The sequence below is a fragment of the Elaeis guineensis genome, chromosome 14 (assembly GCF_000442705.2).
Source record: "Elaeis guineensis isolate ETL-2024a chromosome 14, EG11, whole genome shotgun sequence".
NCBI classification, from domain to species: domain Eukaryota; kingdom Viridiplantae; phylum Streptophyta; class Magnoliopsida; order Arecales; family Arecaceae; genus Elaeis; species Elaeis guineensis.
The window spans coordinates 49,553,775-49,625,863 of NC_026006.2; the positions used below are offsets into that span (position 1 = coordinate 49,553,775).

Consider the following 72,089-nt stretch of genomic DNA (forward strand, 5'->3'; position numbering starts at 1 on the left):
CTTAATACTTTTTCTAGTTTGTTTCTCTACTTCAGTACAGAATCATTTGAACTTTTCAAATGATTCTGACTTATGCTTCATAAGATAGACATACTCATATCTTGATAGATCATCTGTAAACGTAATGAAATAGAAGCATCCTCTTCTGGCATTTATGTTCGTAGGTCTGTATATATCAGTATGTATTAGACCTAGGACATCGCTGGCTCTTTCACCTCTTCTTTTAAAAGGTGACTTAGTCATCTTACTAAGTAGACAGGACTCACAAGTAGATAATAATTCACAATCATCTATCTCAAGGACATATTCCTTGATCAACCTGTCAATTCTATTCTTGTTCACATAACCAAGTTTACAATACCAAAGGTAGGATTCACTGATATTATCTAACTTAGGATGTTTACTGGGTGTGTACATTACACTAATAGACCGTGATATTATGTATATGCCATATTTTAATTATCCATGCATAATTATAGTATCATCATAATGATATCACAAAAATCATCTTTTATTATAAACTTTTAACCAAGTTTGACTAAAAAATCTATAGAGATAACATTCATCAAAAAAGAGAGACAATAATGACAATTATTTAACATGACACTACTAGACTCGAAGACAAGCTATAAAGTTTCTAAGATCAGAACTGGAACAAGACTTTCATCTTCAACATTAAGGAACCGCTTGTCCTCTCGAAACTTCCTACTTACCTGTAGTCCCTGCAATGAATTACATATATTAATAGGACTTTCAGTATTCAATACCCAGGTAGTAGTATCACAAACAGAAAAATTATAAGGTGTTATCATATAAGTACTTTGTAAAGCAACCGCTTGCTTCTTTCTCTTACTTTTAAGCCTATTTGGGTCAAGGGTAGCTATATAAGCAAGATAATTTTTTTCAATGATCCAGCTTCTTGCAGAAGAAGCACTTTGTGTGACTCTTATCAATTTTTGATGATTTGCTCTACTTAAGATCGATGGCACGGGATTTCTGTATCTTTTTCTTCTTTTCTCTCCTAGAGGATCGACGTCCTGCAGATGAACCTCCCACTAAATTTATTGGCTCCGTCTAGAGCTGGTGATCCTTCTCAAAAGTCTGCAGTAATCCTAGCAAACCATGATAGTTCACCGTAGGCTTTGTCATTCTATAATGACTGAAAAAAGATAGGTAAGATTTCGGTAGTGAATTGAGGATAGTATCCTTGCCTTACAACAGAAAGCCAAGTTTGCCAAGATGTTCAATCTGCTCAATCATGTATAATACATGATCAGTAACTGAAACCCCCTCTCGCATATGGATATTGAACACTGTGTAGTAGATTTTGTGTCTCTCTACATCCTCAGGGATTTCAAAGGACTTATTCAATATTTGAATGATCTCCTCTAACTGCACATCTTCGAACTTACGACTAAGTTCATCGTTCATAGCTACCCTCATCACACAACGCACACAACGCACAGTCGTGCGGTCATTAAGCCACTTCATATAAGTGTCTCTCACGGTACGAGGAGCATTGACTTAGGTTCTTCAGGTGCCTCATCCGTAAGGATATATAAAATTTTCTTGTGCTCCAAGATGATCTTCAACTTTCGATACCAACTATTGAAATTGGGTCTGATGAGCTTGTCGCTATCTAACAGCATACAAAGGGATATTGTGTTGGCTGTATTTGAAAGAAAAAATATGAGCCTATTAGTATATGAATTATTTTTAATCCTGAAGTCATGGACTTTAGTCTAAAGGTCCTCCCATAATTTTTATGAATTGATAGCCTCTACCTCCAACTCGAGAAATTACACTAATTCCTTAATGGGTACTAGAATCTATACGGACTGCATTCAGGTCAGAGTATATGGCTCGACCAACTCTAGTGCATCCATGGGTAGGTTCATAACTAATTATTTCTCCAAACAACTTCTAGCAATTAGGTTTTGCCTCAAGTATCCCTTCAACAGGTGTGTGGTGCCTCCACTGAAAATTTTGGTTAGGTCCAACCATTAATATGACACACCAAGTGTATCCAACAAATGGATGTCTAGGCCCAAGTGTAGCTCGATCAACCTGAGCATTGATCTAAAGGTACATCATGATGGTCATATGATGAATGACAATTTCAATACGTAATAGACACCAGACGTGTGGTGCCTCTAATACCTATTTAAAATATTGGACTCATTATCATGCACCTTAATGAGAGGCTATGATCAAGTTATCTCATAATTTTATCACTTTATGGACCTAATAATTTAGAAAATTTGATTTTATTGATCTGAGAATAAGAGAAGAAGTCAATCTGCAAACTGCAAATCCTCTCACTGACTTCACTAAGTCATGTAAAGGATTAGACACAAGTTGGTCTAAAGACATCTAAATCAGTCACACTACTTCACCTTAATGGCATGGGTCTGCACGAATCAACTAGTAACCTAATCAAAACACAATCTATCATGTTGGTCAGGTAAGTGAGATCAGTGGGAGGAATGTGCCTTTAACTCACCGTAGACGCATCTAGGTGAATAGCTTCCAATTAAAATTATTTAATCGAATCTATCAAACTTATCTTAGATACTAACTAGTTAATTAGTTTCGATTTGATCCATCAGAAGATTCGGGCTCAACCACGGAGCCATGATCATGGTCCATTTATTAGGGTCAAACATATAGACTTGATCAAACTTTAACTATTGAGATTGATTTAGAGAAATACTGACCAAATCTAATTCAACATTTGATTAGATTTAATCAATTTTTTTATTTGATCCATATGTATTTCTAACTCTAGGTCTAACCCAGTAGAAGGACCTGATTTAAGCTAACCCTTTGTCCATCGATTTATATGGTATCTTAATAATCTTCAATTCTCAAATCTAGATCATTCAAACTTAATTTATAATTAAGTATATGAAATATGAATTTCAGTCTGTAAAACTATTCTACAAGAGTTTCAGGTGAAGCATACCATATATTTTGATACATGAGAATAAATTTTTATAATATATTTAATAATTAAATTTTTATATCAATACCAATTACATCTTATGTAACATGCAATTCAGATCTAAAATAATAATATATATGAATTTTATTTTATTGTAATAAATCATAAATTACTTTAGATATAATCTAAATATATTTATGATCAAAATAATACATAAAAATCTATTCACTTTTCTTCTTCATGAAATCGGATTACAATGACACCCCTATACATCATAAGAGAATCCATCAAATAGACAAAAGAGAGATTAATCTCTTTAATCTCCTATGATCAGACAGTCTAGTGATCTCATCAATCTGAGTACTAGGCTACTAAGATCTGAAATCTAATTTTATATATAATTATATCAACATACAATTATTGATAAAACTATTTTATATCATGAATATATCCTTGATCTTATCAATTATGTTCTTTATCTAATCCAATTAGATTTGATGCATCATATATATTATATCAGATCTGAAATATATCTTATACTGATTATAAAATATCAATTTTAGATTTGATATCATATAGAAAATTAATTAGATGCAAACATGAATGCATAAGGAATAAATTTGTGATAAAATCTATTTTCGCATGGTGCTGAATTTCGATAGGATTCAGATTTAAATATCTATCGAAATGGATCCAAATTAGATCTAAAATAAATTTTACTTTATAAGAGAAATAACAGTATTAAAGTTTTATTAAAATAAATTTAAAATAAATTTTAATTTATATTATTATTTCATCAAAAATTCAGCAACAGCAAAATTCTGTTATAACAAACTTATAACAACCTCAATAATCATTGATTAGGCACCTCTAATTCAATCAAAATTAGATAAAAAATTTTATATAAATAGATCTAAATTAGATTTAATATCTTATAAAAAATTTTAATTATATTTTATATAATTAATCTCAAAAAATTTAGTTATGTATGCATATATTTCAGACCTGCTCTAATACCAATTGAAGGGAAGAGAAACTGTTTCTCTTTGAAAGGCCCAAATTGTATCTAAAAATTTTTTTATTCATCTACATGATTAAGGATCAAATTTTTATCTAAATAGTAGTAGAACTAGAGATCAAATCTCAAATAATCTGATATAAACCTTCGCGGAGGTCTGATGGTATAGACCCTCTACTTCGCATGCATGTCAGATGCCGCAGGAAAGCAGGATGAACTCCAATCCAATCATCTTCGCAATCCAATCAGATGAGGGAGGAGATGTGCAGGTATGACACCTTATACAAGTAGGTGGGATGCCCAAAGAGAGCCCACACCCAAGGGAGAAGGGGCGGCAACAAGGGGAGAGGCCAAGGAGAACAAGGGACCTCTCTTTCTTCTCATGCCTCTCTCTCTCTTTCTCTCTTTTTTCAATCTTATTTGTTTGCTATTTGCTATGCATCCATAGGTAGAGATCCTCTCTATTTATAGATAATTCTCATGATCTAATAAGTATAGGAGTCCTAAATCAAATCTGATTTGAATTAGTCCAATACTTGTGAAAGAAGGATTCCTATATGAGATAGAATTGCCATCACATATGACAATCGATTTGCACCCACTCTCTCACCCATATGGGACACCCCAAACTAACACTATTCCAAGTGTTGGTTGGCTCACATGAGAAAAAAATTTTAGTGCAAGTGAAAATTCTCATATCTCATCAAAACGGATCCAATTCGAATCTAATTCGAAGCTGGTTCGAAATAATTTCGAAAGGCTGTCAATCCCAAACTCTTTAAGACTTTTATACCAAATCTTACTTGAATTTTTAAACTCAATTAAATCTAATTAATTCAGATCTAATCTAAAATTAATCAGCATTTAAATTTAATCTTTCATATACTCCATGGATTATAGATCAGAAACTGTTCATCCTCGGGATCGAACCTGAACTTTATGTGTAGTGTTAGCTAGACATAGTCAACTCTTCAATCTTATTTGACCCATAACTTAATTCTTAATCAAGTTAGCTTATATGTTCAATCAAGTTAAGTATTTTCAAATTGGACATATAAACATAGGTCAATTTTTTCCTACTTTGTCTGACTTGTGTGCGTGATTCCATAGATTCAAACACTAAGTTGGTAGCACAGAAATTAATTTCTATACTAATCGAGATACCATCTAGCAATGATTTTCGATGTTTAAATAGGTCGAATTATCGTAAAGAAATATTTCAGAATTCATACACATGGTTACTGCATAATTCATCTTTTTGACCCTGGATGCTCTAGGATGGTCTCAGATTAACTATCAACTGAGATTGCTTCATCCATATTGTATTTTAACCTTTCAAATCTATCTCATGGATTATCCTGATCAAGGCTTTATTAAATTAAAATATAGCGATACATCAACTCCAATAATTCGGAGGGGTCAATCCCATCTTGATCCACCATAGACTTCACAAGTACTTGACTGTACCCAGTAGCCTTCCGTCACTGTATTAAAAATTCAGATAGTCTAGCACCAAAGCACAGTGAGTTACTTGCAAGTCACTATAGTGATCCCAGGTCTGAAAGATACTTATACCCATATACTTCGCGAGCAGCTCTTGACAGCAGAATGCTCAGTAGGTGAGTCACTTATTCAGTGATAATGTATCCCTACATCTCATCTGTATGCCATACTAGTGTCACCATACTCTTTGGTTAAGAGGATAACCAACCCATAAGGTACACAATGACCTCCACTCGATAAATATCATCGTCCTGTAATGACGTATCATTTGATCGCAAGTATGTTTAAGAACTATACGATAAATTCTCTCTTTATCGTACACTAGCATAGTTTTAAAGACTTTATCACAGTACAAGAGTTCAAGAAAGATGATACTTTGTGATGAAGAATATCAGAATAACTATTATTCATTAATCAATAATTCATATACAAAGAGAAACTCAATCGTCACATGATTAATTTTAGGACATAATTTCCAACACCTTGCAGGGTAAAAGTATGGTCCAGCCGCTCCCACACCCTGGCTAAACCAAGTCTACTATTACACCAAGTGTATTTGGGCCCATGAAATCCAAGGTCCATCAATCCAATATGTTGGATGAAGGATCTAAACTCCCGAATGTCTTGATTGACCTTAAATTTCTTCCCTCCCTTCTTATCTTCCATCGAGAGAACAACATTGAAATCTCCAACCAACAATAAAGGCAATTTGGCATGAGACACATTAATAATTTGATCCCAAAGCTTGTGCCTTTGTATACCACTAATGTTGGCATAGGCAATAGCAAGGATCCATAAAGGGCCTTGATCAGAAGTGATTAGACCAAAACAAACTTGACGATCAACACGAAGAAAGGTGACTTGACCAACATTTTTGTGCCAAAAGATAATAATACCTTTTGAAAGCCTGATGGAAGGAACCATATAATAATTCTATTGGGGTCCCATAATTCTCTTAATATGAAGAAAGGAATGAGCTGAGATTCTGGTCTCAACAAAAGCACACAAAGTAGGGTCATGATTTAGTAACATAGACCTAACATATTTAGCAAATGGAGGCTTAACCACACCCCTACAATTCCAAAAGAGAATCTTTATGAGAAGGATTTAGAAGGAAGCAAAAGGCCAACATCCTTCAACTTCACTGAGGGCTCAGCCTCATTCATAGGAGCTTTAGATTTGGAAGGCTATTGACTCTCATGAGTAGTTGCATCCATAGGCTATGTCTCATTCATCTAGACATTTAAATGAAGACAAAGATTCTAAAAGTGAGATTGATGGGTCAAAGACGTATTACCTTGCGGGGTGGAGGCTGTTGAAGAGTGCAAGGAGCTCGTTGTAGAAGATGAATTAGATGCCAAGCCTTCTGAAGCAGAGGATGAGCTAGCAGGATTTGTAGGTACCACCCTCCAGACCTCTTTTTTTGAATTAACACTATGAGGCTTTGATATCAGTGGAGAGGACACAATCTATTGTTCTAGAGGATTAGGTTTTGATTCTTCAATCACAAGCACCTTATGCTACGGTGATTCAGACCCTAACAAATTAGATTTGCTTCTGCCTATTGGTGGTGATCTCTTCCTCTTTTCTTTTTAAGGATTTTTTAATGCCTCTGTTGATGTATCCATAAGTTAAGTATTCTGATTCTTAGCTGCCACCAAGGGTCTTTTTTACCCACACTAGATGTCTATAAAAATGCCGTGCTATCAATAGTATATCTTACGTTCCAATTTATTTTTTGTGAACAAATACCAACTCTAAGAAAAAGTGAAGCATTGTAGAGAAGTCACTTCATTTGATGTCAAATCCAATGTTTGCCCACCTGCACCAAACTTGAACCCTCATCAAACCTAATGATCATAGACTATTTCTTCACATGTTAATCTTTCACAATAGTCGATAACCTTAAAATAATTTCAATTTTAGTTTTATGCTAATATAGTACTTAGGCTAACCGCTAAATACCAAAAACAAAAGACATGTATTTTGCACAATTACTTTCAAAACATATTAATGGATCCAAAAATTTACTCTTTTGACAAAGGAAACCAAATCAACCTAATAGAAAGTGTCATACATGAGTAATCATTGATTTCTTGTTGATTTTTCAACTTATTTTGCAAAGATAACTTTATGATGAGTAAAGATATATTTTTCAGATATCTAATTAATTTTTTTGGGCATCATAGGCATGTGATCTAAAAGAATTAAACATATCCTTTTGTAATTTTACCACAATATATATATAAGTTATAATAGTCAAAATATATAATTCTTAGAATTAGAAGTAACTTAATTTTTTTTATTATCTTAGTAATCATGGTATCTAATATATATATATATATTAAAACAGAGCTTTCACATTGGAGTGTCTCTGTTTGACACGTGGATAAGAGGTTTTGTGCCATGTGAAGTTTTCAGAAGAGAGGGAGCCGTGCGGAACAACACTACTTTTTTTTTCTTTCCCTCCCATAAATTCCAAAACCAGCATTTCAAAGCCGGAGAGGGAAAGGAGGAAATGAAAGATGTTGGGATGGCTGTCTGATGCTCGGCTGATGGATACGGGGCCTTGAGACAAGAAATCTAACTTTCATCATGGAATCTGATGTGGGATGGCCTCTCGTTTCGAAGAAAAAGAGATCAAGAAGGACTCTTAAAAAAAAAAATCGATGATAGAAGCCGGTGCCTCACCTCGCGAGGCTACCTATGGCGGAGGAGAACAGCAGGAGTTGGTTCGTTCTTCGAATTAGGCTAGTAGAGACAAATTCCTTCCGGCTAATGAAGATACTACTCCAGTCTTCCCATTCATTCCCAGTGGATCCTTAAGTACGCCTGAGTTGGTCATACACATACTGGAGCTTTGTCTCCCTCCCTCAGCATCCGGCTCAATTCTCTCGACCACCACGATCTCCCAATGCCTTTGTGGCCTCCACTCCCTCTCTTCCCCGCGTCTCCAGCCCCATAGCCATGATGGAGTACGGCCATCCCTTTCCCAGTCTATGGTCACCGGTATTGTCCATAGGCCTAACCTCGACGAAGCCATCTCCGCACTACACAGAGTTCCATTGATAAAATATTTGCTTCTCCAATAATCATTATTCTTCACGTTCGACGCACTACAAGTTATCTAACATACCTTTGAAGATCTGCCAGAATCCATATCACTAGCACGCATGAAGCCCATTTGATATTGGTGAGAGGTAGCTAAGACTAGGAGAGGTGACCATATATCCACGTCAAAGAGAGAAAAGGGGTGAAGTTCTCGGGAATTGGCATGCCTCTTCAATGGAGGTTGGATTAAGACAAGGGAGGGGGGTATGACCATCTATGTCGAAGAAAGAAAGAGGGTGAAGATCTCGAGAATTTGCATAGAATAATTATTTTGGAGAAAAAATAAAAGCACACGGGCTCCTAACCAAGGAACTTGGTGAGGCATACGATAATGATGGTCTTAGCGGGGCCGAACTGGCTTAAAGTCCAGATCATGAATGCGTGAGTGGACGCCAATATGTTTGATCCGGATGAGATCTCGATTCTTCAAGAGCCTCTTAAGTTCATCGTGACAGTAAAAAAGGAGAAAAAAAATGAGCTTTGGAGAAGAAGAGCAAATTAGAGAAGAATGAATGTTTATATTGGAAGAAGATGAGGATTTTAGGAGGAGTTAGACGGCAAGAGATCCACGAAGAATCCTAAATTTAGAAAAAAAATAAAATAGTTTATAATCTATATTATACATAAAATATATTTTTTATTATTTTAATTATTTTTGAAATATATATAGACTAGATATTAATAAATTAATAAAATAATTTTTTTTTGAAAAAATTATATTCCATGCACGGAGTTATAAGCTAGTAAATTAAATATTTTGGTACAAAATTATTTTTTTTTGCATCATCATATGTGATAACGGCGTTATCTTGATGAAACGATATACACGATGTGTTGGACGAGATCCAACTTGTGCATTGCATTTTTTCACTTTTCAGAAACTGTAACATGAAAGGGACATGGATCTCATCCACTACATTGCGGATGATACAAATTAAATAAATATTAATATAAATATAGTATAATTTTTTTTTGCCAGCAAAATTTTGTACCAAAGTCTAAACCAAAACCCACATCAAAATCTCATCTCCATTGGCTTTTAGCTAAGAATTTCCCATGGATGGATCCTTCGAACCAAACTCCCACCATTGTACAGCATCCATCCCTCCCATCCATCTCCTATACGTGCGTTTCGGAACTGCTCCGTCGGCAAAAAAGCATAAAAAAAGTACCAAGAGCTTCCAATTAAAATTCCCGTCTCCGCCTCCGGTTTCTCAAAGAACCAAAGGGCCCCCCTCGCTTTTTCCCCCGAAAGCAAGAGTCGCCCTCGGCCGCGAGGGATTCTGAGCTCCGCCCTTTGGATTCCCCACCTCTCTTCTCCATCTTGCCCTTCTAATCCCCTGTCAAAACCCTCTCCTTCGCCGTCTTCGCGCTGCTCTCGGTCGCTCTTATGGCTTCGGGGTCGCAGTTGGAGGCGATTAAGGTATCATTCTTTTTTCTCCGGCGTTGTTTTGTTTTTGGAGTCGTTTTAAGCTGAGGTAGAAGGGATGGTTCGAACTGAGTGGTTGCAGAGGGCGAAGGTGCTGATGGTGGGGGCCGGTGGAATCGGCTGCGAGCTCCTCAAAACCCTTGCTCTCTCTGGTTTTCGGGATATTTACATTGTAAGGAGTTATTACTTGCTTCTGGTGCTCTTTTATTTATTTATTTATTTTTGGGATGGGTTTTGGGTGTTCTTCAAGGACAAGAAAAAGCATCTCTTTATACCCCTAACCTTACTTTTATTGTTTGCTGGAGTTGTGATTCTATGATTATTGTCTTGCTTTTACTGCTGTTGATTAATTTTTTGTGGGTGAAGTTTCAACGACAGTCCAGCTCCTTAGAAGGCCATAGTAGTGGAAATTTGATGTTGGAAACCATAATAGTGACAGGGTAGTGTTTTTTGTGAGGATAATTGCTGGTCGTCGAGAAGTTAGGATTGCTGGGATGGTGAGTGAGATGTGCTACAAAAACAATTTATAAGCAGAATTTGATTTTTTGTTTTAAAATTGGAAACTTGAGAAAGAAAACATCTTGTAGAAATGTAATCACTACTCCTGTTCCAGGTTGTTTCCACTTGTTTCCTTGGCAGGATGCGGCTGTTATGCTTATGTTGTGAGACCCCAGTCGGGCCCACGAAATCCCAATGATTCTAGGACCATTTCATCAAGCACGAGTATTGTACACTTCTTTCCAAAGGAAAAAAAAGTGTGCTTCCATAGATAAGTCCTGAATAAAAGATCTAGAGGCATTTTGTCATGAAATGACGTTAATGCAAAATATTGCAAAATCGGAAGGAATGTGATGGGATATTAGTGCAAAAGATAGCACTAAAAAAGAATAATATATGCATGTTAATTCTGTATAGTGGTGGATAGTACATGAAGTTAAGATTTTAGGGCACATGACTTAGTTGTACACAACAATGAAATGCAGTTCTTAGAAATAGAGTTTAACATTCCATCATTTGTAGTACTAGTTTATTGCAAATAGATTGTGCTTAACAGGGGACAGTGAGATACACATGTAGATTTTCAATAGTGGCTGATTGGGAGGTGATGGAGATTTATATGGCATGAAGGAGCTATATGTTTTTGGCACCTAGTAGATAAAAGATGCATCTTTCACACAAGGAGTGAGGGTAACAGGGAAGTGCTAATTCAGTAGGAGCATAAGGAATTGAAGGATAAGTGGAATGGAAAGACACATGAAAATATTTTGTGGACCAAAGATGGGCTTTGAAAGTATGGCAATCCTTAATGAAGATGACATGCTAGAAGAGATATAGGTACTAGATAGAGGGAAGAGATTCTTTATACTTATAGTTTTAGTTATGAATACACTTATGTGCCTATGTGTTTAGCATGTTCATGGTGAAGTATGTTAAAATATTTGTGAAAGAAGAGCAAAAAAAAAAAACAAGAGAGAAAGATAGAGAAAAAAGGCTTCATTATCTCTGTTTCAGTTTCATTCAATACATCTCAGGGGTTATTTATACTAATGTATAGACTCCATACAAGAAAAATAATATAGATTGATACAGGATCATGCTAACAAAGGAAATAATTATAGGCTGATTGGTGATCCCTAAAATCATATGATCACACTAATTAAAAAAAAATATTATGGGCTGATATGTGATCCTTAAACTCAAGGTGGTAATGTAAGTGCCAACTTGAGTTTGAAAATTAATATTTTTCTTATAGAGAAAAATGCCATAAAAGAGAAGGTCGGTACTTAAAGAGAAGGCAGTCAAAGGCTAATGATCTTCGCAGACAAAAATGCCATAGAAGAGAAGGCTGGCGCTCAAAGAAAAGACAATCGAAGGCTGATGATCCTCGCAAACAAAAAAAGCCAGAGAAGAAAAGAAAAAGGTCTCAAACTGGACAACGAAGGAGGTAGAAAAACATCCAAAGAAAAGAAAAAGACCTCAAACTAGGTGGTGAAGGAGTTAGAGATAGAAAAATGCCTAAAAAAAAGAAAAATGCCTTAAACTGGGCGGCAAAGGAGCCAAAAATAGAAAAATGCCCAAAGAAAAGGAAAATGCCTCAAATTGTATGGCGAAAGAGCCAGAAACAGAAAAATGCCCAAAAAAAGGAAAAGGCCTCAAATTACGTGATGTAGGAGACAGAGGCTGCCAGTGAAATTGATGCTGGAGAGATTTGTCGAGCAATGATAAGGAGAGACGATTGAAGATCTAAAGTTAAGGAGAAAAGTGGTGGAGAGAAGCTGCGGATTCATTAGAAAACAACATATCTTCGATATTAATCTACCGAAAAATAGAGAATCTAAAGATTTATTGAAAAAGAGAGGATCTATAAGGAAACAGAGATCGATGGATTGATAATGGAGATTTTCAAGGCTTGTAGATATGGCAACAATGGCCACAGCAAAGATGGAAGAGATGATGGCTTCATAGTGGGTAATCTGTGGCTTTGGTACAATGTTAAAATATTTACGGAAGAAGAGAAAAAACAAGAGAGAAAGGTTAAGAGAAAAAAGGCCTTTGTTATCTATGTTTCAATTTTATTCGATACATCTCAGGGGTTATTTATACTAGTGTATAGACCCCATACAAAGAAAATAATATAGGCTAATATAGGATCATGCTAACAAAATAAATTATTATGAGCTAATATGTGATCCCTAAAATCATACGATCATGCTAAGAAAAAAAATTATTATGGGCTGATACGTGATCCTGAAATCATGCCAACACGGTATGCACAGTTGAAGGTTTGAAGATGCTTCTTGTTGGAACAAGAATGAATAAATTTGTTCATTAGGTGAGCACCTAGATCAAATGGTATTGTAGTTTATGAGATAAACCATGGTAATGATGGCTTATTTTTAAATTGAAATAGCGATGTTTGTAGGAGAAGTTTAATAAGGATTTTACCAATGTTACCACTGTTTCATCTAGAACAATTTATTATCTTATATTTGTCATGAATTCTGAATTCTTTGTAAGGTTGTAGCAACAGATAGTGGCTGGAGGTCTGACTAATGCCTAGATTTTGGAGCCTAGTCGTCATTGCAACCTAGAGGTCAACATTGGTAACCTTTGTTCCTCTATGCAGTGCCAAGCAAAATAGTGACAAGAGTTGCTAATGACAATAATCATAATAGTAGCCTCTAAATGCAACATCAGCTGCTATGGTACCAGCCAGTGCCCCTACCGTGGCAAATACATTGAAAAGTACAAAAAAGAGAGGAGGGACGGGAAAAGAAAAAACAAAAACTTGAGTTTTGTTGCCTTCGACCAGAGTCGTCGTTGGTCCTAGGTCTAACCATTTTGCTTCTTCCTTCTCCTCTTGGTGTTTCTTACCACTCTTCTTTCACCTCTAGGGCATGCATGAGGATGGAGTAATTGTTATAAGAGGTGCAGTTGAATGATTTTTCATATGGTATCTGACCTACCTTTTCAGCTACCTAAGCTGCTTCTGTCAAACACCGACACAAGCACTATTATAGGAAAATGGAGTCTCTTTTCTTGGGTTTCAGATGAAGGGTTAAGGCCTCAGTACTCGTACCCTTCTCAGTTTGGTCTGGGGTCGGTGTGGTATAAGGATAAGTTGGGATGGCCTAGAATGACCATTAACAAGAGAAGATGAAAAAATTATGTCATGGGATGGATCAATATTCCAAGTGTCAGTATGCAACTGTCCCATTCTATCCCTATCAATTGTCTTGGGGGCATCATTGGTATCATTTTCTTGTTGGAGTGGTACAGTACTAGCAAGGCACACCAGGACTCGTTGGTGTGTGAATCCTTGCTCTAAATTGCCCAGATTGGTCTTGCTAGCTTAACGTGCAGATTGCTTGCAGAAGTTGCCAAGGCCTTATTTGATATAGCTACAGATGCCTTGCCTAAATTTGCACCTAGAAGGAAAGCTAACATTTTCTAAAATATTCTGTCATTTTTTTAATAATCAAGATGCTAGTAATGTTATTGAACTCTTATTAAGTGCAGTAATCATCATATTAATGATAGATATGATAAACCTAGGTGAAATAGGAAAAGTCATAGCTAAGTAGGCATAAAGAGAGGTGGCACTTAAGAACTAGCTGAGGTAGGATCCTAAGGAGCTAGGTTCAACAAGAGTGATGGTAGGCCGAAAGGTAAAGGGTATCACAAGGATCTATGACAGAATTGCTATATAGAACCTTGGGACAGGACATATTATAGTTTAGGAACCAAAAAGAGATTGGTGGGGATTTTTTAAGGACTGATGTTCTTAAGAGTGTAGTTCAGTATTTTACTAATTCGCTTTTATGCAATTGTTCTGCATTTTAGGTTGAAAGAAAGGAAGGGAAATACGTCCATGGGGGCTTTAACAAATTAAGAATTGGCAAAAGAAATGGGGTCCTAAATCACTTTGGATTTGATTTTTTTTTCTTTGCTTATTTTGATCAATTTTGCAAAAAAAAAAGCATAAAAGAAAGTTGCAGCAGCTGTTGAAAGATAAATATTATACTAATTACATGCAATGATCAAATCATACTCACTTTGATATATTCTAAATCACATTAAGTACAACAGTAGAGAGGGTAATAGCAATCAATTATTTTATACAAATAAAGCTTTGTACTCACAAGGTTTTACGTCTCAGCGGGACGGGAGGTATCCCGGCCGTCCCGTCCTGTTCCTATGAGAAAATGAGATCAGTATGAGGTCGGGACTCCAAAATTCATCCATATAGAGAAAGAAGAAAGAGTAAAGAAAAAAAGGAAGATGAAAAAAGAAAAAAGTGAAAGGAAAGAAGAAGAAGAAAAATGAAAGAAAGAAGGGAAGGGAGAAAAAAAAGAAAGGAAGGAAAGAAGGAAGAAGGAAAGAGAAAGAAGAAAAAAAGAAAGGAAGGGATGCAAAAAGAAAAAAAAAATGAAAGAAAGGAAGGTAGAAGAAAAAGAAAGAAAAGAAGGAAAAAAAATAAAGAAATGAAAAAAGAAGGAAGAGAGAGGGAGGATATCTGTCGGGATGCATGACTGGAATGGCTATCGGGATGGGACGAGACAGCGGGGTGTTTTGTTTCATAGGGATACCGGGACATCTCTATCCCACGGCATTTAAAATCTTGCTCACTTATGACAATATAAACTATAAAGAAGGAGAGAATGAAGAAGCGGAGAAAAATAGAAAAATAGAAAAAGAGAAAAAAGTAAGCTAAATCCTGGCTCTTAAATTTTTTTCTCTAATTTGGATGCCCACACTTTGAGGTGGTAGTAAAATGGGTTTGGTCTGGTTTGGATTAGGTTACTCTCCATTATTAATACCAGTGCAGAGTAACTTCACTTGCTAGCAAGTTGGTCCTTGATGATCTGAACCAAAGAAGAGGGTAATACAAAGGCGAAAGTGTGAGAGAGAGTCATGAATGAAGGAGGAGAAGGTGAACGGGGACTCCATAACTCTGACAATAGCGTAGGCTGGTTGTTGAAAGCTTTGGCAATGACTAATCTTGTTGAGAGGTGATGATGGGAAGCTTTTTTAGTAAGTGGGATTGTGATGAGGTTTGGGTGGGGGTGGGTCTGAATAAAAAGGGCAGCCACAATGGGGAGCAAAGAAACAATATGGTTAGAACAATGGATGTAGCCATTGAGCTGGGTGACATCTCGGTGGTTAGACCTTCATGGGGTGAGGAGGTAGGTGATGGACTGGTGACATATGGCTTGGATGAGTTTATTATGTGGTGGGTAGCAGGTGTAGCTAAGGAGGACAGGTGGCAGGAGAAGAATGATAGAAGAGCTGGAGAATAAAGAAGGAAAGGAGAAAGAGATGCAGGAGGAAAGAAGATGAGAGAAGAAAGGGAGGAGAGAAGGAAGAACAAGGAAGAGGAGAACCATACCATGTCCCAACTATTTGAGGTTACTTATATGAATCCTTGTACACCAAGCATTCTTATTTAATGCTATGTTTGATGTTATTTTGATCTTTTCTATATATTCTTTTTATACCTCTCATCCATGATATCTTGATCTTACCCTTCATGTCTTGAATCCTCTTTCGATAATTAAGTACACCTTTCTATTGGAGCCATGGAATTCCATACTTGGCTGAACCGCCTAGTACACTCCATACCGGATGCATACTGATACGCCGAACCACCACGTACCGATACAGACGTATCGTACCGTACCACATACCGATACTACAGTGAATTTTACTGATATGGGGTCTGGTATCAAGACGGCGAACTTTGATTGGAGCCCTTCTAGATTTACACCATAAATGCCCAAGTAACCACAATCGGCTTCTATCACACCGAACTTATTTGGTGCTATTCCTTGTTCTATCCGTTCTATTCTAATTCTTTAAATAATATAATATCACAAATATTCTATGCTGAAGATATATAAAGTTTTGGCCTGATGGTTCCGAACTCTATGACTTGAACCTGATCGATTCACCAATCAGACAAGTTTGCTGATCCCATACACAACCTGATTGATTAGGTTGCTCGGATGTCTTGGGTTGGACCAGCTAAACAAGCTAAGGTCTGAATCTACTGGTGTCCAAAACTTTCTATAGAATGACCAAGAAAAAGAAGAAGGATGAAAGACTATAAGTGGGCATCAAATATCTCCGGAATTCTCTTCCAAAAGTTCTCCTCAAAGTATCAAAACTGAAATAAATTGAAGATACATATGGTTCTGGCAAAGGCTGGGCCTTTAACACATTTCCTAAAAAAATTGGGTACTGGAATTTCTGAAATCAATAAGAAATATGGCTATGGGGTTGAAGATTGAAGTCAATGCCAGTCTTTTGCCCAAGGCTCAGATATGGATTCATTAACCCCTTTTAGATCATAGATTTTCCTTTTTTTTGTTTCCCCAAATGGGTTTATCCATGTTCCAAAATAGTGAACTGCTGCCTTTTTCTGAAGTCTCTCCTGCACATGAAAGTGAGTACCATCATCTTTTAGGCGCTTCACTCTCCTTGCATCCATTACACCCGCCTTCAAGCTTTAGAAGCCTTTTCTCATTTGAATTTTATCACCAGCTCAATGTAGTATATGAGTGGGATGTACCGAACTAAAGTTGAATTGTCTACTTGTAGGCATTTGCAAAAGCGAGGAGTTGAATTAACCAAATTATGTCATAGAAAAACTCTCAAAGTTTTTGGTGCTGCGTTGGGATTGTAACTTCTATAATAGCCACCACTATCCAAAAATTTTAAAATTATTTCCTATGTAGGCTGGAGTCCCCTCACTTTGTTGGATTCATAAGCAACAACTATCCAACATATCGGAGAGTTAAACAAGACTTTACAAAGTTGTAAACCTCAATGCATAGAGATGCATACCATTGTCTTCAGGGCATTAATCCAACCCCATGGTTTACAGTTTTTGGCTAAATTACTTGGTTGATTCACCAAGTTTAACACCCCCTTCCATCTTTTCCTTCCCTTCTCACCCTATGCCTAATTTTCACATTCCTCTGAATTCACCAAGTCGTACTTTTTTTTTAAAAAAAATTCAAACCAGCCCAACTGAGTTCATTTTTCATTAATGCTTTGACAAATCAATCAACTTTAGATTATGTTCATCATGTGTCACCGTGAAGATCTAATGTGCAAGAATCAAGAGTGCAATCATCTAATTCTCACAATTGACTACACTAGTCGAAAGAGCTAAGGGATAGGACTACATAAGTCCAAAAAGATTAAGCAGGCAATGTATAATTTTCGCATTCCTCTAGATTTGTATTAGAAGTCATAATTTTTCATCAAACTGGCCCAACTGGGTTCATTTTTCATAAATGATTTCTCAAATCAAGCAAACTTAGATTATGCTTATATCATGTCAATTGTGAAGGTCTAGTGTGTAAGAGAACAAGAGAACAATCATCTAATTCTCAGAATTGACTACACTGGTCGAAGGGGCCAATGGGCTAAGAGATAGGACTACATTAGTCCAACGAGATTAAGCAGGCAATATATTTTGGTTGGTTACTAATGCATGTTATGAAATATGGACTACATGATGATAATTGGCCATTGATTTGAATCATTCTGTTGGGTCTATCATGATGCATCTAGTTATTATCAAGTTCAATAACTTTGTTGGAAAATGAAGGAGCAATTTCAGTCTTATAGGAAATTTCATGAATATGCATATTGTGACATAAGCCAACCCCAGAGTTTAGATGCACCATTCATTTATTCTATCATCAGCCTACCTTGATCTGGATATGACAAGTGCAGCAATATCAGTAGCATATTAAAATAATTTTTATATATTCTTTCTTTCTTTAAAGTAAAGCTGAGGATATGGTCCTATTCAAAACATCAATCTAATTGTATTTATAAGTTCTTTTTCAGAGCTTAATAAAAGAGCTAGGTTGCACCTTATAATGTACATTTTAGAAATTCATAATTAAAACTTAGCTGGAATTCACATGATTATTCTCTTTCTTTACTTGGTTCCACCTCTATGTTTCTCCATTTATTTCTGTTTCTGTTGCTTATCTTTCTTGATCATTATGCTGACCATGGATAGGCTGTTTTGAGTATATACTGGCCAGTAGCTTAACTTATGCTTTTGTAAAGTCCAGACTGCAGAATGGAGCATCAGATCATTCTTTTCTTCACTTCAGTGAATTTCTGATAATAGAATTTTAGTAACATACACCTTCAACCGAATGAAATCCGTAATTTTTTAATCTAATAGTCTAAAATAAATCTAGCAGAAAAGTGATCTTTATTTGTGTTTGTGATGATGTGTTAATGACAACCACAGCAAGTCTATCTTTTACTTTAGTTATAGAATGCTTGGATATATTTTTCATTTTAAATTTCACATAAAATTCATAATGTTTGTTCATGCAGTATTACTGTCTATACTCTGTTTGTTATTTGCAGATTGATATGGACACAATTGAAGTCAGCAACCTAAATAGACAATTTTTATTTCGACAGAGTCATGTGGGGCAATCTAAGGCTAAAGTAAGAAATTGAAGTTTGATATGTTTTCTTATGTTAAATCATACTTGATGCTTCTCATGTGCCTTGTGTTGAGGTTGCTCTGACTGCTTCCAAATATTGTTCTTTATTTCAGGTTGCTCGAGATGCTGTCCTAAAATTTAGGCCTCACATCAATATAACACCATGCCATGCAAATATCAAGGATCCTGAATTCGATGTGGAATTTTTTAAGAAATTTAATGTGGTTTTGAATGGTCTTGATAACTTAGATGCTAGACGACATGTTAACCGCCTTTGCTTGGCTGCTGAAGTTCCTTTGGTTGAAAGTGGAACCACAGGTTTTCTGGGGCAGGTTAAGTGATGTTTCCTTTTTCTTTTTAATTTGTTTTTTTTTAATTGTGTTAATACACCTTATGTGTGCATTATATTATCAGATTGAACTTTGTAGACTAGCTTTGTGTGTCACATATTACTAAAGGTTTGCTTCTGTTTTGAAACTTGATTATTCTTTTTGGTGAGTCTAAGGCTTTGATTATTGCTGCCTCGTGGTCACAGTGGGTACAATCATGTTGTTTAATGTTTATAGAAAACAAATATCAGAAAAAGAAAACTACGATATTGGAGTAGGAAAAAGTTAAATTCTATTTTCTGTGTGAAGCCGAGGAAGATCCCTACTATAACAATTAAACTTTGTCCCAGCTAATTGCGATCAGCTTAAGTTCAGGATGGTCATTCTTTATAATGATCCGGTATTGGTACAGCTATATTGTCCAGGTCCCAGGACATGTGCAAGAAAGGTACACTGAGCTGGTTTGATATATTTAACATAACTTAGTTACACACAATGAACTGATGATTGTCAAACTTAATGGATCCTTTTCTGGCCAACTTTTCCTCTATAACTTGTTTCAGGCAATCCTTTCTATATAACTTTCTTGTGAAAATATGCTTCTTGTTCTATCTGTATAGGCTTCTAAACAGTAATGGAAGATACTCTTTCATCTTTGAATGGTCTTAGTTGGGGGTTTGTATATAGTGTCAACATTGTAATAGTAGAAAATCATTTGTCATCCGCGACATGGCCAAGAGTGGAACAGAATTTGCAAAAGCTTGACACTTGCAAACATTGTATGTTGATAATATTTTGTGGCAATGCAATCAGGGTTTTTACTAATTTATAGTACAAATGGTGTTTAATTATTGCTAAATAGATGAAATGAAGATTGTTCAAAGATTAAGAAACAAACTTAATTTGCCAAGTTAAGCTGACAATGGTTTGTCAAGCACATTATTGTAAAGGCCCAGACATGAAATTTAGACAATCTTGTTAACTAACCAATTGAACCAAAAGCCTATGTTGATAAGGAAAAATTCAACAATGTATGACAGGCTTAACAAATTTGATAATTACTTTGTCAAATATGAAGCACTGTTAGCTTTGCACTTGGCCAAAAAGTATTAGAGCTGGCCAGCTGTGCAATTATTATATTTATCCCCCTAAAAGTGCAACAAAGTAATATTGTAAAAAAGCATATAAATCAACTTCCTATGTGGCAAGCCTTTAAAATATTGATAGCAAGTTGCTTCCCTTCAAATATTCTGATGATTATCCATCTTGATTGTCAAGTTCCATGCAAGAAAATAAGTCTAGGAGCCTGGAGCCTTATAACTTTTTTTTAAGTATATCCCTTCCATACATTTTGCAATGTTGTTGACTTTTTTATATTATTTACTTTGAACCCAGCTATCTTTTGTTAATTGTCAGTCTAGTCATAATAATTGTAGTTATTCACTTGTTGATAAATGGTTAATAGTGTGCAAATTCTTGTGCAACCAAAAGAGGCTAAAATTTATATCAGCCATGCATAGATCTGTTCCCCCTCCTCCCCCCTCTCTTTTTTTTTTTAGGGGCTGAGATTTGGAGGGATTAGTGCCCACCTTCTCCCTATACCTCTCCACCCCTTCAGGGCTGACTCAGACTGGAATTGAATCTGTCTCCTTGCCCAAGTGACAAGAGGTGACACCACCCGAGCAAGCCCTCGGTGTTCAGCCTTGCATAGATTTCATATTCATGACAAACACAATGCACAAAACAAATCTAAGCACCATCTTTCATTGTTCTCAATCAGCACCCAAATTCTTTTATTAATTGAGTAATTATGACCACACTATATAGATCAATTCATGATTGTTATACTCTCCACCATTTTATGTGCTGAGATATTTTATTGTTATGTAGGATGTTGTCATTATTTGATATTTATAATAGAATTTTGTTACAATTTTACATACACCATTATTGAAGCATGCTGAAAATAATATCTCACTGGTAACACTTACATGACTTTCAGGGGAAAGTAATTTTGTCAAGAAATTCTATAAAGCTGCATATAATCAATGACAGCAATTTATTTGAACTCCTTTCTTTGTCGATCTTAGTCTATAAAGATGATGACAAGTTAACTTGATAAGGTTAAATTAATGGTGGCCTGACATGAAACTATATAATTAATCATTATTTCACCAACAAAAAATGAACAATATCTTCTTTGATCAAATAATTCAACTTTTGAATATTCATAGTATGAAAAAAATAGCTATTTGCCTTGTGCTTAATATCTTCAAGTGTAGTCCCTAACACATTTCATATATTTTAAATTATACTTCTTTGTTCTCCGTTCATATCATACTTTTAGTTTGTTGTTCATGTCTTCTTCCATTGGTTCAAAGTTTTTTATTTCTAAATTTGTTGATTTTTTCGTTGATCTAATATATATGTCTTATGTTAGAAGTAAAAGGCAAATATACAAGACTTCAGAATGTCCGTACTACATCTTTTAGTCCAAGACTCAAGCAACATTACAATCTGCTTTGATGTTTGCAACAATTATGCTTTTGGTATGAGCCTAATTTACTCAATCAAAATCATATTAGATAAGTTGTTTAATGGAATAAAATTTGATAGAGATTGGAGTGTCTTTAGTTCATAGTACACTTATGTTGAGGACTTTCGTCTTTGAAAAAAATTTAAAAAAAAATGGATGTCTCTAAGTGCAATTCCTATTAAAACTGTTTGTTTCCTTAGAAATAATACCTATAGTAATCCTGCTTTTGTTCTATCATTTTGCAACTTATATCGCACAAAATCTTCTTCCTGATTATGGGACTTAGAGACTTGAGGCCTTAAAAAGATATCTCATCCTTTGATCTTAGCCAAGGTTTGCCATACCGATCGGTAACATACTATATCGGTACCGAACCGTACGTAGTCTCGCGCCATACCGGACATACCGTGTCGGCACTGAATTGATATGTAGTCTCGTATCATACTGATATTTAGTATGTCTTGTTGTTTCATACCGTACCATATACCGACACTATGATAGGATGGTACTAGTATAGGGTCCGGTTCGGAGATGGCGAATCTTGATTTTAACAATTGAGAATCTTGATTTTATAATGCACAATGCAGTAGGATCCATGTTTCAAGTTATACCAATGAACTTTGTCGGTGTGATGATGATTGTTTATCTTACTATGTGAACTTCTCTTTATTAAAAACTATATTGCTACACTTTTGCTTTAATGATGTAAGGCCTTAGACAAATTGTTATTGTTCTCAAGAATCTACTGTGCCAATCAAACATGAAGTCTGCCACTCACCATTGCTAGGAAATCCAATTTCTCACAACGTTCTAAAGATGCAATAAGGTCTCTACATACTGTTGAACATAATGCAGTAAAATCCTAAATGCTGGTGGTAAAGTCCAATAATATAGCTATAAGTCAATTTCTGATCGAACATTTGCACTACATGATCAAAATGACTGATCCAGTTCAGTTAAGGAACAAAGAAATCAATATGAGGTTTGGACTAGAAAATCAATGAAGATCATGTCTCTTATCAGAATCTGGTCAGGCTTTCCTTCTTATTTTGTTTTATCTAAAGAACATGCAACCATATTGAAATTGTCTTCCGGACAGTATTGATGGCTGCAAACATCCCATCCCAAGTTTGTTCTGAATCAAGAGTTGTTGGGAAGCTGGGCACGTCAGATCCATTAAACAGTAAAGAATTGATGGCCAACTGTCCTGCACATTCTCATAATTTGCTGATGCGCTGAATATTCCGGCATTACATTACTCATGGCTGAAGGGCCTTTCCTTCCTAATTGAGCATGTTCTACATTCCTTACAAATCTGTAGATGGCAGTATGTGCAATGGGAATTGCCCTATCAGATTTTTTTTTTATGAGTTGAACACATACTCTAGCAGACTTCTTTACCTCCACTGCTAATTTAATGTGACATTTCACCAATATTTTTCTTATTAATTTGATAATGATTAATGCATGCTTCTCTTTTTCCAGTCCCTACTTTTTTCAAGTTCAAATTGCTTGGTAATATATGCTCCTTTTTTCTTCCACCAAAAAAATCATTCTTTCTGCCCAAAGGCTGACAGCATGACATTCCCTCAAACCTCCCCAAGTATTATATTATTTATCCTGTGAACAAATATGTTCTCACTGTCTTTTCCTGGCATCTTATTAAAAATATAGCATGGTTCTACTCTAGTCTGTTGTTGAACTGCTTGTTGTCAGTCTGTTGGAAATGTATGCTATATCAACGGTTGTTCTTCAGAACTATGCTGCTTGGTAACTTTTGAAATTTGTGAAATTTGTAAGTTCATGATTGCTGATATGGAATTATGAGCTGGTTTAATGTTCTTGGCTTAGGCCCCTGATTCTGTATATACTGATTAATTTTGTGTGAACTAATTTAATATTTTTCTTTGGCAGTCTGATACAGTGATTCTGATTGTGTATCATTTTGTTTTAGTGAATCTAACTATTTATTTATGTATACTAAAATATGATTGGAGCAGGTCACCGTCCATGTCAAGGGAAAAACAGAGTGCTATGAATGCCAACCAAAGCCAACCCCGAAGACCTATCCTGTTTGCACTATTACCAGCACTCCTTCGAAGGTTTGATCTCCATCAGCAACTATGGTTGGATGCCTAATATTATTCTTGTGTGCTTTTTTAGTGGAACTGTTTTTTAATGTATGTTTTGCTTACACATTCTGCTAACAAAATGCTGTTTTAAAAGAATGATTGTTCCAAAATTTTGTATTGCAAAACATATTTGAAAATTCTTATAATGAATGGTGGGGTCTTATATTTTAAAAGGTGGTGTTATTCAAGCTTGGATAGTACATCATTCTCAGTAATTCACATTTTTGTTTATTTCATTTGCATAATATTTGATTTGTGTAGATTAATTAACCTAAATTGACCTTCAACTATTTACATGCAACTTATGTTAGAAGTTGAGTGATATATTGATATTGTGTTGATATACAACTAATTTTTTCTGGAGCAATGCATTAACATGGTTTCTGCTTTAGTCTTTGTATTTCTGTTGAATATGGAAAAATGTGTTTATTTAGGGTATTGTATCTGCCAGTTTCGCGGTTTCGAATAGTGTGACTGTATCATATGGCTTCTGTTTCATTTGATGCAAGTTTGAGGAACCATAAGATGACATTTTCTTTCAAATTTAGATGAAATTGACATGCTAAGTACATTCATGATAGACAACTAACTAAAGAATTTATGCTGCTCTCTTTATGCTCATGATTACCAATCAGCAGCAGTAACAATGAAGGGATCAATTGAAACCACCTAATTGTTTCTGCAAAATCAACATATTTCTCTTGCTACATTCTCTCATCGACTTTTCGGACTCAACATTTTCTCCTCTTGTGGATGGAGTTTTTGCTGAGCAGTTTTATTTGCAGTACCGACCTGTACCAGCTGGTACAGGGGAATACTGTATCAATCCGGTACAGTTCCATTACCGTATGAGGGCTTGTTATGCTCTGTACGACACATGGTTCAATTGCTGTCTTGACTCCAACAGTGTATCATGTGTCGACATGGGGTGATACCATACTGGTATGGGTTTTGAATAACAAGACTGAAAACATAGGTAGCAATAGCAACAAACTTTTTTTTCTTTTGTCATCCTTTTTGAACCATACTGTTATTTCTATCAACCATACATCCCTTTAAAAAAGAAGAGAAACTGCTGGTTAATGAGGAAAGTGGAACGTATGTCAATATGGGGTGATACCTTTAATAGCGAAAAGAAACTGCTGCTCAATGAAGAAAGTAGAGGAAAAAAGGGGATTACGAAACTTGGCTCTTTTGAACCTCTACTTAAGCTGTTCTAGATCATTACAGGAATTTACTTTGGGAAGCACATGTTCTTCTTGTTGCATGAAGTCAATGCATTTCTAGATCACTCAACAATTTGGGAAGGGAGCATTGTAGTTTATTATATTATATAATACTTGGAAAAATCATGGGAAACAACGTCGAGTTTAATCCTAGTATGTGAAGGAATTATAGGTTTTTTCTCTAACTATTGTTATCTCTTACCTCAGATTGCTTCATCAGTTTTAATCACATTGGCAGACCTGAATATCGGTTCTCACAGAAAACATCTGCAATTTATTTGCTTTGGTATAAGTAGGTCACCCATGTGAAGGCAAATCACTATCTGCATAAATTAAATCATGTCCATGCAGTCTGCTTTTGATCAGTTTGATGTAGCGCTGAAGTGCATCTAAAGCTTAGTCATATATGAGTTGTCATCTTCAAGCCCTCGAATATGTAGTTCCTGATTACAAATATCACTTCACCTCCTTTACCTTTGGAGTTGACTTTTGGCTGCTAAATTCTACAAAATGATGCCATATCTGTCACATCTCTGGAGAGTGGAAACAATCTTAGGATCATCCACTAAGCCCTTTTTTTTGCCTGTTAGAACCTGCCTCGCATGCTGTTCTTGCCGGTTACAGTGGAAAAATGGAGGTTATGTTTGAATTATAGCACTTAGTGCACTTATCGTACTCCTGATCGATGTCAGCAATCAAGTCCTAGGAGATAGATTTCATAGTTATTTCATGATATTATCTGTATGGTTGAAGTCATTTTTTCCATTCTAGCATTGGTGCACCAAAATGATCTGTATGCTTGTGCCATAAATTGTGTGACTATCAACTTGTATAAGTTTTCAAAATTATTTCCAGATAATGGTTTGCCGATCAGTGTTTTAGTAAAAGCACTTCCTTACCTATGTATCCTTTAGAGTACTCTCTGGTTGTAGTGTAACTCCAATAAGGATTGTTTCCATCTGGTAATTTTTAGATCAATATCAAATCATGACTGCTTTCTTTCTGTTTGTGGAGAATGTTTAGTTTACTAGCTGAAAGCTTTTGTTGAAACTTGAAATAATTTCCATTATGGTTTTGGCATTGTTGCTTTATTTCTTAGCTTTGGTCTTTCAGATAGCTCATCTGTTTCTCAGCTTGCAGGTTGTGCTAAATTCAATAGATTTGTCTTGTGCATGTTGTTAGTAATTTCTAACAGAGTCTAGCCTAGCAACGTTTATTGTGATTATGAATTGGGATTTTGAGTCTATACAAGTGGATATTATGTCCACCCTCACTCCGTTTTTTTCATTATTGTTCTTGATAATTGATCCATCTTGTTCGATATATGTGTCCACCAGTCTGAGGCCTTGTATTTATCATAATGTTTGAAACACCGAAGTATGAGAGCATAATAGCCATCTACTGGTATGATACTTACCATGGCATGCCCCTATATCAACTCATTGTTTGTCGGTATGGGATAGTGTGGCTCAATATGTATCGCAGGCTTGGTTCAGGGTGGTACAAACTGCATTATGGTTGGTTTCTCCAATTTTGATTTATTGTGGAAAAATGTTCCTCTGAAATGAATCATCATGGGACCAAAACTTCACTTTGTTACTGGTGAGGCAATGGAGAATTAGCAGCATGATCTGACAAAACAATGCACATGATGCATTTAAGTATATCATCTAGAAGTTTTAGGTATGTTACAACAAAATAGTTTGAGGGTATGTGCGAAGACAGCTAATTGTGTGGTCACAATCAAGACAAAGTGAACCCATGAAGCAACACCAATGATTAAGACAGAAGCGACAAAAGAGGATTACAAGCAGGAGATGCTGGTTGAATCAAGGTGAGAGAAGAGCTTGAACAAATTCTAACGCTTAACAAGTACAGTAATGATCTTAAGATACATGAAAGCAGATCAAAATGAAAAATGGAAAGCTTAAAATGTCAGTGATGTCAAATATTAAGAGTTGCATGACTCAATAGTGGGCTATTGTCAGAATGCTGTGCACAATGGATGTAAGTGGAATGATGGCTATAAAGCCTTTTTAGAAGGTGGCTATATCGGTTAGAGGCACTGCAGCATGTGCAACAATTTGTTTAAGCAAGGCTTTAAATACTTGGGACAAGGCTGTCCTGCTTTTTGCATAGAATGGTGCCCCGCATCCTGACACCTGGGAATGGTGGATGTTCCATCTGTCCTAGTCAATTTTCCACCTCATGCCGTATTGACCCTCGGGGTGGTGCTATGTATCAACACACAGGACTGCGGGATGCCCTTTCCTGTCCCACCGATATTTAAAACCTTTGGATGGATAATAGGAAAAAATTGCTTCATTTAGCCTTGCTTGGACCTGGAGAAGTGGAATGACAGAGCGAGAAAAACTCTAATGAAAAAGAAAAAGGTCCAGTACAAGTAATTTATGTTGGTCTGCCAAATAGTCGCGAAGGATAGTGTCATTACTTTGAATGGCAAGAAGATATGTTTCTAGATGTTGGGAACTGGAAGAGTAGGTTTTGTCAATGTAACTCATAAAAAAAAACAGTTAATTCCATGAAAGCAAATGTGTGCCCAGGAAACTATGGAATTATTCAACAAAGGAAAATCATTGAGAATGAAGTCATGTCAATCATGTGAGAGATCACTAGGGGCCACCATATGTTGATGTTGGCACATGAATCCACTTAGAATGAGGTAGACCCCAAATTCAGGTACCAAATATCGAAAACAAGGAATGAAATATAAAAATATTGACGAGTGGGCCTGAAAAGGACGTATGATTCCAATGATTGGGATTGGTGAATAAAATTAGGATTATAAGGCTAGAAGTGACTAATATTTAGAGGGGATTTATGATCCATGACAAGTGATTTATATTTATAGACAATAACAGGATAAATGGCTAAAGCAAGAACTAGAAATTCTACAAAAACATTACATCAGGTTGAAAGGAGGTAACAAGTTTGGTAGACAAGCGGGTTAAGCTTGAAAGAATCTGTTCCAAATCTAAAATGGCTCAAATTCGTTCTAGAGGAAATGCATATGTCTACAAAATAAATGCAACTCCTAGATAAGGATGTAATGGCTTCATTAATCACCATAGGAGGGTGGAGAAGATCTAAAAGGCCTTCCATTTGTTTCTAAGGTGATATTAGATGGCTAGAGATGAGAGTGTGACCAGGTTCTTGATTCAAAGCCTTAGTATCTTCTGCCTAGGGTAATGCACACACTTTGGATTCTTCCTAGAATCTCGACTTTGCACCTGCTTCCTAAGCGCTTCCTTAATAAAAGTGTTTCTAAAATATCTGCTTCCTTGCGACCCACACCATGGACTTGCTTTCACACCTGGTCCCGATTCTGGCAACTAAATTCAGGAACTATAGTTTAGTCTGAATTTTTTTCCCCCGCTTAAAAGGTCGATGTTGGTGATGAAGCAGATATTTGTCTATGATATTGATTTCCCACTAAGGGCATGTTTGGTTTAAGACCGGCATCGGAATGGTTTGGAAGGGGAATTAGAATGGTCATATCCCCTAACATGTTCATTTCGTGATCAGAATTGGAATAAAACTTGAATACTGGGGGAGAGTAGGGATTGGAGTTTAGGGGATTGGGCTTTTCCATTTTCCCTGGAATTGCAATGGGAATAGGTATGGCCCCAACCAAATGGCTGGAATGGGATTCACTTATTCCCATTCCCATTCCGAAATTCAACTCCCCCCAACCAAACATGCCTTAAGTATCCAGCACAAGGTGCTATGTGCACTAGAGTTGGATGTGATTTTGTGTTGGTTAATGTTTGGGTCTTGTAGATGTTAGATGGATCCTTTCATAACTGGTTGGAGTGTTGTTGTAACACTATCTAATGCCAGAACCATATATTGATGGATGAGTAGGTACTTGAAATTTTTGTGACAGGTCATGCAATGTGGTGTGCAGGCTTGATAACATGAAATTGGAGGGGTAATTTTGAAGTGAATGTGCCAAGCTCCAAAATATCATAAATTTTTATTAAATTCACAACCTACAAGCAAGACACCTTACTGGGGCCACGCATGCTGACTCTTTACAACATTGTGCAGTCTTTTCACAGGATAAAATAGTACTTTGATTGTACTGCACACTAAACATGTGTGCAGGCGTTACTTGTATGCAAAAGAATTGGTTACTTCTGAATTTTTCTCCTTTGTTCTTGTATCAAGATCCCCATGTTGATTCGGACCAATTCTGTTTGCTGATATGCAGTGTTGGACTTGCATTAATGATGTATGATTTCTTTATTTGAAATAAGCAATATTGTTTTTTTATTGAGAGATATTGTTCACCACTAGACGATAAATGGGTTATTTACATTTTTAATGATTAAACTTTAACATTTATACCTTGTGTTTACAAATATCATGGATCAAAGAATGCAGCATCTGAATTTTAATAGTTAATAAACCAAGGTAACAAGCTCATGAGTTATGTGCATGCAACATTTTTCCCTTGCTAAGTCTTTAAAAATGTGCTTAATTCAAAATTGTATAATCCCAAGTCATGAAGTAATGGATCATGAAGATCTTGCTTTCTATATTCACTCTAGTTGCTAGATTCTTGAAGATTCATACTGTATGCTTGACTAGTTCTTGATACTTTCTGTGTTCTTCTGGTGTGATATTGAAATTTGTATCTTCCATTGACAGTTTGTTCACTGCATCGTTTGGGCAAAGGACCTGCTTTTTGCAAAGTTGTTTGGCGATAAAAATCAGGAGAATGATCTTAATGTGCGTTCCAGTGATGGCACCAATTCAACAAATCATACAGAAGATGTGTTTGAGCGAAGGACTGATGAGGATCCTGAACAGTATGCTTGTAAAATTTATGATCATGTTTTCGGCTATAACATTGAAGTTGCATTAACTAATGAAGAAACATGGAAGAGTAGAAACAAGCCTAGGCCTCTTTATGTTAGAGATGTATTGCCAGACAATCTTATCCAGCAAAATGGAAGTTTGGAGAACAGTGTGACTGAGGAATCAGTCGTGTCATCTATGTCATCTCTTGGTCTAAAGAATCCTCAGGATATTTGGAGTCTTTCTGAGAATTCAAAGATCTTTTTGGAGGCCTTGAGATTATTTATTGAAAGACGACAAAAGGTCTGTCTTCATTCTCTCAGGAAGTTCTTTTTAGTTCTTATGTCATAGTTTTACCTTGGATTCTCTTTGGTTTTGGTTTTCAGGATATTGGGAATCTGACATTTGACAAAGATGATCAATTGGCTGTAGAATTTGTGACTGCTGCAGCAAATATTAGGGCATCTTCTTTTGGAATTCCTTTGCATAGTCTTTTTGAAGCTAAAGGTATTGCTGGCAATATTGTTCATGCTGTTGCAACAACAAATGCTATTATTGCTGGTTTGATAGTAATCGAAGCAATCAAGATTCTCCAGGGTGATTTTGAGAACCTCAGGTGTGTCCTAATATACCTAAACCTATTTTGTGCTACCTTACTCTGCCCATTCTACATTCGGTAATAATTCTTCTTCTCACATGAGATGTGTTGTTTGACAATAACCATGATTAGTCTAATGAGTTTGTATTATTCGATTTTTCCTTTTTTTTTTTTTTATTTATGTCACCTTTCCTCAGTCCCAGATCTGCTCCTTCACCTGGTTGGACTTGAGGAATTTGGGTCTATCTTTTATTTGTTCTGATTGCTTGCATATGATAACAGTCTATCACTGAATAGATATATGCTTATCTATTATGCTTGTTATATTTTTCAGGATGACATATTGTCTCGAACACCCATCAAGAAAGATGCTTTTAATGCCAGTACAGCCATTTGAGGCTAATAAATCATGTTATGTCTGTTCTGAGGTATTCTTATATCTTATGATATATTTGTCGGTGCATATGTTTATCTTGATGTGTTTATATGTTTGAATGTATTTGCACACATATCTTTTTGTATGCTGTACTAGAGTTACATATAACATGATATGAAACAGACCCCCCTACTTCTGGAGATAAACACTCGAACCTCAAAGTTACGGGACTTTGTTGAGAAGATAGTGAAAAACAAACTGGGCATGCATTCACCTTTGATAATGCATGGCTCAACCCTCATCTTTGAGGCTGGTGATGGTTTAGAAGAAGATGTTGTTGCCAATTATGCTTTGATCCTTGACAAGGTTATGATATCTTACCTTCTTTTTTTTTTTTAAATATTTCTATAGTCGGTTCTATTTCTATCATGGTCCTTAAAATATTCTTTCATGTTTATTTTGTGCAGGCCTTAGCAGAACTTCCTGCTCCAGTTACCAGTGGCACTGTGCTCACAGTTGAGGATCTTCATCAGGAATTTTCATGCAATATAAACATCAAGCACAGGTCTTTCTTCGATGCTTGTATCTGTTCTTTAAGCATAACCTTGTTTTAATATGCCTTTTCCTTCTTTCGTTATGATAATCTTTATGCCATCACGAGATTTGGATCTTGTCTTATTTGCCAGTTTTGTTTGGTCTCTGCCATGGTACCCGATATTTATATGCTTAATGGCAATAGACACAAGCTATCGTCGAACTTGGATAAATAGATATATGGTTAGATTTAGGTACGTAAGGGACTTTGAGGACATGTTACTTCGAAGGTATGTATGAATTATATGGGAAGAAGGAAGAAAGCAACAAAACAACAAGGCAATATTTTGGAGGGTTTTATTTGGATAAAGTTTCTTCCTCCCCCCCCCCCCAAAAAAAAGGGCACAATAAAGTCTTTTTTTTTTTTGTAAGTTGCTTAACTAGATGGTAAGGGTCTAACTCATGGTTCTTAGAATCGGGCGGTTCGGGACGTGCCGAACCGGACCGGTGAGGAATCGAAACGATTCCGATGGAGAAAACGGCACACACCGATACTGGGAAGAAAGAGAGGGAAACAGAGGCAGAGAGAGAGGAGAAGAGGGAGAGGCCGTCGGAAGCCGATGGTGGCCCTTTGCGGCCGTCGGAGGGTGGCGGAAGCCGCCGTGGCTTGGTTCACCCGATGGGGCTGCCACAACGAGTGAGAAAAAGAGAGAGAGGGGGGGGAGACCATTGGAGATAGGAAGATGGGACGGCAGAGAGGCTGCCGGAGGTTTTTGGGTTGCCGCGTGGCCACTGGGCGGCGGAAGCGGCACGGGTGGAGTCACGGAAGCTGCGGTGTCGGCCTTTTTTAAAGGAAAAGAAAAACAATGAAGCCGGCATTTCGTTTGCCGACTTCATTTTTTTTAGGATTTTTTTTTTAAATTAAAAATAGTGAAGTCGGCAATCGATTTGCCAACTTCACTATTTCAAATTCTTTTAAAAAAGATCAGAAACAGTGAAGTTGGCAAACGCATTGCCGGCTTCACTGTTATCGAACTTTTTTAGAAAAGCCTATGAAACGGGCGATTGTCCTTGTTTCACACCGCGGAGCCGCAGGTGGCATTTACGCCACTCGACGGCCAACTAGCAGCCCTCGGACTGCCTCTTCAGCGGACCCCCCTCTCTCTTTCTCTTCTTTTCTCTTTCTTTTCCTCTTTTTTCGTCTCTTTCTCTCTTTTTCTCTTCCTCGGAACGTCCCTTCCTCCCTTTGTTGGTTTGCCCCGGTCTGATCTAATACGGAACCGTACCGGACCGTGCCACCGGCCGACCAGAATAGCCACCGGTACTGGAACTGAGAACCTTGGTCTAACTGTTTGCCAAAATTGTCTAAATGCATTTCTACCTGACAGTTTTTGGATATAATAAATAATTGATGACCTAGAGATGACATCATGCAAGCTTTTTTTTTTTTAGTAATATAAAAGAATGGGGAAATAAATTTAGACATTTCTATTAGAATTAGAGTCAGGCTGATGAAATGGATAAGATCATTATGATCGGTGACTTAAGAGACAATTTTATAACTCAAGGATAGGTATAAATTGTATCATTCAAGCTTAATGAAATGGCTTGATGGTATTCATCTGGAATAACAGTCTTCTCAAGGAATGTCTAAAACAGGGATGTCTAAAGTAGGGATATGTTAAACAGGTATCATCTCAAATAACAAAGTTCTTCATTGGAGACAAACATAAGGATGTCTGAGCCATTCTATACATAGGTGCCAATTATGCTGCCCCTGTTGCCCCATAAATGCATCTGCATCTGCTTGCATTTCTTCTTCCATAGTAGAGGCATTATGATGCCACGATTGTAAGTGTCATGGTTTCACATGGGTGATAGAATCAAGCATCAAAACAGAAATTACGGAGCAGACTATTAGAAACTTTACTTTTCCACCTGTTAAATACAATACAAACCTAGCTTGGTTATGCAACCATGAAGACTGATTTCATATTAATAGCATATATCTTAAGAAACATAGAAACGGGAAATACATAAATTTTTTTAAGTATCAATCTATAAATATGGTGTTTGTAATGTAGCTGTTTTTATTCAAAATTATATTTCAATTATTATTTTGGTAATTATATATTCCCAGATACTGTTCGGGTCGGTATTTATATCTTGTCATTGCAACTTATATCACGCAGATGTTTAACAAGTGGATAATAATCTAAGAGCTGTGCTCTGCATACAGATGCATGCATGCATGCTTGTAGGTACAGATCATCTGCATGTAACCTGAACTAAACATACTTATTTGAGTGAGCTATGCAGCAAACACGTGGGGGCTTCATTATGGTTCATTCTGTGTGGCAGCTTTCACCTCCATTTGCTTTCACATTGGCCAAATTCCAACGGAGAAGGGAAAAGCTTATTACTTACATACTTAGCACCCATGCAGGATATCCAGATCTCTGCAATAGTGTTCCCAAATCATTATCTAATTCTTGACATTGAAACACTTTCATAGTCTACAATGCCAAAATATTCATACTAGAGTAAATTGATCAGTCAATGACACGTGTGATAGAAGTTATACTGATGCTATGATAACACTAAAGAGAAGGAAACAAAGGAAAAAAAATAAGTCTGAATGTCTGATACTTTTGCTAAAGTAGTCTAGATGCTTTAGATTATATTGATCAGTAGTAAAATAGTTGAGAATTTGAATTTCATGGATTGCAATAAGGTATTTTTTGATCAGACGGTTCAAAAAGTCATTCCAAGTGCCAGCACTTTTAGCTGATGTAAGCATAATTGTTTGAGTTCCATAGAGGCATTGAGGTATTCAAGATTTCAGTAGTGTTGGCACTCCAAAATTCCCAAAAAAACTTGTGAACATGTTGTTGAATAGACAAAGGTAAGAGGAATCGAAGTACACAACAAAAGAGGTGAAGGTGCAGTGGGCTCATGGTTATGGTCAGCTTGGTCCATGATCCAGGTCCGAAAACTTAAATTTCAGTATGTTGGCCAGGCTTCTTTTTCCCCCCCTTTTTTTTCTTTTGCAATTTCTGCATTTGCCCTGTTTCAATTGAAAAGTGATGAAAATATCGAAAAAAAATAAAACAAATGAAAAATAAAAATTTGTTGAAAATTAGTCACTTGAAAAATATATCCAGCATCTATCATTGGTATATTGCACTTTTTTGGAACCCTAGAATGCATACTATCCACAGTTCCATATCGGAATGAACAGAATGACACAATACTTTAAAAAAGAAATGCCATAAAGATTCATGGTCAGCTATAGTATGATGCAATATACTATTCTATTGTTCTGGTTGCTATTTCAACATGACAAATTTCTCTATCTTTGAGATTTGGAGAGCAATCCGAGATTCATGAATATGTCTGCTAGCACTGACCTTCTTGGAACGATCCAAATGTATTATCGACACCTCTTTATATGCTGAATATGTTTATATGACTATCATAATTGCTTCTTTGTATCATTTTTCCCAAAATACAAATGAAAGAGTTACATATTTTCCAATCTTGACTTGCATGGTGCTTCAAAATTGAGATGAAAATATGGTTTTGTCGTACTTGTAGATTCATCTCTTTAGAGCTTTGTTCTACATTATTTTTTGTAGATTTGCAGTGCAGGGTACTTGAACTTGTCTGAGTCTTTAGTAGCAGTTATAAAATTCGTATCAGTTATGTTTTTACTCTTTATAGGTAATGTGGCTGACATATTTCATATGCTTATTTTCCTGTCATCACACATACATTATGTATACATGCAGACATATATGTGTTTATGCATAAATACGTTCATGCATCCATATATGGATGGTCATAATGCTTCCAGCGAGCAACTCACAAAGGTGCTCCTATAAGCAAATGACAAATTTACACCCCAGGTATTTACTTTATAGTTCTACATGCATCTGGGTATTTTTGTGACGTTGATGCAATGGATCAAATGACAAAAGAACCCCGTGGATGTAAACTATAACCAAATGACAAACCCCATAATGCAAACTAACTAATGCAATACATGAGGATAAATTTCTCATTTGTTGGTAGGGCCAACATTTGGAGTTGCTCCAGGAAGAGCATTGTAACACTTTTGTTATATGTATATGCACCATTTACCTGTCTAGATAGAATTATTGTTTTATCTCTAGCAGCAGGAATCTTCCATTTAAGATGGTGCCTACTTGGTGATTTCCCCCTAAACTCGTTCCTATATTCAAGGTTTTAAATCCCATGGGACAAGGCGGTCCCGATTTTCCTGTGAGATGGGATGTACTGCAGTCCTGCTTTATCCTGACATGTGGGACAGGAGATGTCCCAAGATGTCCCGATCGGGATGTTGGGACGCTGGCAGAATGGTCCAATCTTGACACATGGGATGGTACCCGCTCTTGGTGTCTCACGGGATGTTTCACTGGGATCTGAATCCTTACCGGCATTATTATTTTCTGGAAGAGAACTTCCTATGCCCACTTGAATCAGCTACTGCACCCACACCCACTTCTATCGAGTTTGAAGTGTCCCACCAAGGATCTAAAGGATTTTGTGAACACTAGCTTTCATAGATTACAACTGGTCAAATGAGGTTTGAAAATTATGAACTTTGGGTCAGTTTTAGTCTACTTTCACCTCACTGCTGTTTCGGTAGGTGACTGTATGAGGGTGAGGTAACAAAAGGAAGCAAGAATTTAAGAGTGGAATGGAAGTTAAGTACATGATGCATCCGCATATATATCTTTTTTCGGCTTTGAGTTTATGTATTTACAGGCTGTTAATATTTTTTTGGCGTGAGAAATGAATTGACTGTATCTTTCCATGTACTTCTAAGAGTTTATATTGCTTTAGCTGCATTTGTCTTTTGACTGCATTTGTAGCTGATCTACATTTGCAGTTAATGTAAGGTTGATCTGATAAAATGCCATTCTTCTTTTTCCAGAAATTCCATTGGTCTTTGATCTACATCTTGTGCTGATATTTTCAGGGAAGAGTTTGATGAGGAGAAAGAACCTGATGGGATGGTCTTGGCTGGATGGATAGCTCCTACCCAGAAAGATGCTCGCATTGTCAGCAATGGCGAGAGTACATCGGCTGCACATCCAGCTGTGACAGAAATGGTGGAGAAATCTGATGATGTTGAGATAGCTCGAGAAAAACCTGGGACAAAGAGAAAACTATCTGAAATGTCAGAAATGATAGACCATGTTCATGATATCAAGCCTTGTTCAAGCCATGATGTCGGTGATCAAGTACATCCTCAAGAAGTTGAGGACAATGATGATGATGATGACATTGTTATACTTGATGAGAACCCTGAAACAAGGAAGAAGAAGAGATTACAGTAGCATCTACGACAATTATTTCAAATGACGCATCTTATTCCAACCTGCTGCCAGTTATCCATTGACCGCTCTCAACCTGATAGGATTCTAGATATCATCACTAACCCATTGTTCCAGGTGCAACATCAATGTAATTAATTGCTCAAAGAAAGTCCATGGAGATGGAAGCTCTTGTTTAAAAAGCATGGCAAAGAGAGCGTGCCTCCACGTAGGTTTGGTAAGTAGGGCATTGGATTCTTTTTTTCAACATTTTCATGGGAGGAAGACATGAGCTGTTTTCTGACGTGTAACATGTTAACTCTTGTAACTTTGTAACTAATTAAATTATGTTGCACAGATTTCATTTTACAGTTCCATTTAGGTGTGCAAACAGTTAAAAATGTGGGATCAGGTACTTGTAAGTTACATTGGCTATTACATTATCGTCATGTTGCCTGACAATCTTTACAAAAAAATGCTATCCTGGTGCAAGGAGAAAAGTTCAAAAAATTCATATTCTATGATTTTTTTGCATATACCAGTTTAATACTACAACATGCATTTGGACTACGGTACGCGTAAACGGTTACAACAGGCGATAGATTCAACATTCTGATGCAAAGCAATTGTTCATTGCAGCGCAGCAGGATCCAACACTCGTTCTCTTGGTCTCTTGGACTCGCTGAAAATGAGGTAGACGTCAAATATCTGGCTAACAAGGGCCAAAAAAAGAAAAAAAAATGTCAATGGTATTGCAGGCTCAACATCCATGTATAACTCGAGTAAAATGAACACTTGGACTGCTTTAAAAATTTCACAAGCATTAACTAAAGAAAAAGAACAAAGGTCGACACATAGCCCCCCGCATCACATACCTAAACCCCTACAAATATGTTGTGTTTCCAAACTTTTCATGCTGCAGCGTCCTGAGTCCTGTCTCTTGGGTCCTATACCCTGCATCTCCATCAAGGTGACACCATAACAGCCATTGGGTATTATCAGTTTAGGTAATGCTAGTCCGCAACCTGCTGAAAATATCATAACGTCCAAATCTGACACTGTCAATGAAGTAACATAGCTTCCTTATCTCCTCCTAGGGGGTTCCATGAACGGCGAGCATGTGGTGACCCGTGGAAGAGATAAAGCTGTCATACATGCAAGGGTTAATTACAGAGCACTTGGAGGTTTCTAATCACTATGTACAGTTGAATAAAAAGCTAGCTTAGATGGAAATCATTGGAAATTGAAACTAGGAAGTTGCAATCTGGATAACATTGAAATCATCGAAAAATTCATATTGAAATCATTGAAAATTGAAACAAGGAAGTTGCAATATGGATAAAAGTAGATGGAGTTGGTTTAGAACAGATTACAATATCAATATTGTCATCTCACATCCTTGACAAACCTAGAAAATCAACAATGACACTACAGTTAGACCATGATTCAGCATAGAATTTAAAAGATCACTAATTCATCTTGCCAATTTCAATATGGTAATGAAATGACTAGAGGTGGCAACGATTCAGGTTTGGGTTGGCTTTGGCTTATCATTACCGAATACAGATTACATGTGTCAGATCTGAATCCAGTTTACAACCCTATAACCTATAGGGGCGTTTGGTATGGGATGATTCATCCAATATTAAGGATGATATGGGTAGAGAAGATGAGATCACCGTGTTTGATTGCACCATGATGATCCTATGTAATAGTAATTTTAAATCATCTCTACTCCTCAAATCACCCCCTAATCCAGTGATGTGATATCCATCCTTGAAGTTGGAAATCCAAGATCACTTCCAGATAGTGATCTTAGGCTAAAATATAAGGACAAGAATATCCTTAATCTAACAAAAAAAAGATACATCAATATACTGTTAATATATTATATTAATATTATATATATGATATTATATATATTATTTATGATATAATTACATTATAATATATTATTAATCATATTATTGTCATATTATGATTCAATGATAATTTTAAATTATAGTAAAAATATCTCATTATACTTTATATTTATATATTAAAAATATTTAATATTTTATTTTTATTTATCTTTTTTAATCAATATAAATATTCATATTCATAATTAATATATTATAAGTGTAAATAAAAATATTAATTTATAATAACAATTAATATATTTTTATAGGATTAATAATTTATAGTACTAGTAAATATATTTTTATAAAATATACTAATTATTAATGTATTAATAAATATAGTACTATTTTATTTATAATATATTATATAATAAATCAATATATTTTTATAAAATATATTATGAGTAATACCAAACAGGTTATCCGTGAATATCTAAAAATCTTTAATCACTGGACCATAGCCTACCAAATGTAATGATCTTAGATCACTGGTAATTAAATCATCATAGAATTCAGATCATCAGTGATCTTAGATCACCGTGATGATCCCATTTGGATCACCAAACACTACTATAGTGAACCCAAAGAATTCCTGGACTTCGGTCAGGTTTTGGTTACCATCAGATTTGTTGGCCTGTTTCCAGGAACGAGACTAGGCAAAATTGCAAGCACGAAGGGCCGAGGGCAGAATCTGACACTGGCATTACTGAAATTTATCCTCACGTGTGTTGCACAGATGCTCATTGGCATCACTTGTCACGGTCTCTGTCACGCCCCCGATCCGAGATTGTGAATCGAGGGTCATGGCAACCGCCGCATACTCATAGAAAACTCTTCCCATAAGCATGCAAGGCATCTTATCATGTTATCTTAAAACAACAGCGAAATAATTAGTCAATAATTTAAATCCAAATATAACGACCTAAATTTTTTTTTTTCTTTAATGTCTCAATAAATTCAACAATGATTCATAGTCCTTACATCAAATTCAATAAGACTTTCAACTGAAAATAAAAGTATAGACATTCTGCTTCTGATCACTCTTCCATTCATATCTTGTATCATCTTAATTCCTCAACATCTATAAAAACAGTAAAATAGGAGGTAATGAGCTAGACAGCCCAGTAAGCAATGATCACTTCTTAACAGATTTCATCAGACATTTAAGTAAATAATCATTTATAGAAAATAAGCATATAAAGTTCATCAATTCGAAATCAATTTCAATTATACAATATAATTCATGCCAAATTCATTTCTTTTTTAAAAATTCAAGTTTCTTTCCAGATTTCAATTTCTTTTGTTCTTCAATTTTTTTCGTCAACCATGAGCTATGACCACATTTTTTCTGTGGCAAGGTCATAATACCGCGTATCTGCTTGCGGTAGGCTGCGAATCATCTGGCGGCCATGTCCTTTGGAACCGCTGGTCTCTCTGGCGGTTTGTCGCTGGTCTCTCTGGCGACATGTCGCTGGTCTCGCTGGCGACATAAACCCTCAGGACAATCAATTGCCAACGTATATGTCCCCATTGGCAGGGTCCTTTACATAGTTAGATTGTCAATTCATAATGTTCTTATATCAGAATTCTTCATAAATCATATTTCATATTCTAATTTCAATAATAAAATATATAATCATGTAGTATCGAAATCAATCAATATAATGCATCATGAAATCAATATATTCAATCATGCTTCATCATAACATTTCAAATAAGATATTTTCATAACAAAATACCATTCATCCAATTCATGTATCGTTTCGCAAATCATGTCAGAAAAATACATTATAATTTATCGATAAATCTAGAAAAAGTGAAACATTACTTACCTCGAACGCATTCGAATAAATCCACATAATTCTATAAATTTTCTTCCAAAAATTCTGTTCATAGATCATATTGCGATATCCCATGATCAAACATTCACAATCCTATACAGAATCAATTCCAATAATTAGAAAAAATACGAATACCATATTTCAACGATTTAGATTGGGTCCGATCATCTAATTTCATCTAATCAAAAATCTAATTAGGATCTAAACGATCCAAAATTTGACTATCAGATCAAATCGAATTCGAAGTGATAGGACCGAAGTTTCTTCATCGATTTCATAAAATCAAGTGGAGAGAGAAAATCAGAGGAGAGAGAATTCATGAGATACAATTCGAATTGATCAGGTGACACAATCCAACATTACGATTGGTCCAGTATCTCGATTGATGAAATCAACGTGATCAAATCAAGTCATGGCTAGATCGAAATCATGGATGATCAAATCTAAAGATTCATGGTCTGATTAAGATGGGTGCCAGTACGCTGTCAGACAATCATGGATCAGGGTTCTTCATTAGAATCAGATCAAGATTATTAAAAAAAATTTCTTCATTCACTAACCTTTTTAGAGAGAGAATCAATCAAGAGAGAGAATATTTTAGAGAGAAAAAATTTTAGAGAGAGAAAACTCTAGAGAGAGAAAACTCATCTTGAATTTTTCAGACAATATGATTCAACAAATTCGATCGATCAGATCAAATCATGCTGAAATTATCATGTGGACAATTCAATAAAATCATGAGAAATAAAATTTAAAAATACTTGATCTGATCAAAGTGGATGTCGGTGTACCGTCCGACGATCACAGATCAAAAATCTATCATGAAGATCATTTAAATTCATCATCATTTTTCTCAAAATTTTAAAAATCTTAGGAGAGAGAAATAATCTAGAGAGAAGATTCTAGAGAGAGAAAGTAGAGAGAGAAAATCCAATTTTAGAGAGAGAAAATACTAGTTCAAGTTGAAGGGAGAGAGAAAAGAGAGAGAAACTCTCTTTCTCATATTTTATTATTTATATCATTATTTATTACTTAATTTAATAATTTTTCTTTTCTTTTCTTCTTTTCTTTCTCTCTTTCTTTCTTTTTTTTTCCTTCACGGAAGAGAGAGGAGAAAATCCTATTTATTATTATTACATTATTATTGTATTTTTTTTCTTTTTTTTTTTCTTTTCTTTTTTTTTCTTTTCTTTTCCTTCTTTTTCTTTTCTTTTTCTTTTCTTTTCCTTCTTCTTCTTCTTTCTTCTTCTCTTCTTTCCCGTGGGTTTCTTTTGGGCTGAAACAGGGGACCTTGAGGTCCCCTCGTTGGCTGGCCGGCCGACGGCGCAGCTGGCATGGGGTGGCCGTCGGCAGGAGGAGAGACGATCCGACGACAAGAGGCAGCCAAACCGATGGTCGGCGGTGACCACCGGCGACGGAAAAACGGCAAAAAGGAAGATTCTTCCGCAACAAAATCCGGCGACTTCGGTCATCGATGAGCGTGCACATCGGCACGGAAAGGAAGGGGGAGGAGAAAGGAAGGGGAGGAAAGCTTACCTCAGCCTCCGATGGTCCCGCCGGCGAGAAATCGTAGTGAGCACGATCAAGGGCCGTGGCTTCAATCAGAGGAATTTGGGAGGAAAAGAAGGAAAAAGATCGGTGAGGGATCTCTTAGGAAGGGGGAGGTCTCTTTATAGAGAGCCCTAGGACTTCTGGTGGTCCTAGGACTCCGTTCTCCGAGGTTTGATCGGAGAAGAAGACTCCTACCGGGAGTCTTCTTCCCGATCCCCTGTTTCTCTCTTCTTTTTTTTTTTCGTTTGGGCTGGCTGGGCTATCACATTCTTCCCCTCTAAAAAAAATTTCGTCTTCGAAAGTTTTCTTGCTTGAGTCTTCATAGTTTCTTACTTGAATCTCATCCACAAATATTTTAATAGTCTAATTCTTGATATAAATTCATTCTTAAATTATTTCATATGGAAAAAGTCGGTACATCAAATATCTACCTTAAACGGAACCATTCATTTTCTTATTTATCAAGACCAACATCTCAAAGATTTTCAATGTTTCAAGATTTCGAAATTATGATCTCATTTCTTGTAAAAATTAATGTTCAATATCTCATGACTCAAATTAAAATCAAATCTATCTCTTGTGAATAGAAAAAGGTCAATGTCTCTATTCTTGCATAAGAACTTCATTCATCATCATTCATTTATTTATTTATTTATTTTAAAATATTAACCACTCTTAATTTTAACTCATCATAAGATAGGAAAACATACTTCTATGAATCATTTGATGATATCCTAATCAATCAAAATTCAAAAATATATATTTTTTCTTATTCGTACTTTCAAAGGTTGAAGATTTATCATTTTAATCTCATTCTTGAACTTTTGATATTTTAATTCTCGATACAACTTCATCATTAAGTCATTTCATAAAGATCAATATCACCATTGTTGATTGAATCAATATCACTATTTCTAGTCATCAAAATTTTCTTACTCAAACCCTCAAATTCTTAAATATTTTAATTCTTGAAGCAATTTTTTTTTATCATTAAGTCATTCCATAATAAAAATCAATAACTCAAAAATTGATCTAAATTAAAACTATATTTTTTTTATAATCAAAATCAATATCTCTATTCTAAGTAAGTATATCAATTATCTTTATCTAAACATTAACAACTCTTAATTAATCGATTCATTATCAAATTAAATAACTCCAATCCATCTTTTGTAGAACAATCGTCCATATCAATAGATAACCTCAATCTTTTCCATTCGTCAGAGAAATAATAATGATCAAAAGAGTCCAAACTTCAAATTTTATTATACCCTGAAGATAAATATTTGAGTATAATAATCTAAGATCGAAATCATTATTCGATAAATAATCTCAAATTCTTCCTAATAAATAGAAAATTATAAAATTTAATTCTAGGATAGAGAAAATTTATCTTTAAATATTCTAAATCCAAAATCAAAAATCAAAAATCAAAGGTCCACTCATCCTAGAATTAGGATGCTAATTATTTTTTTAGCATAGTAGGTGGAAGCACTACTTTAAAAATCACATTAGGATATCTAAGATAATTTAAAATTTTAAAATATTATTTTTTCTAATATCAATAAATTTTTTTGTATCAAACCATATCATCTATCATAATTCTTTAACTCAAAGGGTCAACATTCCTGACTTACTCAAAGTAAATCAGATTACCATGCTTCCGCTGCGCACTCTGATCTAACAATCAAAATTTTCTTAGGTTCACCAAAAAAAAGAAAAGTTTGATCAAATTATTTCTTTATCTTATCAATAGAAAAGATCTAAAATTTTAAATTTCAATTGAAGCCAAAGATTAACTTTTGATTCTCATTCATACTTCTACTGGTATACAATAATCTTGATTAAACCTTGAATCCAATATAATATTTAAACCATCATATAGATTTACTAAAATCAATATGAATCAAATCTTAATTCTCATATCAATTCAATTCGATAATTTTCAAACCAAAAATCCTTATAAGTCAAATTAATGAAGAAAAAAAAAATCCTTCGATGCTCCACCAAATTTGGACATAATCTTAATATATAAGAACTTCAAATCATTATTTTTTTCTAAAATTTCTATCATCAGGATCTTCAATATCTATCAAATATTCTTTTATAATAATCATACAAGCTTCAAAAAAAATCAAATCTCCATTTAATAGTAGATTCAATTAGGGACCTCATTAACAAAAGCAAAGGAACTCCATATCAATTCCTAAATCCAAAATTTTTAAATTGTAAATTCACATGGATCTCTTAATCTGAGATAAATATAAATCAGATCTTTTATCTTAATCTAAAGATATCAATTTTTTATTAACAACCTCAACAATAATATCAGAAAATCTCTTGATCAATTTAGATACGAAATCTTTAAATTGAAATTTCATACACATCATGTACTCTCTAAGAGACATAATAAGATCTATTATCTAGATTTAAGGATGATGATTAAGGATTCCAGTACGATGAATATTCTACAACCTCATAATCGATTTCATCAATAAGAAATAGGTTTCTTTGCAATATCCTCAAATATGCATTCATCCTATTATGCCACTTTATATATAATCCACATACCAAATTCAATTTCGATAAATATTCCAATCAAGCATCATAAAAGATTTTTTCTTAGTCCATTCTGGAACAACATTTTATTATCAAATCTTTATCTTTCCAATAATAGTCAACTTCTCAACTAGAAGTAATATCATAGTATTATTCTTACATCGAATTTGAACTTACGGTTCACTTGAATAACCAATGATCAAATTAATAACCATAATGCACAATAAAATTTTTTATGTCAATCCTTTTGTGATTATTTTCGATCCAAATCTAACTGATCATATCATGATCAATAGATCATCCATCATATTTCAAATTCTATATGTTATAATCTCTTGTGATCCTTTCATACATAATCACAATATTTAATCAAAATTTTTAAATATTTCTCCCACTACAATCATCAAAGATCTACACTATAATGTCCCTGGTGTCTATCCACTTACACCCATTCTATATCTGATTCTATGTTTCATAATTCATCCACTTATGCTCTGATACCACTATTAATTGTCACGCCCCCGACCCGAGATTGTGAATCGAGGGTCATGGCAACCGCCGCATACTCATAGAAAACTCTTCCCATAAGCATACAAGGCATCTTATCATGTTATCTTAAAACAACAGCGGAATAATTAGCCAATAATTTAAATCCAAACATAACGACCTAAAATTTTTTTTCTTTAATGTCTCAATAAATTCAACTATGATTCATAGTCCTTACATCAAATTCAATAAGACTTTCAACTGAAAATAAAAGTATAGAGATTCTGCTTCTGATCACTCTTCCATTCATATCTTGTATCATCTTAATTCCTCAACATCTGTAAAAATAGTAAAATAGGAGGTAATGAGCTAGACAGCCCAGTAAACAATGATCACTTCTCAACAGATTTCATCAGGCATTTAAGTAAATAATCATTTATAAAAAATAAGCATATAAAGTTCATCAATTCGAAATCAATTTCAATTATACAATATAATTCATGCCAAATTCATTTCTTTTTTAAAAATTCAAGTTTCTTTCCAGATTTCAATTTCTTTTGTTCTTCAATTCTTTTCGTCAACCATGAGCTATGATCATATTTTTCCTGTGGCAGGGTCATAATACCGCGTATCTACTTATGGTAGGCTGCGAATCATCTGGCAGCCATGTCCTTTGGAACCGCTGGTCTCTCTGGCGGTTTGTCGCTGGTCTCTCTGGCGACATGTCGCTGGTCTCGCTGGCGACATAAACCCTCAGGACAATCAATTGCCAACGTATATGCCCCCATTGACAGGGTCCTTTACATAGTCAGGTTGTCAATTCATAATGTTCTTATATCAGAATTCTTCATAAATCATATTTCATATTCTAATTTTAATAATAAAATATATAATCATGTAGTATCGAAATCAATCAATATAATGCATCATGAAATCAATATATTCAATCATGCTTCATCATAACATTTCAAATAAGATATTTTCATAACAAAATACCATTCATCCAATTCATACATCGTTTCGCAAATCATGTCAGAAAAATATATTATAATTTATCGATAAATCTAGAAAAAGTGAAACATTACTTACCTCGAATGCATTCTAATAAATCCACATAATTCTATAAATTTTTTTCCAAAAATTTTATTCGTAGATCATATTGCGATATCCCATGATCAAACATTCACAATCCTATACAGAATCAATTCCAATAATTAGAAAAAATACGAATACCATATTTCAACGATTTAGATTGGGTCCGATCATCTAATTTCATCTAATCAAAAATCTAATTAGGACCTAAACGATCCAAAATTTGACTATCAAATCAAATCGGATTCGAAGTGATAGGACCGAAGTTTCTTCATCGATTTCATAAAATCAAGTGGAGAGAGAAAATCAGAGGAGAGAGAATTCATGAGGTACAATTCGAATTGACTAGGTGACACAATCCAACATTACGATTGGTCCAGTATCTCGATTGGTGAAATCAACGTGATCAAATCAAGTCATGGCTAGATTGAAATCATGGATGATCAAATCTAAAGATTCATGGTCTGATTGAGATGGATGCTAGTACGCTGTCAGACAATCATGGATCAGGGTTCTTCATTAGAATCAGATCAAGATTATTAAAAAAAATTTCTTCATTCACTAACCTTTTTAGAGAGAGAATCAATCAAGAGAGAGAATATTTTAGAGAGAAAAAATTTTAGAGAGAGAAAACTATAGAGAGAGAAAATTCATCTTGAATTCTTCAGACAATATGATTCAACAAATTCGATCGATCAGATCAAATCATGCTGAAATTATCATGTGAACAATTCAATAAAATCATGACAAATAAAATCTAAAAATACTTGATCTGATCAAAGTGGATGTCGGTGTACCGTCCGACGATCACAGATCAAAAATTCGTTATGAAGATCATTTAAATTCATCATCATTCTTCTCAAAATTTTAAAAATCTTAGGAGAGAGAAATAATCTAGAGAGAGAAAGTAGAGAGAGAAAATTCAATTTTAGAGAGAGAAAATACTAGTTCAAGTTGAAGGGAGAGAGGAAAGAGAGAGAAACTCTCTTTCTTATATTTTATTATTTATATCATTATTTATTATTTAATTTAATAATTTTTCTTTTCTTTTCTTTTTTTCTTTCTCTCTTTCTTTCTTTCTTTTTTCCTTCACGGAAGAGAGAGGAGAAAATCCTATTTATTATTATTACATTATTATTATATTTTTTTTCTTCTTTTTTTTCTTCTTTTTCTTTTTTTTCCTTTTTTTTCTTTTGTTTTTCTTTTCTTTTCCTTCTTCTTCTTCTTTCTTCTTCTCTTCTTTCCCGTGGGTTTCTTTTGGGCTGAAACAGGGGACCTTGAGGTCCCCTCATTGGCTGGCCGGCCGGCGGTGCAGCCGGCGTGGGGCGGCCGTCGGCAGGAGGGGAGACGATCCGACGGCAAGAGGCGGCCAAACCGGTGATCGGCGGTGACCACCGACGACGGAAAAATAGAAAAAAGGAAGATTCTTTCGCAACAAAATTCGACGACTTCGGTCGCCGACAAGCGTGCACATCAGCACGGGAAGGAAGAGGGAGGAGAGAGGAAGGGGAGGAAAGCTTACCTCGGCCTCCGGTGGTCCCGCCGGCGAGAAATCGTGGTGAGCACGATCAAGGGCCGCGGCTTCAATCGGAGGAATTTGGGAGGAAAAGAAGGAAAAAGACCGGTGAGGGATCTCTTAGGAAGGGGGAGGTCTCTTTATAGAGAGCTCTAGGACTCCTGGTGGTCCTAGGACTCCATTCTCCGAGGTTTGATCGGAGAAGAAGACTCCTACCGAGAGTCTTCTTCCCGATCTCCTGTTTTTTTTTTTTTTTTTCGTTTGGGCTGGCTGGGCTATCACAGTCTCCACCATAAGAAAAGGAAACAAAAATTCTGGGATACTTTTGGAAGGAAAGAGAGAAGAGTTGTTTCAGTTGAGATGACTAAATGAGAAGAGAAACAGAAGTTAAGACATGCATCATGTAATTATACATGATACATTATTTATCCAATGACAATTGACTGGTTTAATGGAAAATTAGACGTTGATTTTGGTTACAGCGTTTTGGCCAAAATCTCTTGGCATGAGTAAGAATGTTGCAAACATGCTTTAGAAGCGACTGAAGTGCTAAAGATAATAAAGATGAAGGTACTTTGAACGAAGGATGCCAGATGAAGTGGGAATCTCAAGGATTTTCAAGAGGAAGAGGATTAATATAGATGAAACCAGCTGGGACATCGGGTGTTCCACACGCCTTCTCCTGCCATCATGCATACCGAGATGGGAAAGATTACTTTTTCCGCTCTGAGTTCGTCTTAGCTTGAGGGTTCGAAGGTGCTTAGAGCTTCAACCCAGTGGAGTTCGAGGGCAGATAATGATCGAGACCGACCATCTCTGGCATAGTCCCTTTCATCAGAGACATCTTAGTGGCCACCTTCAACAGCCAAAGGGGTAGCTACCTCGCCCTTGAGGAGTTCGTCACAGAGTGGTAGCTCCAGGAGCAATGGCACTGTAACTTTCCCAGCATAGGTGGTGCAGGGAACTCACCAGTTCCGATAGGAGACCTCCCAAATATCTGATGTAGAGGTGAGGCTTTGAAAGCCCGATTCAACCAAGTGGTTATTTTTTCAATGGATGAATTGCAGCAGTCTGTATAGAGGTGGAAGAACGCGTTGATAGATAAATTTTTGGGTAGAGGCTTTTCGATTGATTTAGTTTATAAAGAAATGCAAACTAGATGGAATATGGAGGTGAGTTCCACATGTCACCTTTCTCAAAAGGGCTACTGTTGTTTGAATTCCCATCTGAGGCTATCAAGGATTGGGTCCTTGAGAAGGGACCATGGTCCCTGGTTGGTCAGATCCTAGCACTTGAAAGTTGAAAACCTAAAGAAAGATGCTATCCTAGCACTTGAATGTGGCTCCCTGACCTCCCACTGGAGCTATAGGAAGGTGAAAAGATCCTCAAGTTTGTTTCTGTAGCTGGAACCCCTATGCTTGTGGATGAATGGACAGCAATGATGTCTAGAATGGGTTTTGCTGGGGTGCTGTTTCTATCCAGGAACCAAGGTTAGATCGGCTGACAATGTCATATAGCAGCAATTGACGTACGAGGACTTACCAAAACTTTATTATAACTATGAAAAAATTATTGCTCCAGTACTGTCTTGTGAGTGCTCGGAGGCTATGATGGTTGATGCTAAACCTTTGTATGCACTGTGGATCAGAACAATTGGAGTCTAGGTTCATAACCCCAAACTACAACGCCGATCATCTTGTACACCACCAGCAAGTCAAGTCAAGACCAACATTCAACTCTTGGACACAGTCGAAAAAAATATTTAAGTCCTCAGCCCCTCGAGGGCAAAGTTTACAACCATCTTCATTAGAGGAGAAGGAACTAGATTTGGACCATTGGTAGTTGATGTTATAGAGCAGAATTCAAAAAGTCAAAATATGGAAAATACTATTGTGCCACTGATACTAACCGCAAAAGAAAACAAAAAAAAGTCTCCTACTAAACCACAGAAGAATTCAACTTCTCCAGGTTCGAAATCATCACCACGATAGAAGATTGTCCTTATGGATAATATGGAGTCTGGATACGCATCTACATAGAAATCTATTGCAGTGGCTTCACGGGCTCGACAAAAGATAGTGATAGCAAACAATCAAAGGGGGATATGGAGGCTGGTGGAACAGACGAGGATTATTGGTGAGAAGCAACACATAACATCAAAGTAGGGATTATCTCAGCCTACTGTGGGTATTGCATCTGACTTTCATCTTATCTATGTTACTCAATTAAAATCTAAGCTCGACCTTGCTTTAAATCAGCAAAGGGACATTGATTGTCCTCTTAAAGCTTCGGAAGAATCTATTATATCCGGTCCATCTTTCATTAGTATGACTATCAGTGGAAAGGGGTTGGGAGAATTTTCTCACACATAAAGATCATCACCTACAATTATAGGGGAGCAGCAAAGCCCTCCTTTATAAATTATACTAAAAATCTAATCCATCATATAATTCTTCCGCTGTCTATTTTCTTGCAAACCAAGCTATCTACTAATGTGTTGAGTCATATTAAAAGATTAATGGGGCCAAAGTGGGAAATATACATGATTCCCTCTTTTGGTCGATCTAGGGGCATTGTAGTGGCCTGATTGAAAGAGATAGACAATGTTACTTTTTTGCACTATGATCGTCAAGTGGTTTTTGGACTGTTTACTTTTGGATATGGAGCTATTTGATTGCTAGGTGTGGTCTATGCTAGTACTTGTTTATACGAGTGCAGATGCTTATGGGAACAACTTATGGCGACCTTGTCTTTGGGTATACCAGCTATCTACATAGGGGATTTCAATTATATTTTCTCATCGGATAAAAAAACTGGGGGTAGACCTTTTAAACTGGATAGAGAAGTTCATGAATTATGATCCTTTTCATGTCAAGTTGGATTGATGGACTTCGGCTTTCAAGGGTTCAAGTATATTTGGTGCATAACCACTAGAGGTGTGCAAGGGTTTGGGAGAGGTTGGATAGGGCTTTGGTGAATGCAAATTGGATGAACCTCTTTTTTAACTCAGGTGTTAGGCATTTAATAATATCGGAATTAGATCACTATTCAATCCTTTTGTCTATTTTGGTTGATACACCTCCAGCTAATCCTTCTTTCATGTTGGAGAAGTTTTGGTTGAATTATGCTAGAGTTCATGAGGTAATTAGGTGTATTTGATCCTGCCCAACTCATTACCCTCTGAACGTTAGGTTGACCATATTTCTTTCTAACACAAAAAAGGCTCTTTAGAAATGGAAGTGAAGCATCGGTAATCTATTTCAAAAAGAGTCTGGATTGAATGACTGCATCAATCATTTACAGACTTTGGGGGTCCAATGGAGAGATCTGGATAACCTTTGGCACCAACAAATGTTAACTCTTTTGCAGGAATATAATTATAACCTCCATTGTCAGAAATATTATAGCATTAGAAATCAAGAATATCATGGCTCAAAGATGGAGACTCTAATACAAAATTCTTTTATCATTCAACAATCCTTAGATGATGGAGGAATAAAATTTTGTACCTTCGATCACCTCAAGGGGAGCTTATCGAGGATCTTGAATAGATGCACCAAATGCTCTTTGATTTTCTTCAACAATGTTGGTTAGCCCAACTACTAAAGCCTTTCCTATAGTATCTTCAGTTGTTAGTCTCCAACAAAATCATTTCCTCATTCAGTAGGCTACGTAGGAGGGGATTGATCGAGCCCTAAAAAGTATGGACCCTGACGGATTCCAACCTTTTTTCTTGAAACAATTCTGGCACACAATCAAGAATGATGTTACTAAAACTATTTATCATTTCTTCAACACAGCATCTTTGTCTTTTAATTGTAAATGGACCTATATCATCTTAATCCCAAAGACCAGCTATCCTGAATTGGTCACTAATTATTGACCCATTAGTCTTTGTAATACTACCTATAAAATCATTGCTAAAATCCTTGTTCATAGACTTCAACCTATCTTGCCTCATATAATCTTACAAGAACAGGGAGCTTTTATTCAAGGCTGATTTGTTATGGACCAGATTTTACTTAGTCAAGAGCTTATGCATTCTTTATTAAGAGCTCTTCCTTCCCATAGCTTGATAATGATGAGATTTGATATGGAGAAGGCATATGATTGTGTCTCTTAGGAATTTCTTTTTCCTTTGTTACAGCACTTTGAATTTCATTGCAAATTCATATCCTTCATCCATCAATGTGTTACTCAATACCCCTTTGCTCTACTTATTAATGGGTCTCCCACACTATGGTTTATGCCAACTTGGGGTTTGAGGCATGGATGTCTGCTATCTCCTTATATGTCATCCTGCACTTGGAGGTTTTTCCTAGCTCTTACAGTGTACAGTGCATCAGCACCTTCTTTGAACTTGTCATCCTAGTAGAAGGGGCCCTTCCATATCCCATCTATTTCTTTACTGATGATTGCTTGCTCATTTATAGGGCTACTCCACTATGAAAGATAGTATATGCCTAATGTTTATTGTTGATGCTTACTGTTCTCTCTCAGCTCAGACAATAAATATTAAAAAAATCTTAGATGATTTTCAGTCCAACTATTTCTTTTGCCTTAAAGTATTAAATTATGACTCTTCTTAATATGCATGAGAAACAAGATGTTTAAAAATATTTAGATGTGCCTATTTTGGGAAGTAACTTGCACGCATCCAATTTTACTTTCCTTGAGGAGAAGGTGATGTCATGAATTGACACTTGGAAGTGGAAGGCTCCGACCCTTGTGGGCAGAGCAATCCTTCTCCAGTCTTTGCTATCATCAATTCTCCTTTTTTCTAATCATCAAATCCTATGCCTATTGTCTTTCTTCATAAATGAGAAAGGAGTTCAGAGCCTTTCTATGAGGGCACTCTTCTAATTGAGCAACTCTTCACCCTATAACTTGGTCCTCGGTGTGCATGCCTAAAGAAAAAAGGGAGGGAGTGGTATTGGTGTTGTTGATTTTTCAACCAGAAAGAAAGCTTGTTTATGTAAGTTGACAGGTTAGATTGATCTTCACCCAAACTTCTTATGGGCCAAGCTTATTTATGCTAAATACCATTTTATGGGCAAATGGGAGGGGTATAAAAAATTCAAACATAGTTCTGCCATTTGGTCGAAAATTTACAGCTTTGATCTCCTAGTTCAGTCTCATTTTATTTGGGCAATTAGATCTGTATGATACTATTGACATCTTTCAAGACACTTCGCTCTCTATGACTCCTATTTGCAAGTGGCCTACTTTTGTTAATATTGACATTGTTAACACTCAGCTGAAACTTTAGAATTTCATTACTCAAGATAGGAAATGGGACTGGTCTCAATTAGCCACTATTTTTCAGCTGAAATGATGAACCAAATTGACTATATTCCCTTGCTTCTTGGAAACTGGAATGATTAGTTGTGTTGGGGTTCATATGGGAACCAATTCATGACTCTTGGAGATATGTATTCTTTGATTGACTCCTCTAGAAAAGCTGACCAGCTACACAATTGTGTATGGATCTAGAAGCTCCATGTACCAATTGTTAGATGTATGTCCTAGAAGTCAATACGACTGACATATTGTAATAAGTCTAGGACACAATTTTGTACTTAATATATTGATTTGATCAATAAAAGATAAATTTTATTTTTATTTAAGCGTGATGCATCTTTGAATCATCCATAAAATTAATGCTTCGATATATATTTTTAAGGTGTTGAGAATTAGAGGCATGTATAATTGATTCCTAAATACTCTCGATCATAGTATCATCATGAAGACGTTGATCGATCTGGATAGATCGATGTACAAATTACTTTCTTCAAAGTAGATGAGTCTCTGATCTATAGTATAGAGACACTGAGCGATGAGTGCAGATAGTTGTTAGAGAACAACTAGTACTGATTATGATCAAACGAGAGATCACTTGAATTTCTACTCGATCATCAGTGATTGTCTCGATGTTGTAGTTGTGTGAATGGTCCTTTGATCTGCGATGATACGATTACTTGCAGTAAGGCTATTGGAGTTTGACTGATACATAAACATAGCCTCGATAAGATCTTGTAGTGGATATTGATGACAGTTGGTCTACTATAGGAGTAGGATGCGCATCTAGATGGAATCTATTGATCTTGATAGAGAGGAGTAGTCCTATAAGATTTGAGAGGCTAAGTTCGAGAGTCTGTGGTCACAATAATATGATTGATGAAAAAATTTTTCATGAGAATCATAATTAGACTTGAGTTAATCGAATCTATCATATGACTGATGACAAAATTTGATAATTTATCCATAACCTACCATTTAGTCGAAACTCACGATAGAGAGACTGAATCACATGTAAACTACATCTTGAGGTTCTTTTTCGATTCTATTAGATTGTCACTACATACTGCTAGGTATCACTATTAAATTATGAAAGCTCACTAGGATTGCTCAAAATCGATAATTCTTGATGAGTTAGAGAAATTATTTCGATCCATTAAAAAGAGTTTCAATAATACTATGATAAAAATCATGGTATATCTTACTACCAGATAGAATTAAAACTACAGGATCACACAACAAAGAGATTAGATCTAAAATAAGTAATTGGACTTATGAAGTCTCAATTGGATTTAGAGAAACTCTATTAGGTTCAGGGTAATCTTGCTAGCACATGCTTAAATCTAATTATTTCTTTACACTTGAATTACTTATTTGATAAAATTAATTCAAGTTAATTACCTACTAATAATCTAAATGAATTAGATTTATTGGGCTCCAATTTATGGGTCCCTAGGATTTTGGATCAAATACATTAAGGGTTCAAACCCTTAGTCAATTACCTTGATTATTTGCATGGGATGCCACTTGATTTGATCAAGTTGAGCATGCCCACTTAAAAGAGGGCATGTGGGACCAGTATGGGGCGTCCCCTAAGCCCCATGTGGCATATAAAAAAGTGGATGCAAAAGCTCCAATAGTTGGCACCTAATGGATCTCCTAAAGGGGGTCAAATATCTAAGGCTATAAGTATTCCTAATACAAGTAGGACTTATATTAAGGGGCTATTTGATTTTAAATAGGATTCAACCATTTTATCTATTTAAAGAGGCCTTCTCTAAGGCTCTTTATATCAAATTTTCAGCAGCCCACGCCTCCTATAAGATCTCCCCATGCCTCCCTCTCTTCTTCCCTTTGGATCCAATGCCCAAAAAGCTTGGGCGTCCTTCATCTCCATGCCCAAGAGGAGCTTGGGCGTCCTCTCTTGCTTGCTGATTTTCAGATCTTAGTTGCTTCATAATCAAGAAAAGAAGAGCAAGAGAAGAAGAAGAAAAAAAGTCAAGAAAAAAATCAAAGAGTTGATTGCGATCCAGATTTCATTCAGATTTGAAGGTGATCATTCTTGGAGAAGAAAGATCAACATCAAAGAAAGCTATTCCAGACTGATCCTAAGTGGAGATCTGTAGAGGCTAGATATTTGCACGGCTAAGAGAGAGCCTAACTTCTTTCAGATCTAGATTCGAAGAAAGAAATTACGAAATATGTACGTGATTCGATTACATATTTAATTTCAGCATATGAAGTAGATCCTTGTACTCTATTTTATGCATGTATGATTTAGATTAAAAAATATTTTAATTTTTTATTCTGTTATATTGTTTAGAAAAAAAATTGAAACATATATGCATACCTCTACACGAAATTTTAACAGTGGTATCAGACCACAGGTTTCATATGCATGAAATTGACATATATATTTATAAAAAAAATTAAAATCTAATTTTCTTGATATATGAGATGTATAGATGATTGCTTTAAATTTAAAATTTATTTAAAATTTAATTTTTAGTTCATATATTCAATATGTGAAGGCATACATAGATCTAAAATTTATTCTAGATAGGATTCTAATTCATGTACATGTGATATACAGATGCATGCATAAATCTGAAAATTATTTTAACCTGATTTATGATTCATATATGAGATGTATGATTGCATATTTAGGTCTGAAAATTAGTTTTAATATGATTCATGATTTGTATATGAGATATATGATATCATATTAAGATCTGAATTTTATTTAGATCTGAATTTTACATACATATATGAGATATATGCTTATATATTTAATTTGAAAATTAATTTTATGATTTAAAATTTATCTTTTATGTAAAAAATTTAGATCTGAAATTTAATTTTAGAATCTGAAATTTGTATATATACATCAGAATTTTGATCATATAGAAAAATTAAAAATTTGATCATGTAATTAGATTGCATCTAGAATTTTTGATTTAAATATAATGAGTCTAATTCGATTAAGTAATTGATCAAACTAAGTTAAGTGCTAATTAGGATTAGGTCAATTAAGTTTTAAGATCATATAGTTATTGTTGATCAAATTGATTAAATCCATATGTAGAATCAATTAACCTAAGAGCCTAATTCGACTCAATGGCTTGAGCCTGATTCGCTTAAGCTAACCTATTTGGACCAATTGATCTATTGGTATCTAAGATAAATAATTAAAAAATAATTATTTAATTATTTTTATTCACTGATCTAGTCAATTTATTGATGTCTAAGAAAAGTAACAGAGAGACCCTCATCAATCTTCACTTATTTGGTCAATTTGAAAGATTAAGTATTGAATAAGGTTGTTTGGCAGTTTGGTTTAGTCCATGTCAATTAGATCAATCATATGATGACTGATTAGATGAGATCTAAACCTAAACTTTTTTATAAATATTAAGTCCATAAATCTTTCATCGTTGTAGATATGCGGGAGTGGTACAGATGTTGATTATTTTTGGCTAGTCACAATAGTTTAGTTGCATCGAAAATATACAACCACTCTATTAGCAAAGAGTTGCTCCAGAGTAAGGATGAGATTGGGCTCAATAACTATTAGGTGAAGGTCCCAATGATGGCTTTGCATCTATTTATGAACAGTGGGTCGGGCTTAACTAAAGAATATGGTCAATAGCTATTAGGTGAGCCCACATGACTTAGAAATCAAGTTGCTGCAATATGCTTAGAGAAACATCCGAGCAAAGAGTTGTCCATGCATCGGTGTACGTATTATCAATAACTGTTAGGTGAAAAATATGGCATCGGTAGAATCACAGCATCCACTAGAAATTTAGTATCGTGTTAGGGTTTCCATTTTCACCCAGAGAGTGGAGGGATCCAAAAAATTAGTAGAAGTCATTATTTGCTTCTTAAAGTCTCTAGAGTAAATATAAATTTAAAGTACAAAAATCTAACTTGAATCTCTACTCTCGTAGTTAAACCATATCAGCTTCAAATCCTCTAGCCTGTATCCTTGAGTCCAACCGTTTGACCGAAACTAATTTTAAAGGCTGGCTTAGAAATCTCAGGATTGTCCTAACTTCTGAAAAATGAGGCGATGTACTTGATCAGGAACCCCTAGTGTTACCAAATCATCCTACTGCTGAGCAAAGAACATCTTATGAAATGTAGATGGATAAAGATAGTTGCGTTAAGTGCTATATGCTGGCTTCGATGTCAAACGAGTTGCAGAGCCAGTATGAACATATGCCCACTGTTAGGATCATAATCATTCACCTATAAGAGTTGTATGGTAAGCAGAGCCGTACAGTGCACTTCGAAGTATCTAAGAGATTCTTCAATCTGAAGATGTACAAAGGACAGTCAGTCCATGAGCACTGTATGATAGTGATCAAGGATACTGAGGAGCTTGAGAAACTCAAACTTCATATGCAAAAGAAATTACAGATGGATTTGATCCTTCATTTCCTTATAAGTTCATATAGTCAATTTATTATAAATTTTTATATGAACAAAATTGATTGCACCATATTCAAACTGGTCAATATGTTGGTCACTGCTGAAGAAATCTTGAAAAGTTTAAGGGACACTGTTCTCACTGTGGAGCAGACTTCTTCATCCAATAGAAAGTTTGGTTGGAAGAAAAAGAGCAAATCTGCTAAAAAGCAGAAGAAAGAGAGCAAGCTAAAGAAAGATATTCCGAAAAAGGCTGAAGCAAAGGGAAAGTGTTTCCACTATGATGCTAATGGCCACTAGAGGAGAAACTGTCCATTCTACCTGAAAAGTCTAAAGATCAAAAAGGATGACAAACCTTCAGAAGGTATGCTTGTAATTGAATCTCATCATACTATTTTTTCTACTTCTAGTTGAGTTTTGGACTCTGATTCGAGTGCTCATATATGTACTTCAATATAGGATTTAATAGAAAGTAGGAGATTGAGGGAAGATGACATGATCCTTTGAATCGATAATAAAGCAAAAGTTACTACAAAAGTCGTTGGTATTTATCCTCTTCGATTACCGTTAAAATTTAGATTAGATTTAACAGACTATTATTTTGTTCCTGTAGCTAGTTAGAATTTGATTTTCGTGTCTGTGCTAGCACAGAATTATTTTATTTTAATTTCAATAAAGATCTTTATTCTATTTATTTATGAAATAAATTGATTGCACGTGATTTTTTAATTGACAGTCTTTATCACTTGCATGTTGATGCGAATGTGAATTTAAACGAGTAAATAGTGACTGCTGTAGGTCAAAAGAGATCTAGAGACAAAATTAACCAAAAGTACTTATGGCATCATAGACTAAGCTATATTGGAGAGGACATGATAAACAAACTAAAAATGATGGGATCCTTGACTCTTTTGATTCAGAGTCATACCCAGTTTATGAATCTTATCTTCAAGAAAAAATGGTCAAGTTATCCTTTGTAGGACATGGAGAAAAGACCATCGAGTTATTTATCTTGGTACATAATGACGTGTGTGGGCCATTTGATGTGCAGACGAGGGATGGCTATATCTACTTCATCATCTTTATCGATGATTTGTCACGATATGAGTATGTGTATCTTATGAAACATAAATTTGAAGTCTTTGAAAAGTTTAAAGAATTCAGAAATGAAGTAGAAAATAAACAGATAAACCCATTAATATCTTCGATCTGATCAAAGAGGTGAATATCTTAGTCGAAAATTTTTGAGATATCTTAAGAACAACGGTATAGTCTCTCAATGGACTCCTCCTGGAATATCTTAACTCAAGGGGTATCCGAAAGGAGGAAAGGATCCTATTAGATATGGTCAGGTCCATGATGAGCTTCACTGATTTATCCTTATATCTTTGAGGATATGTCTTATTAGCTATAATTCACCTATGAATAGGGTTCCATCAAAATCTGTTCCTACCATACCATATGAGATATAGCACAGTAAGAAGCCAAGTCTAAATTATCTTAAGACTTGGAGATGTCCGATTTATGTCAGGAGATAGATGGTAGATAAATTAGAGGATAGATCTATAATAGCTTATTTTATTGGGTATCCAAAAGAATCAATGGGATACTACTTCTACTTTTCACAAGATCATAATATGATTGTGAGTCAGAATATTATATTCCTAAAAAAGTAGTTTATCCAGGATGGTAGCAGTGGGAGGTTAGTTGAGTTTGAAGAGAAGATCTCTGAAAAGCAAAGAGCTATGGATCCTTAGGAATCTATTATTCAAGAGCCAGTAGTTGATGTTCCTCCACCATGTCGTAGGTCTAGCAGGATCTCCCGACCTCCTGAAAGGTACATGGGTATACTTACAGAGGAAGTAAAGAAAACGTTCTTTATGGGAGATAAAGGTCATGGTGATGTTAATACTTTTGATGATGCGATATCTGATATCGATTCAAAAAAATAGTTAGATACAATGAAATAAAAAATTGACTCAATGCACTCGAACCAAGTATACACCTTAGTGGATCCACCCGATGGTATAGTATCTATATAAATGGATCTATAAAAGAGAAATAGATGTAGATGATAAGATAGAGATCTATAAAATTAGGCTCATGGCAAAAGGTTATAGTCAGCGCAAAGATATTGACTATCAAAAATCTTTCCATCTGTAGCTATGTTGAAATTCATTCACACTCTACTTGCTGTTGCAGCTTATTATAATTATGAAATCTGTTAGATGGATGTGAAAACTGCTTTTCTGAATGGATATCTTGAGAAAGATATCTATATGGAGCAGCCTTTGGGTTTCACATCAGATGATGGTGATCATCGAGTCTGCAAGCAGTAAAGCTCCATATACAGATTAAAATAAGCTTCTCGGAGTTGAAATCTTTATTTTTATGATACGAGCAAAATCATTTTGTTTTATCAAAAATGAAGAGGAATCTTATGTATACAAGAGAATCAGTGGAAGCACAATAACATTTCTCGTATTGTACGTGGATGATATTCTCCTTATTAGGAATGATATTCACATGCTGACCTCGATCAAAAAATAGTTGTCCAAAGAATTCTCTATGAAAGATCTAGAGGAAGCATCCTATATTCTTGAAATAAAGGTCTATAGGGATAGATCTAAAAAGATACTAAGTTTATCACAAAAGCTGTACATAGAGAAAGTGCTAAAGAGGTTTAGCATGAAAAACTCTAAAAGATGACTCTTATCTCTAACATGGTATTCATCTTTTCAAGATGATGTGTCCAACCATATTTGAGGAGGTTCAGCGCATGAGTAGGATTTCTTATGCCTTGGCCATAGAGAGCCTCATATATGCCAAGCTATGTACTCGACCTGATATTGCTCTTGCTGTGAATGTTACGAGCAGGTATTAGTCAAATTCAGGTGAGGAGCACTAGATAGCTGTAAAAAATATTCTTAAGTACTTGAGAAGAACTAAAGATTTGTTCTTAGTCTTTAGAGAAGATTTTGAGTTACGAGTTAAGAAGTATACTGATTCAGACTTCATGTCTGATCCTAATAATAGAAAGTCTATGTCAGGATATGTGTTCGCATGCAATGATAGTGCAGTCCGCTGAAAAAATTTCAAACAATCCATCATAGTAGATTCGACCTCAGAAGTTGAATATGTCGCTGCTTTGGATGCTGCAAAGGAAGACTTCTGGTTCAAGAAGTTCGTCACAGAGCTTGGAGATTATGATATTGGATGTTATACCACTTTATTACGACAATAATGGAGCCATAGCACTTGCTAAGAAGTTGATGTCTCATCAAAAATCAAAGTACATCGAGCGGCGATTTCATATGATACGCGACTATCTCGAAAAAATATATATCAAGGTGCGAAGAGTAGACTCTATGGATAATGTGGCAGATCCACTGACAAAGTAATTGAGCCAGACAAAGATGGAAGTCCACCTTGAGAAGATGAAATTTAGATTAGTGGTCAATTGGCTTTAGTCCAAGTGGGAGATTGTTAGATGTATGTCCTAGAAGTCAACATGGCTGACACATTATAATAAGTCTAGGACATAATTTTATATTTAATATATTGATTTGATCAATAAAAAGATAAATTTTATTTTCATTCAAGCGTGATGTATCCTTGAATCATCCATAGAATTAATACTTCGATATATATTCTCAAGGTGTTAAGAATTAAAGGTATATATAATTGATTCCTAAATATTTTCGATCGTAGTATTATCATGAGGATGGTGATCAATCTGGATAGACCGACGTACAGATTGCTTCTTTCGAAGTAGATAAGTCTCTGGTCTACAGCGTAGAGATACTGAGTGATGAGTGTGGGTAGTTGTTAGAGAACAACTAGTACTGAGCGTGATCAAATGAGAGATCACTTGGATTTCTATTTGATTGTCAATAATTATCTTGATGCTGTAGTTGTGTAAATATTCTTTTGACCTATGATGGTACAATTACTCACAATGAAGCTGTTAGAATTTGACTGACATATAAACATGGCCTCGATAAGACCTTATAGTGGATGTTGGTGATAATTGATCTACTGTAGGAATAGGATGCACATCTAAATGGAATCTATTGATCTTGATAAAGAGTAGTTCTATGAGATTTGAGAGGCTAAGTCCGAGAGTTTGTGGCCACAGCAGTATGATTGATGGAAAAAAATTTTCATGAGGCTCACAATTGGATTTGAGTTAATCGAATCTATCATATGACTGATGATGAGGTTTGACGATTTATCCATGATCTACCATCTAGTCAGGACTCATGATAGAGGGACTGAATCATATGTGAACTATACCTTAAAGTTTTTTTTGGATTTTATTAGATTGTCACTACATACTGCTAGGTGTCATTGGTAGATTATAAGAGCTAACTAGGGTTGCTCAGGATCGACAATCCTTGATGAGTTAGAGTGAAATCATTCTAACCCATTGAAAAGAGTTTCAATAATATTATGATAGAGATTATGGTATATCTAACTATCAAATAGAATTGAACCTATGGGGTCACACAACAAAGAGATTAGACCTGGAATAAGTAATTGGATTTATGAAGTCTCAATTAGGTTTAGAAAAATTCTATTAGATTCTGGATAACTTTGCTAGCATATGGTTGAACCCAATTTTCTCTTTGTACTTGAATTACTTATTTGATATGATTAATTTAAATTAATTATCTGCTAATAATCTAAATGAATTAGATTCATTGGTTTCCAATTTATGTGTTCCTAGGGTTTTGGATCAAATGCATTAAGGTTTCAAACCCTTAATCAATTACCTTGATTGTTTGCATGGGACGCCATTTAATCTGATCAAGTTGGGCGTGCCCACTTAAAAGCGGGCATGTGAGATCAGTGTAGGGTGTCCTCTAAGCCCCATGTGGCATGTGAAAATGTGAGTGCAAAGGCTCTAATAGTTGGCACCTAATGGATCTTCTAAAGGGGGTCAAATATCTCAGGCTATAAGGATTCTTAATGCAAGTAGGGCTTGTATTAAGGGGTTATTTGATTTTGAATAGGATTCAAACATTTTGCTTATTTAAAGAGGCCTTCTCTAAGGCTCTTTACATCAAATTTCCAGCAGCCCATGCCTCCCATAAAATCTCCTCACGCCTCCCTCCCTTCTCTCCTTTGGATCCAACGCCCAAAGAGCTTGGGCGTCCTTCATCTCCACGCCCAAGAGAAGCTTGGGTGTCCCCTCTTGCTTGCTGGTTTTCAAACCTTGGTTGCTTCATAATCAAGAAAAAAAGAGCAAGAGAAGAAGAGAAGAAAAAGATCAAGGAAAGGATCAAAGAGTTGATGGCGATGCAGGCTTCGTTCAGATTCGCAGGGTGATCGTTCTTGGAGAAGAAAGACCAACACCAAAGAGGGCTATTCCAGACTGATCCTGAGTGGATACCCACAGAGGCCGGATACTTGTATGGCTAAGGGAGAGCCTATCTTCTTCCAGATTCAGATTCAAAGAAAGAAATTACAAAACAAATATATGATTAGATCATATATTTAATTTCATCATAAAATTCAGCATGTGTTCAATTTCAGCATATAAAGTAGATCTTTGTATTTTATGTTTTATGCATGCATGATTTAAATTAAAAAATATTTTAATCTTCTATTCCACTGTATTATTTAGAAAAGAAAAATTTTAAATTATATATGCATGCCCCAACATGAAATTTCAACACCAATGAGAGAACTTTTTTTGGTGGCAACTACTTTGGGTTCATCTACCAACTAAGCAATTCCTATGTCTAAAGGGCATTCTAGATTGTTTCTGCGACCTATGCAATAATATTCAAGAAGATAGTAATCACATTATTATACCTTGCACATATGCCAAAAGATGTGGGTGGCTTTGCAACATCTTGATGGGTAGAGTTTCTCCCCATCATCTGTGCTGGCTTTGATTCGGTTCCTTAACAAGTCAGGGTGAGCCTGCGAGGGGAGCTCTCTTTTGCCTATGTTGCATGGTAGTTATGTCTAGCTTGCAATGAACGAATCTTCCAACAAAATCATATTTCCCCAATTCATTTGGTAAGGAAAGTTCTCGCTGATTGAACTCTCATAGCATGTTGATACATCATTTCTTATTTGTTTTAGTTCCGCTGTTTATATCCAGTTCAGTAGTCTCCATAATTTTTATCTTCTATATTATGGGTCGGGTGGCTTCTCTACTACTCACAACATTCTGAATTCTAAGTCTACTGAAGTCTGAACTTCATTTATCTGAGCTGGGTGATCTTTTCTGTCCAAAATTGCAGGTTATTCCTTGTTGGTTTTATGATAAGTGTGGTGCCATATTGCATGATATGTGCTCTATTTGGTGAAGCTGCCTTGGTGCTCCATTCTAGTATTCTCATGCTACTTAATTAGGAGATTTGATATTTCGCTCTCAGCTTTTATGGCATTTAGTTACTTGTGATGGAATGCTGCTATTTTTTCTGTTTCTATTCAGCTTCAACTGCTTTCATGTATACTGCTGCCCCATTACATATATTCTTTTTATCATGCTGTGGACTTCATCTCATCATTTAGTCTCTAATTGCTGCGGAGCATCAAAGGGATTAGTTAGAAGGCATGGAGTTTTAGTCAAGATAAGGTCACAGGTTACTCAGGCAAATTGTTTTACTCTGAAGCGACAGGTTCTTTTTGCCTGGTTTACAAATATCGGCTTTAAAACCTCTACTCTACTCTACTCTACTCTATTTTTAGCCAAAAAAAAAAAAAAAAGAGGGGAAAAACCCTCTGCTCTATGCACAACTGTTCTTTTGTTTGCTTTTTCTCTGGGTCACTGTTATCTTGTCCAGCGGGCCATTTATTATGTTGTAGCCAGTTGTCTGTTGTTTTGCTCTCACTAGATCCTACTACGTATTTGCTGTCTTAATACATAATAATTTATAGTAGTTGCTACTTGTATTATTGAAAAAAAAAAAAATTGGGCCAATGAGCCCATCTTTAGCTGGTTAGATCATCTAAATGGAACCATTGATAAAATTCATCTGGAACCATTCGAGTTGGCTAGCTATGACCATGACTCATCGTCCATGTATGTGCGTGCATGCATGCATGCGCCTTTGTGCGTTCATAAGCATCGTGCTGAAACGGGCGTACGCACATCAAAAGCATTGTAAATCCAGTCATAAACAAATGAGCTACGAATTTATAATTAGGACTCAGGTCGGTGGTCAACACGGAAAGGCCGACTAACTTTTTATTATTATTATTTTAATTTTTTTATGCATGTATGTTTGGGTTTAGAAAATTTGGAGGATCGAAAATTTTCTATGCACCATAGGTAGTGTAGAAAATTTGATGTAAAGTGCACCATCTCGTCCGATTGATCCACATAATTATTATTTTTTAACATATATTTAATATCTATAAATCAATTTTTTTATTTAAAAATTTTATATAATGAAAATATTTTTATTTTTTTAAAAAATTATAATATTTTATGTTCATATTATGACATTTTGCGTTCATAATATGCATAGCATATCATAAATTTTTTCTAAAAAATGAATGTATTTTAGTGATTCAAAATTTTTAAACAAAAAAATTGATCCGCAAACATTAAATATGCATTGAAAGTTATTGGACAAAAATATTCCTCTCATATTATGATATTCGAGATCATATTATGATATCCTGAATTATATTATGTCACGTGATGTCATAATTTTTTTTAAAAAATAAATATTTTTTTATATAAAATTTTGAAATAAAAAATAATTTTAAATATTAAATATATATTTAAAAATAATAATTATATGATTCAATTGGATGGAATGACGTAGTTCACGTTGAATTTTCTACGCCACCTGGATGCATAAAGAATTTTTTTCTGGAGGATAGCATACGATCCACTTCCACCTGGGCTTCGGTATCCATATATATTTCTTTATCTTCATTTACGATGGGATCATTTGAAAATGACATGATATGGATAAGCTGACGTCATGGATGCGCTGATTCGCTTTCTTAACAGTAGATCCTCGATCTTTTTTTTATTAATAAATTAACCAGTCTGAAAATTGAAAAATGAATTACCATCGGACACTGAAAATTACTGTAGTGATATTGTTGCAACGAAGTGACTGGATACTTCATTATTTATTTTAGTTTCACGGTGGCAACGAGATCAACATCCCACCTTATCATTCATTTCTTTTTGATATCCTAATCTGTGTTCTCTCTCCTCGCGATGATAAAGAATTGACGTATACCAGTTAAGGAAAGATTTTTCTTGATCTGAAATTTTTTTCTTAAATATATGATATTAAAAAAAATAATTTTTATATATTTGATTGATTAAAAAATAGTACATTTCAAATAATTTATATTTAGTTAAGTATTTATTTTTTTAAGAAAGATTTTATTTCATTTTATTTAAAATTTTGAATATTTAAAAGAATATCTTAATTTTCACTCGGTGGAAAAGGTCTATACCCTATACAGATTTTTCTCTATTTTCTTGTTTTCCTTCTTTCCTTTTAGTAAATCTGGCGACTGTTTGACACACTTTCTCCCTTCTTTCTCTTAAAAACCAAATAAGTCGCGAGCCCATCATCCACGAAACCAGAGAATACCGGTGACAGTGGGAACAAAATTTATTTATATACGGCGGACTTAGCGCAGCTTCTCTTGGCTTTAAAAAACAACTTCTTCCTACCAAAAAAAAAAAAAACTTCAAAAACTATCCAAAAGTCATCATGATTCATTCCACTAACGTGAAAGAAGCATGTACCCTCTTCTTCTTACATCTATAGATAACAAAAGTAATTAATTTCTATAAGGCGTACTTAATGTTGGCTTTTTCTTTTTTTTTTTCTTTTTTTGGGTAGTGAGCCCTTCTTGCCTTTAAAAACAAGTTCAAAAGCTAGCCAAGAAGTCATCATCATACTTCACTCACTTCCTCTTTTTCTCACATCTACGCATACCTTTTTTGGCCTTTTTCATTCAAACGAATCTTATCTTCCAACTTATCCATGCATAAAGTTCCTCCCCTATATGAGCCTTAGCTTACGGTGTACACCAAGACACATCAGCACCAAAAAGCTAAGACTACAACACGTAGCAATCACAGTCAAAATGGTTCACTTCTGGATAAGCCAGCTGCTGCCTACCATGCCAACTAATTCGCCCCCACATCTTGACCAACACCATTATAAAAAGAGATGCAAGCTTGAATCCACTCACCGCGTCCACAATGGCTTCCACTACGCCCATTCTCCTCTTCGCCTCCCTCCTCTTCCTCTTCTCCATCTCCTCGGCCCTACGTCCCCACGCCCTCGTCGTCCCCGTCGCCAAGGACGCCGCCACCCTCCAGTACGTGACCCGCGTCGACCAGCGAACCCCTCCCGTCCTCGTCAAGCTCGTCGTCGACCTCGGCGGCCGCTTCCTCTGGGTCGACTGCGAAAACGGCTACCACTCGTCCAGCTACCGCCCCGTCCGATGCCGCTCCGCCCGGTGCTCCCTCGCCATGGCCAACGCCTGCGGCGACTGCTTCTCCGCCCCCCGGCCCGGCTGCAACAACAACACCTGCGGCGTCTTCCCCGAGAACCCCTTCATCCGTACGAGCACCGGCGGCGAGCTCGCCGAGGACGTCCTCTCCCTCCCATCCACCGATGGCTTCAACCCTGGCCCTCTTGCCACCGACCGCACCTTCCTCTTCTCATGCGCGCCCACGTCCCTCCTCGAAGGCCTCGCTATCGGCGCCGCCGGCATGGCCGGCCTCGGCCGGACTAAAATTGGCGTACCGTCGCAGCTCGCGGCCACGTTCAGCTTCCATCGGAAGTTCGCGCTGTGTCTCTCATCTTCGACATCATCGGATGGTGTCATCTTCTTCGGCGATGGCCCCTACCATTTCCTTCTAAATGTGGACGCTTCGCAATCTCTTATCTACACTCCTCTCATCATCAACCCTGTAAGCACCGCCGGAACTTACGTAGCAGGAGAGAAGTCGGCCGAGTACTTCATCGGAGTAAAATCGATCAAGATAAACGAAAAAACAGTGCCTATCAACACTAAATTGCTCTCCATCGATAGAAATGGCGTCGGTGGAACCAAGATCAGCACGGTCACTCCCTACACCGTTCTGGAGACTTCCATCTACAAGGCGGTGACATCGGCGTTCCAAAAGTCGTTGGCCAATGTAACCAAGGCCGCGGCGGTGGCTCCGTTCACCGTGTGCTTCAATTCGAAGGAAATCGGGAGCACGAGAGTCGGGCCGGCGGTGCCGTCCATCGATCTTGTGCTGCAGAATGCGAATGTGTTCTGGAGGATCTTTGGTGCCAACTCGATGGTGCAGGTGAATGACGACGTTCTTTGCCTGGGCTTCGTCGACGGCGGTGCGAAGCCGAGGACGTCGGTGGTGATCGGAGGGCATCAGCTGGAGGACAACCTGCTGCAGTTCGACCTGGCGACGTCCAGGCTGGGGTTCAGCTCGTCGCTGCTCTTCCGGCAGACCACCTGTGCCAATTTTAACTTCACGTCCAATGCCTAGTGGCCCAGTGACACGTATACACGTGTTGTTAGAGAAATTATTAGTTGCCTACTAATTGGCTTTGTTTTATTGAGAGTCGTTGGAATAAATCTATGCCCGACTTTGTAAAATTCCAATTCATGATGTCATGGATATAGTGTTGTCGAATAAACTGTGACAAAATAAGTGCTGAATTATTAGGAAGTTGTCTTTGTAAGAGAGTCTCACAGCTATTATTTTGTCGGCATAAATATAGATGAAATTTCTACATGGTAGATCTTTCTCGTCGATGCCTCTGGATTGGGTTAATTAAGTTTTAACGAAAATAGAATCTGAGCTAAATGTACATTTGGTCCATTAAAATCTGTGGTGCACCAAATTAAGTGCTTCTACAATAAGGATTGCAGCGGATCTGTTATCCAATTGGAGCTATTTGCCACCAGTGATCACAGATTTTAGCTTTATTAGTTATTGACAATAATACATGTGGATTACTGTGGAGCGAGATCAAACTTTGCTGCTACAGGTACTTATGAACTTATATTCATTTCCAGTCTTTATACACTTTAACCTAAGATCAGTATTATTGTAGTATAGAATGAAGGACATCATTAGTTTCATATTGATTATAAATTCAAAGGATTCTGACAAGAGACCATTCATTTCATGTGAGATGCCTTTTGAATTGAAATTTAGAAGAATAAAATCATGAGGCTTATGGATCAAAGTGGGCAATACTTTATGTGCCGAGTTATGCATCAAGTAGAAAATCATCTATGTGACTATAGGGTCTCTCCTGTCCATAGACAAACTCTTCCTTGACCAGAAGACTAAACTGGGAGGTTATATTATAATATAGAATGGAGGACACCGTTATAAATCAAAGGGTTCTGATCTATATAGGGAGGGATCATCCATCCCATATAAAATATCTTTTGAATTGAAATTTAGATGAATAAAATCATAAGATCCTTAAATCGGGATAGCCAATATTTTACGTGCCAAGCTGTGGGTCCTTGGCCGCAGCAAATATAATCAACTTGCAGTCCATTGCATGTTAATGCTTGTTCACTGAATTCAATAATTTATTTAAAAAAAATCTTCTATGGGGTAACGCTATCGTGAGGAGGAAGTTATTGCACGTTGACACTTGTTCACTGAATCCAATAATCTATTTTTTAAAAAAAAATCTTTTATAGGGTAATGCTATCGTGAGGAGGAAGTTAATGAAATTGCTAAAAATATATTTGTTAAGTTGACTGCTTGCGGTGTTAAGGTGGCTGCATGAACTTGGCATCTAATTAATGTCAGAAACCAGTACCGCTTCATTTCCTTGGTTCCCCCTTTTCCCATAGAAAAAAGAGCACAGATTAAGTTTTCTTCTTCCATTACCTCACTCAATTTTGACCAAAGGTGCATGGCTTAGGCAAAGTAGAGAACAGAAGATCTAGAGTGCAAAGTGGATGAAGAATGATTTGTATTAGCACCCAGAAGTGGAAGTACTGCACTGTGGAGTGCTATGGGAGTTCTAAATCTGCGAAGTGCTAAAGGAGGGGAAATCTCCATTTGTCAAACATCCAACAGTTAAAATATTTTAAATACAAAATATTTATAAGCTACCACAAAAATTTACGAAAACATCCAGAACTATTTACAGTGCAAGAGAGCTCTGAAAATCTCTGGAGGACTAAGAGTGTTCAAGAAAGTGTCACGACATCAGTCACTTAAAAGTTTTCCTATTATATATATGGCTCTAATACCCGATTCCAAGATACAAGTGAATTCCGGATGGGCCGACCCTCTATCATGGCTTACGAGCTACATATTGGCTACCGACCTCCAACCTTAGCCGTCGGCACCCGACCCCCTCCTTAAACACCCGATCATTGACCTACCCATCAGCCGCTGAAGTAATCCGCCACGTTGCCCCGATCTAGGCATCCGTGCCATCTTCACTTCCCAGTGGCATATAACCAGCCCCAAGGTGTATTCTTCCCATTCCTCACTTCGGTTGCCATGCCTGAAGACGTCCATGGGAAATCCGGTGCGAGTCGATCACATCATCCATCAAGGATGGTGATTAGTCATGACGTCCATTGGGAATCCTTACATGGCCTAATCACATCATCCATTAAAAAAAATGGCTAGCCATATATGAAAAAAAATCACGTCAACCATCATATGTTGACCACTCAAATTGTAGTCATTATAAAAAATCGCTGACCACAACCATCAGATCCACTAGAATCATCAATGAAAATGGCCGGCTACATGCTAAGTATGATGCCACCACCCACCAAGGCCATGAAAATCCAGGATATGCCCCATGTGGAACAAGGTGATCTTCTATGATCTCCCTTATCTTGCGACCTCTTTATACATAAGAACAACCAAAGGTCCTCCAACGTACACAATTTCTATACATATTTTTTTCCATCCATTTCAGATTCTTAATTTGAACATCAAAAGATCTAGGGATGGCAAAATTAACCCGACCCGATGGGTATACACCCTACCCGAACCCGATCAAACCCGAAAAATAGGGTTTGACTGGGTTTGGGTTCGGGTTTGGGTAAAACCCGAAAACTATAGTACGGGTATGGGTAGGGTATGGGTAGTGCTATTTTCTACCCGAACCCGACCCGAACCTATGGATATGGGTAATATCCGAACCCATATCCGAATATATATATATATATGTATATGTATATGTATATGTATATGTATATGTATATATATATATATATATATATATATATATATATATATATATATATATATATATACACACACACACAAATACACACACACATATATATGATCTCTCTCTCTTTCTCTCTCTCTATATATATATATAATTATATATATGTATGTATGTATATGTATGCATGCATATATGTATGCATGTATGTATGTGTGTGTGTGTTAGAAGTGTGTATGTGCGTATGTATGTATGTATATATATATAATTGGTAATTTTATTTTTGATTGATAATATGCATAAAATTATTTTACTTTTTTTTTGGTATAGAATGGATGGGTATGGGTTGGGTATGGGGCGGGTATGGATTGGGTATGGGAAACTGGGTTACCCACGGATATCTCCGAACCCGTTGGGTATGGGGATGGGTATCTCTTTTCTTACCCGATTGGGTATCGGGTAGGGTTTGGGTATAGAGTATTAAGTTCGGGTTTGGGGATGGGTAGTATACTACCCGACCCAAACCCTACCCATTGCCATCCCTAATTAAAGATCTCCACTGAAATCACTCCCGAATAAGAACTTATTTTATAGATCTGATTGTCGTTATCTTTATCGAACTCTATCCCGCTCCAACAACTCTGATTTGAATCAGGAATCTGCGGCAATAAGTATTATCTTAAATTCCATTAATGAGATCATTAAATTATCCCCCAACTATCGTGCAGGTATCCCTATTTGTCACACCGTTGAGGGACTCCTCGTTCGGCTTCTCGTACTACGACAGGTTCCTAGCTCGTTCCTAGTTAGCCTCGCCATGTGAAGATTCTTACCGCTTGATCAGGTTCCCTCGGGATGGTCGAACTCAGTGGCATCTAAATAACAATGCACATGTCGAGCACGGTTTCCTCTTTCATATCTAGCACTGTGATCAGGGTTACTAGCACTCAACACACGACTCCTCAGAATAGATCCTTCTTATCTACATGATGAGTTTTAAAAATTATTTGTCACACCCCGAATCTAACTCTTAAATCAGATATATGATGGCCGCACACTCCTTAGAGCAAGCCCTAAAGAATATACAAAGCCAAAAATAATTCATTACAACCTCAACATCCATAATATCTAATTCTAATAATAATTAGTAAAACTTGCATAATTACAATTCAAATTCTTTCAATCCTCTGATCAGATATCATGACATTCTATCTATTCATCTGCTCACTCGTAATCCAAACCATAGCCAATTATGAGCATCCTGCGTCTCTGAGAAGAAAAAAAAAGATGAAGGGATGTGAACTTTACAGTCCAGTAAAAATTTTTATATCACACTAATATAATAAT

General features: G+C 36.0%; 2 protein-coding genes across 3 annotated transcripts; both read left to right on the forward strand.

Moving 5' to 3' along the window:
* Positions 1–9,772: 9,772 nt before the first annotated feature.
* LOC105057779 (SUMO-activating enzyme subunit 2) lies at positions 9,773–37,122 on the forward strand. Of its 2 annotated transcripts, XM_010940474.4 has the most exons (11): positions 9,773–9,999; positions 10,088–10,177; positions 18,910–18,993; positions 19,106–19,324; positions 23,858–23,959; positions 29,890–30,342; positions 30,426–30,655; positions 30,972–31,065; positions 31,197–31,379; positions 31,481–31,578; positions 36,553–37,122. In XM_010940474.4, the coding sequence occupies exons 1-11, from the start codon at positions 9,967–9,969 to the stop codon at positions 36,911–36,913; spliced, it is 1,947 nt and encodes a 648-aa protein (XP_010938776.1). In that variant the 5' UTR covers positions 9,773–9,966; the 3' UTR covers positions 36,914–37,122. The 2 variants fall into 2 exon arrangements, with proteins under 2 accessions (XP_010938776.1, XP_010938778.1); XM_010940476.4 differs by lacking the exon at positions 10,088–10,177 and having other exon boundaries at positions 9,825–9,999.
* A 29,614-nt stretch (positions 37,123–66,736) lies between these two features.
* On the forward strand, positions 66,737–68,314 carry LOC105057778 (probable aspartic proteinase GIP2). Its single transcript, XM_010940472.4, has one exon. It carries the CDS (start codon positions 66,767–66,769, stop codon positions 68,060–68,062), a length of 1,296 nt encoding a protein of 431 aa, XP_010938774.1. The 5' UTR covers positions 66,737–66,766; the 3' UTR covers positions 68,063–68,314.
* Positions 68,315–72,089: the final 3,775 nt, after the last annotated feature.

What these genes read in the sequence shown, in the direction of transcription:
- LOC105057779 (XM_010940474.4), top strand. Translation starts at nt 9,967, where the DNA reads ATGGCTTCGGGGTCGCAGTTGGAGGCGATTAAG. An exon ending in ATGCTTTGATCCTTGACAAG is followed by an intron (nt 31,380 to 31,480) that starts GTTATGATATCT and finishes TATTTTGTGCAG; the next exon opens with GCCTTAGCAGAACTTCCTGC. An exon ending in AATATAAACATCAAGCACAG is followed by an intron (nt 31,579 to 36,552) that starts GTCTTTCTTCGA and finishes TGATATTTTCAG; the next exon opens with GGAAGAGTTTGATGAGGAGA.
- LOC105057778 (XM_010940472.4), top strand. Translation starts at nt 66,767, where the DNA reads ATGGCTTCCACTACGCCCATTCTCCTCTTCGCCTCCCTCCTCTTCCTC.